Source organism: Mytilus galloprovincialis, chromosome 14 (genome assembly GCF_965363235.1).
Source record: "Mytilus galloprovincialis chromosome 14, xbMytGall1.hap1.1, whole genome shotgun sequence".
Classification (NCBI taxonomy): Eukaryota; Metazoa; Mollusca; class Bivalvia; order Mytilida; family Mytilidae; genus Mytilus; species Mytilus galloprovincialis.
Window position 1 is genome coordinate 48,712,184 of NC_134851.1, and position 72,089 is coordinate 48,784,272.

General features: G+C 32.8%; 1 protein-coding gene and 2 long non-coding RNA genes across 3 annotated transcripts; all 3 read right to left on the minus strand.

Annotated features, from left to right (window-relative positions):
- Positions 1-14,161: 14,161 nt before the first annotated feature.
- On the minus strand, positions 14,162-25,241 carry LOC143058108 (cell adhesion molecule DSCAML1-like). The gene is made up of 10 exons (XM_076231571.1): positions 24,950-25,241; positions 23,990-24,301; positions 22,250-22,549; positions 21,398-21,697; positions 19,520-19,819; positions 18,099-18,398; positions 16,730-17,023; positions 15,776-15,826; positions 14,389-14,497; positions 14,162-14,174 (listed from the first exon to the last, which is right to left on the minus strand). Exons 1-10 carry the CDS (start codon positions 25,131-25,133, stop codon positions 14,162-14,164), a joined length of 2,163 nt encoding a protein of 720 aa, XP_076087686.1. The 5' UTR covers positions 25,134-25,241.
- Positions 25,242-29,152: 3,911 nt separating this feature from the next.
- LOC143058069 (uncharacterized) lies at positions 29,153-32,857 on the minus strand. Its single transcript, XR_012972935.1, has 3 exons — positions 32,817-32,857; positions 30,390-30,698; positions 29,153-29,446 (listed from the first exon to the last, which is right to left on the minus strand). It is a non-coding gene; the product is annotated as an uncharacterized LOC143058069 (long non-coding RNA).
- Positions 32,858-65,734: 32,877 nt separating this feature from the next.
- On the minus strand, positions 65,735-66,163 carry LOC143059852 (uncharacterized). The gene is made up of 2 exons (XR_012973634.1): positions 65,995-66,163; positions 65,735-65,783 (listed from the first exon to the last, which is right to left on the minus strand). It is a non-coding gene; the product is annotated as an uncharacterized LOC143059852 (long non-coding RNA).
- Between the last annotated feature and the right edge of the window lie 5,926 nt (positions 66,164-72,089).

The window sequence follows — 72,089 nt, forward strand, 5'->3', positions numbered from 1 at the left end:
ATATCATTATACAATATAAATACAGGGGTTCGGAAACAAGAAAAACTTATATAAATCCGTCCCCCTTTTAAAAAATGACAAAATTTATGGTACGTGCCCTGTAGTTGAAGTTAGCAAAAGGCTACACAACATGTAAAAATGTGTCATTAACTTAAAAAGAAAATAAAATGTCAATAACTTATTCATAAAAAAGAAGATGTGGCATGATTGCCAATGAGACAACTATCCACAAAAGACCAATATGACACAGACATTAACAACTATAGGTCACCGTACGGCCTTCAACAATGAGCAAAGCCCATACCGCATAGTCAGTGATAATAGGCCCCGATAAGACAATGTAAAACAATTCAAACGAGAAAAACTAACGGCCTTATTTATGTAAAAAAAAAAATGAACGAAAAACAAATATGTAACACATAAACAAACGACAAGTACATTAACATATTTATGCATAAAAATTATAACAAGCGGGGGTATATAAGGCTCAGAGACACATGTTCCATTTTTATTATAGGACTGACTATGATAACGGAAGATCGACAATAACCTTGAGTTTAGCAGACGGGATGGGATGATAATATCTCCTCCTAGAAGAAAACAAGATTGTTTTGCGGCTAAAACTGGTTGATCAATTTCAATTAGACATATAACTGGCGTTGTCATTCTTCAATCTTCATCGTAGTTAACATTATACCCGACTATGTTGTTCATCTAGTTGTTGGATCTGGTGTTTTTTTCTGATATAAAATTGTACATTGTACAGACTCAACAAATTCTTTCTTTATTACTCCGTTGTAGCCTAGTCTATAACGGAGTACTAAATAATTGGGACTATTTCCGCAAATATTTGACCATGCAACAAGTGGGGGAAATTAAATCGCAGAGATTGTTAGGGCCAGTCCCATTATTGAAATAATAGCCTCGTCTTAACTTGTACATGTCCACTAGCAGTTTGCCAGCATGTTTCGAAATATATAGGTTCCTGGGTAGCATGCACGGGCAACCCAGTTACTATTCTTCTTGCTTCCCACAGAAGTCATTCTAAATAGTCAGACTCTTGTGGAGCACGACCATCGCATGACTTTCATGCATATTCTATAATTGTTCTAATAAATGTTAAGTATACACGAGCAAAATCATTTATATTTGATACTTATTTAAACTTTTAAAAACATTTAGTCTTTACTCCTTTTCTTCGCATGAGCTTCCTCTGTTAGGAACACCCCTCTTTTGAGGGTAATATGGATAAAAGTCTTTAACTATGTACACACTCCGTGAATATATATATACACTTGCTCAAATCTAAAATAGACTAAAAAAAGTTTTTAAGTATTTAAGTTGAGTGATAATTGTCAACAGCCATTACACACTAATCAATTTTAGTCTAGAGTTATGCATCTTGTAGCACATATCTCTTGTGAGAATTTCTAGTTCTTCTATTTTGAGCTTGCTTTCACTAAATATATATGTGAAGTTTGTACAGTCAATTATAAGAACTGTAATTTTGTGTCTATTAATAAATGTTTCTTTCCACTTCATTTCTCCAATGAATTTGGTTACATAAATCTTAATTGGGTTGAAAGTTTATTTTCTTGTCTCACTTAATGCCGAGCAGGTAGTAAGCATATGAGTAAGGTCTTCTGGTTCTTGATTGCACATTTGACAAGTTGGAGCAATTTCATATCTGCTGAATTTATTTTTGTGTTCATTATATTTGCTATATCTGTATGGATTTCTTCTGTAAAAAGTAGCTTTAGACGACACAGGCATTGCAGGTACATAGTATTAGCAGATAATGTAAGTACATTGGTAATGGGAGAGGACAGGTGACAAGTAATACATGTGGTTATTGGTTGGTTTGTTATTTATTATTTTATCTATTTTATCTATTTTATCTGACCGATAGAACACGGTTTAATGCATAGGTTTTCGTAGTCAACTGTTATGATCATTCTGATCATTCATGAAATATTTGCCATGCACTGGACTCCAGACAACCATCAATCAATACAAAAATCAAATGTTATGAAATATGTCTATTTAATAGATTAATGACAGGCATAGATGAAGATTTTATCAAACATATACTATCATTATATATATATATATACTGAGGTCCAACATTGCCTGCCTATGAATATTAAAACTTTTTAATTGGATATGTATCTATGTTTTGCAGATGTGGAGGATTATGAGGAAGCCGCATTACTTCATTAATGCTCGAGTCCAAAACATTTGAAAATCCAAATCGTATTAAAAAGATGAAGAAATAAAAACATATAAAGGACAAAAAAATATAGCCAAAGCCGGGCAAGGAATCAGAGCTTTGCATGAGGGAGATATATTCATTAATTTTGAATTATTTCAAATATTTTGCAAAGTTCTAATAACACAAAATCCATATTTTCATTTCGGTACTGGCTATTAGGCTGGTGATACCCCGGGGACTTTCAGTCCATCAGCAGATGCATAGGTCCAATAAGAAAAATAACAAATGGTTCTTATGTTTCTGCACCAGATGAGTTTTTCGACATTCAATGTTTCTTCAGTGATGCTCTAGGCAAACATTTTTGATAATCCAAAATCTATTAAAAAGACGACAAGCTTTAAATAAAAAATTACAACAAAATATAGACAAAGCCAGGCAATGAATCAAAGCTTTGCATGAGGAAGATACACTGCTATTTTAAATAGTATCCAATATTTTTAACAGCAGTTTTTTATAACACGAAATTCGTATTTTTATTTAAAAGGCACACGTTTGACTTTCCGAAAATGGTCTTTCCGTCCATCTACTAAACCAACGTCAACCGTTTCTGATGAAAATTTCTCCTTAAAGCTTTAAATTAATAATCATATGATTGAATCAATGATTTACATATGATCATACACAAGATATACAAATTTATGAAAGAGAGGCATCGATACCAAAGAGACATTTAAATTGATAAGTTTGAAAAAAATGAAAGGAAAGAAAAAAGACCAACAGACTAACAACAGTACACAATACACAACATTTTCATTGAACTATTCCGAAGGGACACTTATTATGTTTTTGTGTTCCAGTCAGTGGCGGATCCAGCCATTTGAAAAGGGGGGGGGGGGGGTCCCAACCCAGGACAAAGGGAGGGTTCCAACTATATGTCCCCATTCAAATGCATTGATCGTCAAAAAAAAAGGGGGGTTCCGGACCCCCCCCCCCCCCCCCCCCCCCTGGATCCGCCACTGCCAGTACATCTCTTCTTTGATTATGCATATATTATGTCTTGAACATTGTGTTTGCATAAAAAAAGCATTCCAGATCAACAATGCAATTAAAATAAATCCTATATTGAAAGATCGGTTGTCCGCCTCGAATGTGATTTAATTGTGTCACATTAACATGGTCAAAGGTGGCAGTTTATACACATATATACACGAGGTAAAAGAAAAATGTTCATAAATGTAAAATATTTATGTTAATATGTATTAATAATGCGTTGCTGTTCAGTAAATGTGACATTGATGTCAAATGCATGTCAAAACAACAATAATTTTTAACCATGTTGAAATATTTATCGACAGAAATACAGGTTTCATATAAAAGTTTTGGTGTTGATTTCATTGACACTGAGACTACTATACTATATAGTAGTCTCAGATTGACATACATGTACTCTTGTCAAGTGATCCATTTTTTAACACCTCACTTTATCTAACTACAATTGTTACAGTAGACCATTGCAAATTGTTAACAAACAAAACTAAAGTACTATTACAACCACACTGAGCAACCACATGATTATCGTCCGCCGGTCAGTCATATTCGAATTTTCGTTAAATTCATTAAGTACGATAAAATCAATAATGCGTTATGAGTTAGAATTTGAACTATATTTGGTATTCTAGCAAAGCCAGCTGCATTCATGGTTATCGTTAAATATTAATAACATGTGGACTAAAGCAGCAAAACGTTGAATTAAAACATTCAAATTGAAATAGCTTTTAAAAATTTTGGAAATGAGGCATTTATAACCCTTATTCGATTATTTAACGGAATAATAAGGCTGAAATCATTCCATGTCAAAGGATTACGTCCGGCAAGGGCCGATTTTGGCCTCAAATTTCATGTTCATCTGACGAAAGATTTTGGACACTTTTTCAACACTTAAGTGTCTATTTCAGTTGATTCAATTTATTTTATTAGAACGATTTTAAATGGTTTAGCCATTAAAAACGCTCCAATTCAAGCTTAAGTATGAAAATTCTATAAAATATGCCAAAAAATGTCACTTTTCAGATGTTTTTTGTCAAAAATGAAGGTGGCCGCATCCGTGTTCATCCTCAACCTTTATATATGTTAGAGTTGTTCTTTAGAAAATGCTGAGGTTTTATGAAAGTATTTTGATGCTCATGACAATATAGCGTTTTCAAAAACCGAATTTATTAGCTAATTTGTTCCCGTTTTATTCCTTGTAGTACAGCACAAATGTGTGATATAGTTGACTGTGTGTTTCTTTCAAGTTTTGAAAGTTGTCTTCGATGCTCAAATTTGTACATGAAAGTGAAGACTCTAAAATTTAAATCATGCCAAAATTATCTAGTAATAAATAAATACTATAATCGTTTAACTGTAATTAATTTTCATCACCTACACGAGATACAAATCTGCAATGATGCAGACACAAGTTCGATATGTGTAAACACATGTGGAGTTTCAATACTTTCCTATTAAACAAAACCTAATCTGTTACATTTAACTCTACACTAAGAGTTGATGTGAATGAGGTCACAGGACTTCAAATATTCCAATCCTTTATGGGTTGATTTAAAATATATATATATATACATTTTAATTAAGCTATGAATTTGGTATTAAATTTGATAGATGCTTTTTGTGCTTCTTAGTTAAATATATATATATATATTTTTTAATTCTAATTGAGATTGTGACCAGTGATGACTGCTGTGCCCTATGTCGACAATTTTACCTATTATGTCTGTTTTATTCACGCATCGTTGTAAATATAATGGCACTTGATGCGACTGTCATACAATTGAGAGGTTTTGCGCTTTAAAGCAGATTCAAGCCACTATTTTCTACGTTTGGAAATGCATGTACCAAGTCATGAATATGACAGTTGTCCATTCGTATGATGTGTGTTATCATTTGATTTTGCCATTCGATAAGGTGTGATGACCATGGTTCACCTTTTTATATTTTACTAGGGTTAATTTTCTCATTTCTTTTATCAAGCTGAAACATTGTTATACGAATTCGTTATGTTTGAAAATTGAACGGTTGTCTACTTTCGGTTTTGTTTTGTTGACATTGCTATGGATATTTATAATATTTAGAATCAGTAACGGTCAGGTTGTGGTAAGCAAACCCAGAAATATTCAGATCGGTAGTCGTAAACATAAGGGCCGTCATTCAAACGTTTTAGCATTAAGGGTTAGGTATTCTATAAACAAGCATATGAATAAGACCAATGGTATCGTCCAAATTAAATGGTATGGTCCAAAACCTCAGTATATAAGCTGATGAGCTGCCAGAACAAGGGTCGCTTGATGGATAACCCAGATGCCTTAAAGAAGGAAATTGGTTGTTATTTCACTTTATAAGGGATTAAATAGATTCTGAATAAGAATATATCTGCGTACCTGAATAAGGCTGCAGGAGGATATAAGTGGAAAATGCACACCGGGTAATAGGTGCATTGGCGACCGTGCGGTTATAGTGTACAAGTAAAGCATGAACCAGGGAGTTCTGGTTAAGCAGTGCACAGGCGGAACAGACCGATAGTGCACAGACTAGCAGTGCACAGGATAGTAGTGCATAGGTAGAATACTGCAAAGGTTAGGATAGTACACAGGTCAGCACTGGTTGCTGCTGCACAGATAAAGTCTGTAAAACACAGCAACACGTCCCACATATTACTCGTGGTTGGCAGAGGCCAAATTAACAGAATAAAGATAGATATATAAGAAACGGTGCATCTTCCAATATCCAGGGGTTAACTCTTGTACGATACCCATAAGTCACTACCCCGGGTACGTGACAAAGGGACTTTTCGTTTAGAATTTTCCTTGGAGTTTTATGTGTTTTTACTTTTTATTGACACAGCCCTATTTCAATTCTCAATTTTATTACTGACAGTAACTGCGAGTACTTTTTGTTGTTAGGGATGAGGAATAAATATGTACCCTGACAAGTCCTGTCTGTTGTTTTGTTACCTGATTTTCATTATATGGATCCGATGAGTTTTAGCCTTTTTAAACTTATTTTTATAGTTTGGTCTTATGTTTCCTAAGGCAAGGGGAGGATTGAGTGATCAGAAATGTATCCAATACCGTCTTTTTTAGCCGACTACTATTAAGTATACAGTATAGGTTTTCTCATTGCAGAAGGCCGCCTATAGTTGCTAGCATCCAATTCAGTTGTCTCATAGCAATCATAAAACATATCCGTATTCTTGCCAGAATCTGCGCTTGTTGTGCTTTAAGATATACAATCAAAATTAAAGAAAACAGATCATTTATTTAAAATCATAAAATGCCAAAAACACCTTATATAAACAAAAGTCGACATAACAGTTCATTAATTAATGTAATATTATAATACATAAATTATACTAAATTACAACATTTTAAATCATATCAATTAAAGCAACGAAAAGTCTAACAAATGTGGAGGAAACATATCACTCACAAACATATATACATAAATTAAACTCCTTCTACTCACTATTAAACCCATATACGTAACTATACCTATCTACTCACTAACAAACATATATTATATATATATCTTCTTCTAAAATAAAAAAATCAAGAGAGGTATGCAGGCGTAAATTTGAATTGCATGTTGAGAACTCAGAAGCTGATCTTGAAAGGAATTAATTTAAAGAAAAACTTCTGATGAGACGAAAAAAACACTGATTAAAATTGTTTTCAGTAAAGGAACAACCATATGATCTTCGGGATGTTTGGGTCTGAGGATGGGAGGGAAGATTGTATCAAGATAGATTGGTTTTTTTTATATATTGCTGCGCATGTTTTTTATGCGAGTCTCTGTGGATATTTTATTTTCATTTATTCGAGCTGATTTATTAATAAAATTCTTCTAGATCTTTCTCATTATTCTCAGTTTTTTTTCCATTTTTGAAAATAATCAACAGCGAATGTATGAAGTCCAGGAGTTCATAATTTTTTTTTCTTTTGATATAACTAGGTGAGTATTAGTTATGCTAGCCGTCATCAATGAGGATAAGTGTTGGTCAAAGTATGGTTTCTTCTTGTTAAACTTCGACGTGGAGCTTTCTGTTTGTTTCTATTCAAGACACAATATTTACATGCAATGCTCTTTGCTCATTTTAAAATAGTAAGGCATTAAAGTTGTCAATATCTTAATACTGAGGTGCCAAATGTGGTTAAACGCCATTATTCCGACAGCCCATTAGTCCGACAGCTCATTATTTTGACAGCCCATTAATCCGACAACCCATTAGTCCGACAACCCAATAATCCGACAACGCATTGCTCCCTCCGTCAGCCCATTAACCTGACAACCCATTTGTCCGACACTTTAGAAACAAATATTGGGCGATATCAGTGTAAAGAACATGTCTGTCTATATTATAACGTATATGTTATATACAGAAATCATTTATGTATTTACATTTGTACCAATAATACAGAATTATTACCGTATGGATTGACTTCGAGTTCCGTATACACGGAAGTATGATGTAGCCCCATTGATTACTTAATTACATACTATTGTCAATCATACCACATACTCTTATTTGTATATGCAGAATTGGAATTAGTTATCCAGGGAACTATTGATGCAGATTCTCATAAAACTATTTTTAACAAATTAGGTGGAGACAGAATATGATTTAACAACATTGACTACCTATGAGTGCCTTACACATGTAAGGACCTTTTATTGCGGACTATAAGATATGGATTTTTTCTCATTGATGAAGGCCGTATGGTTTCCTTTAATTCTTACATAAACTTCAGTTGAACTTTGGTGGATAGTCGCCTCATTGGTAAGCAGTTACCACATCTCCTCATTTTTATATTACATAAGAACAAACAAAAGACACTTAAAACTAGTTAAACCAACGTACATATATTGACGTTCATTTGATCTTGTTCTGTTGTGATTGTTTTTAACCAAACTATATAAAATGAAAAAAAAAAAAAACCATAGTGATACAAACACCCAAGCCTTAAGAACAATGACCCGGGATTTTCTGACATAATTAGAGGTAGAGGCTCTGCTTTTATATGTTTTCAATAAAATAATATATGCACGAAAGCCAATCAAATTCAATAAAGAAATAATCCCAGTTTGCATTGGTTCAAGTTAGTTATGGTCCGAGATGTTCAGTCCATCTCAAAATAAACCACCCCATGCATTGACCATTCCTCTTAGAGGGGGGGGGGGAACACATATATTTCCTAGAGTCTTTTTTCCTCCAATAAAATTAAAAAGCAAAAAAAGTTTCAAGTAACAATTTTCCATTTTACTGAAATTGCGCGACAGTGCGTTCCAATATTGTTCAATATTTCTGTTTCCAGCTTAGTTGGTGGCCTGCAATCGATCAATCATTGTCTGTAACAATCCGTATGTGGAGGTATAAAAAGGGGGGACGAGGGTAAGGATTCAGCATATCAACCCAAGGCACTGCAACACATATTCCGCATGAGAAGACGAATCGGAATCTAAACAGACAATCACAACTATTATCGAGAAGAGAGTTGCTCTTTTCAAGAAAAAACAACCGATACAATTATTACAGATGCATTGTCAGAATAATGAGCTGTCGGAATAATGGGATGTCGGAATATTGGTTGTCGGACTAATGGGATGTCACCGTCAAATGTTGACACATATAATAGATACCAATGTCAAAATTAGCATAGATCATCACCTGATAGAATTATATCGATTCTAATGGGAAAGTTTTGAAAGTTTGTATTTTGAAACGGATATATAGCACTTGTCCGAAAGGCAGCCATTTTGATTTAAACAAAATACGTGATAGAAGATCATCAGTTGAACGATAAAATAAATAATGACAGATATATGTAAGTTTACTTTTAGAATGATTTTTATTTTATTTCTTAGCGAGCAACAAAAACACACATGTCCATTTTTATCTCTGGCATTGGTCAAAAGTCAATTGACGATGCATTTTTAATTTTAACGTCAATCACGCGCAGGCCACCTTTTATTGAAATTTGAACATGTCTTTGTTTTCAAAGCCAAAGAAAAACGTTATTTTAGAATTTCAAACAACAGATACGCTGCTATTAAAAGTTCAGGAACATTTCCCAAGTAGGGGTTATAGTTTCAGAATTAAAAATTCATTGCTGTAGATTCTCCAATTTATATTCTTAGCGGGAAAAATATTATTGGTGATATATTATCTTAGTAAAAAACATACTATGTAATACATAATACTTTTTAGTATATTCAAGTTCCAGCTGCAAAAGCGAACTCCACATTTAAAATCAAACAATTTAAAGCATTGGGATTTAACAAAGGAGTAGGTTCAGTAAGACCCTGTTTTGGCCCCAAAATATAGCAGTTTTACAAAATTATTAAAATGTAAACCTTTAGTTATTTATTGGACAGTAGAATGCTTCTGCTACATAAATATGGGCTGTTTTTGACAATACAATGCCCATATATCCGGTACTAGCACCATTAAGTCATGCTAAATTACTGAAATCCTCATAATTCTAGCATTTAAGTTAAATTTTAAACGGTTTTCGTGTAAAACGAAGGTGGCCGCATTCGTGTTCATCCTTAATATTGAAATGTAAGTTGTATTTTATGATAATACATAACATATATAAAGGTTGAGGATGAACACGGATGCGGCCACTTTCATTTTTACCAAAAACCATCTGAAAAGTGACATTTTTCGGCATATTAGGTAAATTTTTCATATTTTCATCGTTTTTAATGACTAAATCTGTTAAAATCTTTCACATAAACTAATTAATTCAAATAAAATAGACACTTAAGTATTTAAAAAGTGGTCAAAATCTTTCGTCAGATGAACCTGAAATTTGAGGCCAAAATCGATCCTTACCGGACCTACTCCTTTTGCTAATCAAACCCTAAAGTATTTTAAAAAATAATCAACAAAACGATTATTTTGTTCACATAAAGTTCTTATATGTTTATATCATGATGACAACATTAAAAAAAAGAGTAGAGGGTATTTAATTTTAAAAAACCTGCACAAAATCAATATAATGTTTGTTCCTTGTATATTGACAGATGTAGTCATCTCATAATTTGAAGAAAAAAAACAACAACAACATTGGAAATGGTATCAACGGTACATGGAACATTGATCAGTACATCACATCTAAAGAAAAAAAATAGACCATATATCTATCATTTAAAATAGTCTTCGTATAACAAATTTCAACACTGTCACACAAAAACATACTTCTAATCACCAATCTTTGAACATTTTCGTTTCATCTTTGAAGATTGTTGATAAGATGTATTGGCGAACAAGGTTATTGTTGAAGGCTGTACACTAACCTATAATTGTTAATTTCTCTGGCAATTTGTCTCTTGTGGAGAGTTGTCTCATTTGATATCAAACCCCATCGTCCTATTTTTATGTTGTTGGCTGTTAAATAATTCGCTAGTCAAATACAAATGATATGATTCATGATCTTATTAAGTTTTCTGTACAGTTATTCGTGTTCTATGATTTTTTTTAACTTATTGGCTGATACTAAGTCATTGTTGGTAACCATTTCGTACAACTTTACAAATAGTACTTGATGGTCTTGATAAAACTAAAAATGGAAATGGGGATGTATAGATTATCGATTCTGACGTTGTGTATCATCTTAATTGCGTGTATTTACATAATAGTTCTTGAAAAACTGGTCATTATCGTGATATATGGCCTGCCCACAGGACAGTGGTATTGACTAAGATAGTGATAATGACTGAGTCGAAGGCGAGGTCATTATCGCTGTCACGGTCAATACCACTGTCCTACGGGCAGTCCATGTATCACGATAATGACCAGTTCTTCAAAAACTATTATGTTTATTTCATTGAGGAACCATGTTTTTAAAAATTCTTATAAATTCAAAATGTCCAAAGCAAACTTGAGAAGTTGTTCGATTTCTGTGAAATTGTTCTGTGGCAAAGATTGAAGACTAGTCTTAGTAATACTGCCATTCATTTTAATGCAATTTTTCGGTATATGAAAACTGAATCAAGGTCTCTATAATTTTATAATTTACGAAAACATATGGTAAGCAATTTAACAACTTAAATATTATATTTTGAAAACAGGAAAATGTTTTATTAAAGAGACATCTGTCTAAACAGAGAAACCACGCCCCATCGGTCATTAACAGAGAAACCACGCACTAACGGTCATTAACAGACGGAAACCACTCCCCAACGGTCATTAACAGACGGAAACCACGCCACACCGGTCATTATCCTGTAAAAATCTATTAACGACCGGTTTTCTGGTCCGTTTTGTTCTGTTAATGACCGATGGAATTTATTACTGAAGAATAATAAATGTCATGTGGTCCCTTTTTATCCAATAAGATAAGCTTATAATTCTTAACCGATATGAAATAATGTATAATAGTGTTCTTTTTATTTGTCTTTTTACTATTTAACATTATTAGTCTTTTCTGTTTAGGTCATTGTTGGTAAATTCCTTTTGTCTTAGTACGATAACATCCCAACATTATGTTATTGTGCTATATATTGTTTTGTATTCATATCTCTTATTTTTGTATGTGCTTTGTTTATACACTATTTTATTTTCATTAATATGCTGACTTAGTTGTTTGTTTTATAGTGAGTAAGGTTATGAAATAATGTTGACTACTGTACCTAAATTTTTACATTTTTATTGCTGTCATATGGGTAAGTCGAGGTTGTCCATTGGAGACATTGATTCGCATGTTTGGTATATAGAAGTTGAAAATAAATATATCGACACTGTATGTACAGCATTGGATCGACATAGATGAGAACGGAGCGACATAAGAACAACAACTGGAAAATGAGGGTATGTCAAGTAAGAACAGACAGTTTCCGTGGTAACAGACGACAACGAAGTTGCTAAAGTGATTTCTAACGTAGAGAGAGCGCGATACTCTCCCTACACGAGGCATCAGAGGTATTGCCTTCATTCTGACCAGATGTGGATACGTATTTAGTCATCCCTCACACATCAAGACGGACGCCTCACCTTGGAAAGTGATTTATTGCCGGTTTACAGAAGACCAAAAGTAACCACATTACAATAAGTTGTAGTTCTGGAGGATACAATATATATATACATGTATTATATTAACATACATGATAAATAACAAATTGTGTTTAAATTCGTTTTCTACCCATAAACCTTGAATGTATGACATTGACATTTTAATCATTACTAATCTACTACTTCTATTTCATCTACGTAAAAAGTAAAATCACAAAAATACTGAACTCCGAGAACAATTCAATCGTTAAGTTCCTAATCAAATGGCAAAATCAAATAACAAAATATCCCAAACGAATAGACAACAACTGTCATATTCCTGCCAGGCATTTTCAAATGTAGAAAAATAGTGGATTGAACCTGGTTTTATAGCGCTGAATATTATATGACAGTCGCATCTAATTCCGTTATATTTATAACGATGCGTGAACAAAATAGACATAATAAATAAAAGTCAAAACATAGATACAACAGTCATCACTGTGTTAAAATCTCAAAACAAACAATCATTTGCAAACAATCACAAAAGCATCTATCAGATTAAAAAAAAAACCACATTCATTGATTCGTATGTCTTACGTCATAAAATGTAAACGTCAAATAGAATTTTGTTTTTGTCGTTCAATGTTTATTCAAAACAATTATAATTTCACAATGGGAATTAAATTGATATGCGTGTTTTTGCTTTTACAAAGATGTGTATTTGTAAAGTTATTTCGTTCATGCGGTCAAATTCTCTAATTCAATATGTTACTCGTCTACATATAAAAAACAAATCTGTTATAAATTTCCTTCATTTTTCTCTAAAACCTTTGAAATTCATTATCAAAGGTAAATTCATTACGAAGATATACTCACCGGTATTGACAAAAACTATATTGGCTTTTCATCTGCTATCGACTTCGCATGCTTTAAATGAATACAATCACCAACATATTAATGAAAACAGCAATTGATAAAAGTTTTTAACACAGGAAGACATTTAAATAATAATTTATTTATTTTGGAGAACCCAACTCTTTAACTTTTTAGCAAGCAGAATGCGACCAAAATTTCAATAACACAAGTCAGTAGTCTGTAATTCAGTGGTTGTCGTTTTGTTGATGTGTTACATATTTGTTTTTCGTTTATTTTTTGTACATAAATTAGGCCGTTAGTTTTCTCGTTTGAATTGTTTTACATTTGTTATTTCTAGGCCTTTTATAGCTGACTATGCGGTATCATCTTGGCTTATTGTTGAAGGCCGTATGCTGACATACAGTTGATTATTTCTGTGTCATTTGGTCTCTTGTGAAGAGTTGTCTCATTGACAATCATACCACATCTTATTTTTATAACGAAATAATTTAGATAAAAAAGGATATTCAATGAGTGCAATCGTTGATAAGTTAAACTCGCCAACTAGACTAGTTTAAGTCAAAATTGAATCATATCAATATAATGATTATGTAGTTCAAAGTTAGTACTCTCCGCTAGATTTATACGATGTGGTTTTACATTCTACAAGGGTATATGGTATAACATTCAATAAGAGAAATGTCCGTAAAAGACAAACTTACATGGTTATATGCAATTATTCGCCACGGTATGAAATAATCGTTTACCGTATAGAAAGAAAAAAAAAAGCTTCGGAGTAAAAACAAAATGTGAAAACATTTCAAATCAAAATATAAAGTCGTGCATTATGCTAAAACAACCATAAAAACCTGATACACAACGACATCAACTGAATTATTGGCTGTCTTTAAGGGTTGGTGCATAGCAAATTTAGAGTGATTGAAGACGCTTGTGAGGACCCAATTTTCTCTCATTACCAGGTGAACGTTAAAAAGAATGTAACCAAACAAAATTAGAACAAGCTTTAAAAATAACTTCAATATTGTTCATGCATTATACCTGCTGAAAGTAACACAACATATCTACCGAAAAGACAACGACCACGTCATAAAGTACTTGAAATCGCAGCTTATTCAGGCTTTCAGAAGCACAATGTTTTGCTATTAGGGTAGAATTTATATTATATATATGTGTAGAAAAGATTTTAGCGTTTATTTAAGATAATTTTAAAACCAAATATCATAAAACATGTTAATTAAAGAACAGATATTACCTGTAGTCGTGTTCATGTCTTTTTTGGTATGTTTTGTAGGCGATAACAGCACCAATTACTGCTGCTATTGCACTTATTGCGCCAATTACTCCATTTACAACTATTTCTTCTGTAAGAAAACAAATGTATAAAGATATATTCTCTTTTTCGAATCATTCATGTTATGCGCTTTATATTTAATGCGACACATATTTTTTTAATGAACATTTTTTTTTTATAAATCAATTTAAATGTCTGATCGTAATGCATCACTACTGTTAAACGAGCCTGATAGATGTTTTACAGAAATGCGTTCAACAACCATACAGCAGCTTTACGACACTAAATATAACATCTAAAGGTCAATTTGTTTTATTAAAACATAGACAGAGGTCTTTATAATATTATATAAAAAAAAAAAAAAAAAAAGTATAACAATAACATACTACACTGTAACAAACACAAAACATTTTTCAATAACACAACAAAATAAAACAAACAAATTATAAGCAAACAACACTTGGTCAAGTAATAATCCTATTGCCTAATTTATGACAAAACAATATGAAAGACATGCACCAACGACAACTACTGAACTACAGGTTCTTGATTTAGGACAGGCACACAAAACCTGGGACAGTGGTATAACAGCACCACATTTTAATGGAGCAGTATGTGCATAAGTATCATTTGTATTGGACGGTAGCTGTATCCTTGAAGTGTTCCACAAACTTGATAAATTACCAACTGTTTATGTCAGACCCGTTTACCAATAAGAAAGCGAACGAAATTGGTACTACTCATACAAAAATCTTCTTGTATCTTGACTAACGACAGGTATGTAGTAGCTGTTTATCCGTTTTTAATTTACGGGTTAAAGAAATCTGTTTTGAACTGATGGATTGAATCTTAATCTATACAATCTCATATGTTTAGTTAAATCGTATTGCGAATAATACAAACGTTGTTGCAGATGGACAATGTGTCACAGAACCCAATATTGGTCAGTTTTGAGGTTAATCAAACCCCTCAGTTTTTCAATGTCTTGTTTCTTATTTCTTCCAACCAACTAATACAGCTGAGCGCATTATACTCTGGGACTATCGCGGACGTTAAGAATAAAAGGCGTACATACCATAGAATTGAAAATGGAAATGAGGAATGTATCATAAAGACAACAACCCGACCAAATAGCAGACGAAGGTCACCGATGGGTCTTGCATGCAGCGATGTCAGTTTTATAATCTATAAATGCAGTTCCAATTTGTTAAATGATTCAGGGGAAAAAAGTAAGTTACATTTATGGGCTTATGAATGATTCTTTTTTTGACCCCATAACTAAACACAAATACCACCAGTGCATTATTTTTATTATGAAATGGTTTATAATCAAATGACAAAAACTTACTGTTATCTTCTGAATCACTAGTGCTTGATGATTGAGTTATTCCAGTGTCAACTGTAAGTGTTCAAGATAAAAGTAAATGTTTAAAAAGGTTAAAAAAAACCATAAATACCGAATTCCGCTAATTTTTTTAAACGAAAAGTCAGCGATGCAGTTGTATCACGCTATGTCAGCTGATGTAGCAAAAGTAAGAGACGGAGTATTCAGAATAATACAAAGTATTCCTGAAAATTCATTTAAAATCAAATGGCAAAATCAGAAGTTAAAACCCATCAAATGAATTGAGAACAACTGTCATATTTCTCACGGAGTATAGGCAATTTCTTATGTAGCAAATGATTAATTAAAATTTTATAGCTAGCTAAATCTCTCACTGGGAAATATATATTACATATGTAGGTGAAAATGGTATATTGATACTAAGGTGGGGGAAAATGACAATTTCAAAAATAAAATCGCCTCGTTTGTCATAGATGCTGGTACTTAGAGGTTTGCGTATGTCAACTTCGAGGTATACGTATAAAATGAGACAGAGAAAGCCATGTCTGTTGTTCCTGTAATTGATAAGTTGATAAAGGGGGGATGGTTTATATATTAATGGATACCAATCAGAAAAAAATGGATTGTTAATGGAAAGAACAATGTCAATATATCTTAATGCATGTCAAATGAAATGATCTTGCTTCTTTGAACTTATTTTTTGAATTGTCTGAAGGAACTCCAACTCGTTTGAAAAAAAATGTTTCACCTGTTTTGTTCAGTCAAGAGTTTCCCTAATATTTTCTTTACATCACATTTAAAGTTCTCAATCAGTGTGTAAAGTGTAGTTAACAATTCAATCAAACAAGATGAAGTTCCATGCCTGACTACCTTAATCTTTGTGTGCTGAATTCTGAGGGAAGACATTTGGCTTAAACTCTGTCTTAAACTTAGTAAATGTTGTAATTACAAACTAACCTTTCAAGAAAGATGGAAAACTACTCCCTGTACCTACAGAATTGATAGCAAAACAGGTATATTCGCCAGACATAGATTCTTTGGCCGACAAAATTGTTAATGAAGGCATGTCAACCGTGACTCCATCAATACCTATAGAGTTAGATGTAATGACAGTGGTCGCATTATTTTTATATCGTGTCCAGTAGATCCTTGATACTGCGGGAATAGCTTTTATAATACGACATACTATGGTTGTAGAATAACCAATACCAGTTTTGTAGGATTCAGATGGAACAGAAACTTCAGGAATATCTAAATGATGATAAAACATAAGACAGCATTTGATATAACAATATAGTATAAAATGAACAATTTCGATAAAAAAATGTATATACATTATTTGATATGAGTCTTAAAAAGTTTAAAAGATTTTATCCAGTCACAATTTCGATGAATTAATTAGGTAGTTTTCATTTGACGCTCTCTATTCACATCGGCATAAATATTGACTCTTGTTTTGGGCTGATTTATGTATGTTCAAATCAAGAAGGTTATGTGGATTTTTGGCAACTTGTTTTTCATTTTCTTTAGCAATAGTAACATGAACAATAAACATTTATATAAATCTCATATTGATATGAGATAAAATCACTTCTGACTTACTAATGGACCAAGGTTTAACTTTTTGTCACTCTGCTGTATCATTGACTGATACCATTACATCTTATTGTATTTATTTCAAAACGGTGATTGCATTGAAGTCCACATTAACGTGCACATCCTGTATTTTAAACTGGAGACTGTTCTTGTTGATCAAAGTGACTTCATTGAGAAGTAACTCGTATTATTTAAGCTAAAACTGAAATAAACTTTTATAAAACGTTCTGCATCATACATATAGAATATCTGGGTTTTATATCATAGCAGAAAATGACTACAAGTTAAACCAATAAACATTACATATTATACGACAGATGTGTTCCATGTGGAGAAATATTTACTTAAAATATGTAAGCACATAATACTGTACAGTTTTAAGTTGTTTATTGGCTCCATTTTTACTTTCGTATGCTTCCTTTTTCGAATCTATTCGTAGAACAGTTGTTTTGCTTGTTTCAATGAATTTGATCCCTTATCGATTCTTCAAGTTTTAGTTTTACTTTGTGGTTATTTTTAAATAATATGATATTCTGTTTTAATGCAATGAAAATATACCACTACACGACGTAAATGAACTATCAATCTAAACCAAATCATATATATCGAAAGAATCTTCCACCTTCTACAGCTAATAAAAAAAAGATATGAAACAAAAAAACATGGTACCAAAAGATCGCACTTGCTTTGCAAGCCTCGGATTGGTTGCGAGTTATATGTTAATGTATACCTGCTTGTATTTGAAGAACAGTTGACTGACTCTGACCAATTCCGGCAGCGTTTTGTGCGATGCAGTTATATCGCCCTGTGTCAGCTGAAGTAGCAAACTTAATAGTCAGAGACGGAGTTTGAAGAGTAATACCAAGTGTCCCTGGAAATCCATGTGAAATTTCTGTAGTAATTCCATTTACTGTTTTATACCAATACCATTTCGTTGGAGGTGGATTTGCGTTGATAGTGCACTCTAAAGTTACGGAATCGCCATAATTTGCCGTATACTGTGAAGATCTAACCGTAACGACAGGTATACCTGTATAAGCAACGAAAGATCATAGATGAAAACATATCGCAAAAACATTATTGGATTCCAATAACCCATAAACTATTATATTTACTTATTTAAATGCTACAACTAAGATGACGTGATCAGCATGGCTGAAGTTTCTCATGACAATATATGTCTTGAATCAAACAACTGCTTACCTCTCACTGACCTTTTTTTCTGAGTCTGAATCCCTCTAGACACTTTTAAAAAGCAGAATACCAAAGAAGATTTATTTATTTATTTCACATACGTGTATATTGATGATGTTTGTTTCACCTGGGATCCAACTATTTCTGTTTCGGTCCCAAAAAGTGTACCATTCTGAACTAGAGACACTACTGCATTGTAAGGAGACATATTCTTTCGCATGATGTATAGACAGTTACATCTGGTCATCTCAGGTGTTGAAATTTTTTTATTTACTTAAGTTTTCACTTTCTTTGACATCCTGTTATAATGATTCTTTTGGTCGCATGACCTTTGATGTGACTCGGTTTTTATGCTTTCCGACATACTTGTGATCTAACGCTTTCTCCCGCAGGTAAGTGATGGCGTGCGATTCGGTTTTAACATGACTGTTTCTCTTTGTTGAGCTTTGGACTTATATTTACCTAATTTTAATGTTATCGAAAAAGGTTTACTATATACAGTATGTACTATCACCGACGAATATACCACACTTTAAACTGTCATACAAGAGGAAGCTGGATGTATCAAATTAATCGGGTTTAACCCAATATTTTCTTTGGAAAATGCCTTTCACAAGTCAGCAGTAAAGCAGTTGCTTTACACATATTTCGTTGGTTGATATTGTTTGATTTTCATTGACTTTCCCCTTTTGACTTTTGCCATTTTGTTTTAAAACTTTTCCATTACTTTAGAAAGGAAAGATACAATTGTAAACATAGAATATTCTACTTTTCGGCCAAATACGTAACAAGATAATTACATAATTTAACATCTTCCATGAAATTGTATGAGAGTTCTTAAACTGAATTTATCCGAAATAGGCGAATGAGATAGGTTTAAATTTGAAATCAGTCATAAACAAAATGTTAAAAAGATGGCCGAGTGAGAAAGTGTTAACTAAATGATAAAATACGTACCGCCTTCAACAATCAATATCGTTTCCAAACTTTTCTGTGTCCCTGCTCTGTTAGATGCAAAACATGTGTAAATACCGGAATCGGATGTCGTGGCAAACATCAGTACTAAAGATGGCATGTCAGCACTTATCCCCTTTGTTCCTATTGTCCCTTCATTTAAAGTTGTTATATCATCACCTATTTTCCTTTGCCAGTAAACAAATGTAATAGGAGGATATGCTGTTATTTTACATTCAAGGATTACCTGTTTACCATACGTAGTATTATAGTACGTAGAGCCTACTGAAACAGTTGGCATTCCTGTTAAGAAATAAAACGAACTAATCATACACATATATATTTATGCAATGATAAGGTAATTTATGATGAAAGGTATAGCCGTTTTTAACATATAATCTCATATTAATCATAGGGACTGTATGATAAAGAGTTATTCATTTTTTGGAACATTTCTTTACACATGTTAAAATTAATTAATAAACAAACTATGGATTTTAAATAGTTAACATACAGAAAATATTTTAAAAGGTAGTTTATTTACATGAAAGTTATTAGACAAGAGAAATATAATCGAATTGTAAATATGCATGCTAACACTGACATATTCCCTTTGATGTTTCATCTTGAAGTACATATAACTATAATTCACACTAGCGTTAAATTTATTATATTATTATCTATTCAGCTGGAAAAGTAAAACGTAAAGGAAAATTGGTTAATATGTTTGGATTTAATTAAAGAATTCAGCAAAGCAACTTGAAAGAAACGTGAAATGGGTACAATGAAAGTAACTTTTTACACAATGATAGTGACAGACACTTATTACTCAATAGATCGAATAAAGAAAATTAAAACGATACTCTATTCCTGTGCTTTTTATTTTTATTCAGTTAAACGACATCGATTATCAATAATTGTATAAATGGACAATGTTATCAAGGCTCTAACTTTTACTTCTGTTTTTGAACTATGTATTTGTATATTCATCATGAATAACACATTACTTTTTACTCGTTTTTTTAAGAAATATTCCGCAATCATAAATGTTCCCTTGGTTATAATTTCGACATTTTCAAAACAAAACACACACAAAAACCCAGAAAACATGTGTCGAGGTATAACCTAATTTTGCCGAAAAACAAAAACAAAATGTTGCAGTAGGTAGTTTTTAAAACAAAGAAAAAAGTAAATCACAAAAAATACTGAACTTAGAGGAAAATCAATTCGAAAAGTCCATAATAACATGGCAAAATCAAATAACAAAACGCATCAAAAAGGAATGGACAAGAACTGTCATACTCCTGACTTGGTACAGGCATTTTCAAATGTAGAAAATGGTGGATTCAACCTGGTTTTATAGCGCTAAATTCCGTTATATTTACATTGATGCGTTAACTAAACAGACACAATAAATAAAATAGTCAAAATATGGGTACATCAGTCATCATCGTATAACAATTTTAAAAGGAACAATTTAACAGAACACAAAAACATCTATCTCCACACACATTCGTTGATTTGTGTGTCTGACGTCAGACAATTTTATACGTTACATATATATATATTTGTCGTTCAATGTACATGCAAACAATTTTAAAATTTACCTAGGCAATGTGAAATTACAGGGTTAAAAAATCAAAAGTATGTAAGAATACATTTCAGAGATAGACCGAAATTTAAACTAGTCCAAACGTTATATATAGAATTTATAAGAATCCATAAATAGTTAATTCTACGACGCGATTGAATGATTTTGACGTTTGTGGTTCAACGTATATTGTAATTCATAATAGAAATATATCATAATGACATAAAATAGAATAGCATACTGACGGGATCTTTTAAAGAAACTGATATAACTTTAAAGGTATAAATTACCTCCTGCTACAGTTACATTTATGAAAGTAGAACGACTTATTCCAACTGCATTCCCTACAAGGCACGTGTAAAGTCCAGAATCGGCATTGGTGGAATATATTATGGTCAGCGATGGATTATCAGCATTTATGCCTTTAATACCAATTGTGTCTTGATAAATTCTAGAGATGACACCATTGATAACTCTCTCCCAATACACGATTGTAATAGGTAGTGAAGAGTCAACATTACAAACTAGGTGTGTTTCATCCCCGAAATTTACTGAAGAGTTAGCAAATGGAACAGAAACATTTGGTTTCTCTGAAAAATATATGTTAAAATTTGACAAGCGATATACATGATATATGTTCATCTATCATTATTCCTTCTAATTTCAATTTCATTTCATTTGATGAATAGTTCTTTTAGAATCTGTTAACCTTTTTTTTACAGAAATAAAATCTTCAGTCATAATGTAAGATATCATATAACAAACAACAGTACATTGTTATAAAGATGTTGCTTTTAAGTTTTGTGAAATGGTTGAAGGTTTTTTTGTTGTTATTATCATTAAAACAAGGAAAACATATAACAAGTTGCATTACATGGCTTAATTCAGAAAAATAACAATTGTTTTCGAGTCTTAACATATGAAGTACATGACATTAATATAATATTAAAAATTTTAAAAATGCAAAAGTCCTGCAAGAAAAGAAAACGAACATAAGTTTATTAGACTCCACGTAAGCCTTAAGACCAACTGACGGCTAGCTAATTGTGTTTGAATACAAAGTATATAGTTATGGCCATGACAAGCTATTTTAACATATATGTATGGCTTATTTAGAATTGGAGGAAAAACATTAATGTTACCTCCAGTTACTTGTAAATTTATAACATTACTATGGCTTGTTCCAACATCATTTGTAGCAAAGCATCGATAAATCCCATTATCTGCCTTTGTGCTGTATTTAATTATCAGTGAAGGATTAGTTGGGGCTACACCTTGAATTCCTACAGCGCCATTATTTATGATAGTTTTTCTGTTATTGACAACCTTTTCCCAATAAACAAACGTCACTGGCGGATCAGCTATTACCACAGCCTCTAATGTAACTTCATGACTGTAAATCGAAATGTATTTATTCACTTCAACTGTAATCAATGGGAACCCTATAATAATAAGAGAATCACATTTATTTCAGCTTTTTACAAAATGCATTGTATCCCAAGTATTGGATTATTTATATACTGGTCACAACATAGGCGTGCATTCTATCTTAAAACCTTACAAATGTTGTTGAACATAATAAACCCTTTCATAACAGGTGAAACACGTATTGACATGTTATTTACAATCGGTGGACAAATGTTTGTTGCAATCATACCGACATGAAAATGTAAAATACAGATCGTTGATTTTGTTTGCAGATTTATTGACAAATGTATATACTAGATATATATGTTTTTCGCATACTTCATGTTTAATTTAGCAAGTAAGATGATATCTATAGATGACTCCTGGTGATTTTTGGCATTTTCTTTCTGTCTGATGATCAAATTCATAATCATGTTTTGTCCATATTGATCGTCAAATTACAATTTTTGTCCTCACCATATCAATTTAGTGCGAATGGTTTTCGATATGGTTTATTGTTGAACTGTTGAATCAATAAAAAGTCGAGAAGTCATTTGACTATTGATTTTTTTATAAGCTAATCATTCAAAAACTATTGTTTAACTCTATTATCTCTTCGTCTTTTTGTTCATATACCGAATCGAATGAATATATTTGGGAGACAAACACGATCCAATGCAAATTATAAAGAAATTTACTACTTGTTAACATGGCTGAGTTTAGGAATGAAAACTAATATTATTATGACTTATGGTACCTTTGGTACGTTCAAAGAACTTTTCAATATGGACATAAATTATACACGGTTAAGCCTAGCAAAGTGAAGCTTATGATCTACATCAATATATGAAGGTAGTACGAACATAAGTACATACACACAATCTCCCTTGCAGTTTGGACCTCTTAGTTTATTAATGGATTTGTTAATTATCGTTATTTATCCAACATTCAACACAAATGACAACATAGTGGCGGATAATCTTTCTCATTTGAGGAATTTTGAGAACATGGAGAGAACCTCCGATCTTCTACACGGAAAAAGGCAATTTTAAGTCAATAGAGATCGTAGTCGATCGCAATGCCCTAGTGCGAATATAACTCTGAATCCCAGAGTTGACAGGCTAGTGAATACTATAGATGGACACCTTAGTCTTTTCAGACAGTTAAGACTATTCTACCACCGGGACTTCGTAGAGAATATCGAACAGGTATTTAATATATAATAGCTCTACTAAATAAATGACTATTGAGCTGATGACACCTATTTAGAATAACAGTCAACCACCTGCAGTATCGATAAAATGAAAGTTATAGTTCATAATTCTACGTTTGAATAGTTGATACTAAAATCAGATTTCAAATGAATGTGAATAGGTCGATATATAAATAAAATATAAAAAACATCATTTTTTTTATGTATTCAGTATATCAATCGTGTAATATTGTTGTTCATTTATTTTTTCTGTCAATTATACCTCCAGTAACAGTTACATTGATCGAATTACTTTTCGCTGTGCCGATATCATTGGTAGCGAAGCATGTGTACAGTCCTGTTTCAGATGTTGTGGCGGTCTTTATAGTAAGAGATGGAGCATCTGTTGTACTTCCAATAATGCCTTTAGTCCCGTCTTTAATTGTTGTGATTACCCCATTGTTAACATATTGCCAATATACATTTTTTATCGGAAATTCTGAATTTGTCTGCACACTAGACTCAATTGTAAATGAATCGCCGTAATGTACTATTAATTGATTGAAATCAATATCAACAATTGGAAAATTTTCTTCTGCAAATACAAAAATAATTTAATGCATAGATCTAGAATAACTATATTTGTAAAACACACAACATTGGCTATACAAACATATATTTACACACAACAAAAACCCTTAGAAGTATGATTAACATACATTATTCCGCACAAAATTCAGTGTTTCATATATATGATGTCAAGCTTATAGTGAAAATTGTAGTTAGATACTGGTTTGTTCTTATATACAAGCATGAACAGCTCGTATCGGTTATGATTTTCACATTTTTATTTTCAATTTTGATATTGAACTGCCCTATTTAAAAGTCCTATGAAATAGCTATATTTTTGTTTGTTGCAGATAAGTCACCCATCACTTTATAAGTATTACTTTAATTTCGTGGATTTATTCTTTCCACGAAATAACGAAATTAAATCCTCCACGAAAATTTCTGTTTTTACAGTATATTAAGACTTCATTTGTTTTTTTTCAAATATGACACTGCAAACAAACGAAAAAAGAAATTACATTTAATAGAACGATCGATTCAATCACGTTTTTGTTCAAAACAATTTGCAACCATCTATATTGATATACGCAGTTAAACTTACTGTTTTACTTCAGGCCCAAAATAAATACACCCCAAGGAAGATGCTGCAGCAATCCAATACAAATTAACTTACCTCCAAAAACTGTTACATTTATAAAGTTGCTTTGTCCTGTCCCAGCAATATTCACAGCAAAACATGCATACTGTCCGGAATGCGATGGGTTAGCTTTTAATATTGGTAATGACGGTCTGGGTATTGTAGCACCAGCAATGCCATGATTTTCAGATGTTATATTTTCAATAGTACCATTGAACATCTTCTGCCAGTAAACGGTTGTTAATTCATACACAGATACAATTTTGCAAAAAATAGTATGATTATGACCATACAAGATGTCAACAGTTCCAGATGTAACTTCTACTGTAGGAATGCCTGTTAAAACAGCAAATACAAGTATAAATAGAGAGTGTATGAACATGTTTTAAAAGTGCATATATAATCGATTGCATGTATTGTTGTATTTATAAGCACTAATGCATTGTTATTTTTGTAAATTGCTGTATAAGTTTCCTATTTACATTTCCAGTATTAGAGTATTTTTTATGTATTCAATCTTCAACCCACTTAATTTCTGTCTTGATTTAAACAGTATCCTTTCCAAAAAAAAAAATAAGTTAATACGAGCATTATACTAAAATATCTTTTTTCTAAATCAGTTCCCTAAACATTTTTACTTAAAATCTTATTAACAAAAAATATGTACTACCTCCGAGAACAATTAAATCAACTGGATTACTTTTCGCCGTTCCCACTATATTAACTGCATAACATGTGTACAACCCGGAATCAGTAAAATCAGCTTTTAATATCGTCAATGCAGAATGTAAGCTTGTATCATGAGAAGTCGTAGAACTCGATGTTGTTATGTTTGTTGTTGTGCCGTTTGATATCCGTTGCCAATAGATAGATACATGAAGAGGAAAGGATGTAACGTTAGAATCGAGAGTTACATTACACCCATACTCCACTCTTCTGATAGTAGGTCCTACTGCAACGTGTGGAATATCTACAATTAAATGTTTAATAAAAAGAACAGAAAACGCCTGGAATTAACCTGAATTCCTCTTAGCAGTTCATTGTCACTCGGTAAAAAAAACCACCCAACATTCGTTACCATATTTAGTTTTCGTGATATAAATATCGGGTATAATATTTGTATTACACATTGTTTGTGTACGTATAGCTACATTTGAATAGGATACAGTAATTCTCAAAATCTATCATTCAAATATGTCAGATGAGGAGACAGTATAAAAACAATTTTGAATTAATTTATTTACAATTTACATAAATAATGTAACATATTACATTTTCTATAAAAATCATAACATTAAACTTAATAGATATGCTTTTATAACTATCAAATAGTTTCTAATTATTTACTTCGTCAAATTTTAAATGTGGTTTACAAGCAAAATAAATAGTTAGAACAGAGATTCTGTTGTTCTCATTCGGTGAGTAGTAACAACCAAAAACAAGTTCAAGCGCACGATTATTTAGAAGAACATTTAAACAGAAACCATACAGAACTGAACTTTAAAACAACAGCAGCAATGATAATGTTTAATTTTACCTCCAATAACAGTTAAGTTAACCACATCACTATACCCTGTTCCGACTATATTCAACGCAAAACATGTATAAAGTCCAGAATCAGCTGATTTAATCTTTAGTATAGTCAATGAAGGTAACATATTCGAAACACCATGAATACCAGCTTGACTTGATGTTATGTTTGTTGTTGTACCGTTTGATATCCGTTGCCAATAGACATAAGAATGAGCAGGCAATGACGTAACATTGCAGTTGAGAGTCACATTTAGACCGTATTCTACAATTCTGTCGGTAGCATCAACATATACACTTGGAATATCTATAATAATGACATTATCATTTAAAATATATATATAAAATCTTGTGAACACGTGTATTGAAAAACAGATATGTAAACAGTTTTTCCTCACCATTTATAGTCGATTTATTGTTTAGTAATAGATGAAATGGGAAATCGGATAAATCGAACTTTGTTCGGGATGCCTTTTGGTTGAAACATACGCTGAAGTGTTTCGAAAAAAATATGACTGATTCCTGCAGTTAAATTTTTGACATTATATTTGTAGATTATAATTTATTATTGCTCTTTATGTATAAGTTTTCTATCAATTTATGCATTCGTAGATACTGTTACTTAAAGGAGATTATAAGTGACATTAATAATTAAGTTTATTATATTCTATAAACAAACGTCGTTGTTTTATTACAACACTAACAGCTGAACTATCAAACAGTCTGTTTTTCAAACGGAATACTCCACCATTCTATTCATTTCAAAAATCGGTAGCATACGTTATGATTTTATATCTTTTTTTGATACCATAAGTATACTTTGATAATTATGAAGAAACGGCATAACATGCTACACATACATGTAGGAACAAGTTATATGTATGCTGGAGTTTCTAATTAACACGTATTTGTCGAATTTGAAGGAATTTGATGACGGTGTCGAACAATTTTTGGCTTTCATTAAAACCAAACAGCCTTTTCCCTTGCCGACCTATTCAAAAAGTCGGGATCGATACATACAAACACTTCTTCTGCCTCTTCTTTTTTAAACTTATATCTGGCATTTGACATAAGCAAACATCTCAGTACAGGAATGTGTGATAAACCAGACGATTTTAATTTTGTAATGATTAATGTTCCCAACCTTAGTAGCAAAATACAAACTTCATCTACTTATTGTCTATACATTTATCAACTCATTCGGTACAAAAGAGCTTACAACCACAAATCATACACAACAAAATGTCTCCAGTGTCGAAACAAAGAATGGAAGAGACCTGTTATGTCACAGAACGTCTAGTGTCTTTTAAAAAAAGATTCATTTGAAAATACGAAGACATTTTTTCAAAATTATTCCGTATTAACTTCACAAATAACACTTTTTATTTGTCCTTATTTACGTTTTAAACCTGTACTGTTTAGTCCAATTGTTTGTAATATCCTTCTGGCGTGGCTCACTACTTACATTGTATTGATCCCAACATTGTGTTATCGCGATTTAATCGATTGTGTATTCTTGTCTTTCAGATTTGTTTATGTACGTTGTTAAAGAGTGTATACCGAACATCGGGTTCTTTTTGAAGGTGTTTAGATTTCGCGTTTTCGCGGCAGGTAAAGAAACGCTAAAATTTGACCCCGCGTAAATTTCCTTTTAACTTTCAGATTTGTCAAACTTTGAAAGTGTTTATACATTATACTGCTACTTATGGAGTGGTTTGTGTCGTTAAACAAATTAAACAAATGAGCATACTTAATTAAAATCTCTTTTTTCATAATGATTAAATATATTTACAAAAGGTGTCACACCTTCTGACAACACAATAATCAGATGTTGATTAGCAAAAAGATATTGTATTGATAAGTGTCATAATCCATACAATAGACAATTAGTGAAAAAATCACTGTATCAAAATCACTTTTACACGGATACTTTTATATATATCTGTATTGATTAAAACCTTATGTTTGAAGCTTGCCCAAATGTTCATGATTCATGTTCCTTTTAAATTTCTCCGAATTTTACTTTCGTGTGTATTACGCGTATTTATTGGTAATCGATTACCTGTCCGTCAATCAATTTTGAGTTTTTGATATTTTTTTGATGTAATACATATTTGTGTTCATAGTGATTAAGATAACATTACAATGTTTACCGCTGCACCCCAATGTTTGATATGTTTACTTACTATGTCTGTTTGTGTTGCTTACACATTGTTGTCTATATAATGGATTCCATGTAATTGTTACACAAATATGATGTTAAACTATCTATAAAACCAGAATTAAAGCCAAATTTCTTTTTGTGTTCGCTTTTGATGTTGTCCTTTTGTCAAGAGACTTTTTGTTTTTAATGTTCATTTGGGTTTTGTATTTTTGTTATCTTAATTTTTTCTCGAAGCTACACATACAGTTTCTTTTAATCGGATTACGCTTATGTGATTGTTTCTATAACACCTCACAATATTAATCAAGAAACTAATCGATATTTGTTTAATCTGAATGTTTTAACAGGCGACTTTTATCTTTTCCAAATATATTAGCTCATAAAAAGGTATGAACACACAAATCTTGGTTAAACATGTTCTATTTAAACATTATTTCATTAAGAAGACGCACTTATTGCACATAATGATCGGGTTAAGATATTTACTAGTATCCTTTACCTATAACTTTTCCAGGAAATACTATATGAGTGAATCTTACCTCCAACAACCATAACAAATGTGAAATTGCTTTTTCCAGTTCCAATCAAATTTGTTGCACAACATGCATATTCCCCAGAATCAAATTTCGTTGCTTTCAAAATGGTCAGGGAAGGCTCAGTAAGTGTAACACCAATAACATTATGGGTTTCCAATGTTATTTCTGTGGTGATATCATCAGTTTTCTTTTTCCAGTAGACATTGCTTTGTTCTGGTATAGATGTTATGTTACATTCTAGAGTAACATTTTGCCCGTATTCAACAATTTTTGTTGTATTGTCAGTTGTAACAAAAGGAGTACCTGCATGAACACATAAGGGTAAATATAAAAGCAAATCATTAGGATTCATTCGATGCACAAGACTTTCTTTTTACCCGACTTTGAAATAGAAGTGTAGTTAAGGTACAGAAGGTTGTGTACATTTTTTTTGGGAACCAACTTATAGGATTGATCCCTTTCCCTCTATTTTTTATTTAGTTTTTCTACTGATGTGCTGTTGAAGCTATTTTAAATGCTATATGTGGGGTTAAGAAATTCAAGCTATGTTGAATATTATTTCCTTTCAATGTTATCCTAACACAAGGAGCCTGTAGTCTAGGGGTTATTGTTAGGTATCACCTGCAGAGACTGTGATCAGTTTATCAACAATTACCTGAATGAGACCGTTCTGGTTTTTTTTTATGTACAGTCACTTTTGTTATTTTTCCAAATGTGACCTACATAATTAGACTTATTACCGGGTTTCTCTCACATGAGATACACGACAGGTGCCACACGTTAAGCAGATTCTGCCTACCCTTAAAGAGCACATGAGATTATTCCCAGTTGGTTTTTATTGGGGAGATGGGGGTTCTTGTTGGTAAATCTAACGATTTTTATTTTTTTTTGCACTATTGTTTGTCAATTTACATTTTTCTTTTAAGCCATGGCGTTGTCTTGAAATTGAATGTCCCTCTGGTACGTTTTGCTTTTCTTTTGTTATTAGTAACTGAACGGGTTTTACTCATTGCGGGAAGCTGTATGTGAGCTGTTTAATTCCATGTCCGTTGAATTGTTAAATATTGCTATTATGAAAAAAAAATATACACCCTTTCTATGATTTATAATAATATGAAGACCAAATATATGTTTGCAAATGACGACAAAAAATTCCATGCTTGAATTATCTCTTACATAAATCCAATGGATAATTTTGCAGTTCTATCTATATATAAACATTAGTACAGGTAATGTAAGAGCTTACCTCCAATAACTTTGAGATTGATCGGCTGGCTTGTCAAATTTGAGGAATAATCTTTTGCTGAGCAGCTGTATTTGCCATTATCGCCAAATGTTGGAAATGTGATCGTTAGCGAAGGGTCGTCCTTTGTCATACCTTCCGTTCCAGGATAACCAGCATTCATATATATCAATTGATTGTCAATGTTAGCTTTCGTCCAATACACATGTATGCTGTCAAAGCCTCCATCCCATTTAACAATGCATTCAAGGGTCACTGGAGTGCCAAACACCGTTATATAACTCGTTCTGTTAACACTAAGAGTAAGTTTAGCTGTGAAAAATAAGCAAAACAAATCTGTTTGTGAAATTTAAAATTCGTATTGTAAATAGTTTATTAAGTTGTTAAAGGCACATTGATCAATATGCTAGACATGGAGAACTGATAACTAAGGAGTTTATTGAAAACTAGGTATATCTCAGGATGTAATTACTGCAAGAGGCATTCAATTCTTAAAATTGAATTTGTATGCTAAAACGTAAAGTTAAATCAAGCTTTTTTGGTTTTGTTTTACATGCACTTTTGTACTTCTTGTTTTAAATATTTGCAAAAATGTTATGTATAATTTAAAGCAACAGTAGTATACCGCTGTTTAAAATTCATAAATCGATAGAGAAACAAGAATGTGTCCCAAGTACACGGATGCCCCATCCGCACTATCATTTTCTATGTTTAGTGGACCATGAAAATGGGAAAAAATATCTAATTTGGCATTAAAATTAGAAAGATCATATCATAGGGAACATGTTAACTAAGTTCATCAAAAACTACCTCGACCAAAAACTTTTACCAAAACTTTAAGTTGAAACGAGACAGACGGACGGACGAACAGACGGACGAACAGACGAACGAACAGACGGACAAACAGACGGACGTAAAGACCAGAAAACATAATGCCCATAAATGGTACATAACAAAAAATCTCGGTTACAAACTAAAACTGATGGAATCGTATCAAATATAAGAGAACTACGACACAACAGATATACAACTACGAAATGTAACACACACATAAACGAACTATAATGTAACAATGGCCATGTTCCTGACTTGGTACCGGGTATTTTATGAAATAATGGTGGGTTGAACCTATTTTTTTTTGGCTTGCCAAACCTCCCGCTTTAATGGCAGTGTTAATTATAACATTAAAATGACAACATTACACGACATGGCTACAATAAATAAATGGGAGAAAATATAAGACAGAGAAACAAACGAATAATAGCCATCAAAAGGTTATTCTATACGGAAAAAATATAGCTTTCGGAACTGTTCTTCAATCAAATTATGTAATGTAATTATCAGAGTATATAGATGATCAATATGGCGTATGAGGATTGTTGTATTTTGTATGTTTTATGTTGTTTCTATAGGGACATTGGCACTCACATATTGAATTTGTATGATATAAGACATTGGTTTTGTAAAGTTATTCACACATACTTTGCCATCCTATTTACAAAAGTCTTTTGGTTACCTAGTTATAAAAGAAAGTATAGTAAAAGTGTAGTAAAACAATCCATGGTTGACGTACACTTAGAAAAGAAAGTGGTAGATGTATTGAATATTTAAAAAAAACATTCTCATATACCCCATAACAACTTTTGCAACAATTGTAAAAGCTTGTGTGATACATACATTAATTTTGGTTCTGGCTAATGTACTTAAAAAAAACGGAAATGAGAAATAATTCAATTATAAAGGTGTACGTCGAAAACACTTTATAATCCATGCCTATTAAAAACCCTGATTTGCACTTATTATTTAAGAAACAATGAATAATTAGAAGCAAATCGCTTCAGTTTCTACTTAAAAAGTGCAGAAAAAACATATGCAGTACGTGTATTGTTTACATAACATGTATTCCTCTTTGGATCATTATCAAAGAAGTAAAGAGGTAAAAAGGAGGTTGAATTATTCATGTATCTTGTTTTTAATATATTGGTGGTTTTGTTCTATTCTGCTTTTAAAAAATAAAGATTAGAATTTATTTATTTTAGAATTATATGTACATACTAAATAGTATTAAGAATTAAAATTTAACACTAAAACGCAAATGTGAAAAATAAAATAATAAAGTTAACGGTAAATAATTATGAAATAAAAATTAAATCCCTCTTTTCACCAAAAGTATCATTCTTACATAAAATCAATGGCTGACATAATGTATGATATAAAGAGCAATCCTGTACTACTTATAAAGGCTGACGTTGTAGAACAGCAAGTTTTATAATCTGACACCCGTATTACTATGATAGTGATATTTTTGTAGGCACCCAAACGAAAACAAATCATTTCAAAATCCAAACATAACAGAAACATTCTTCTCCAATCTGTAACTGTTAGCGATTTGATCGTATAATAACTTACTGCAATAATCAAATAACTTACCTGATGAAATTACTGTATGCAATTGACTTATTGCTGTAATAATATGAATACACATGTATGAGACATACAAGATTAGCGAATATAATTCCAAACTTCTTTTATCTTTCCTTCGCTCTTTGCATTTTTTTCAAAAGACATGTTAGTAAACATGCTCACGTTAGTTTGTTTTTGAATGAGGCAGTGATTTGTAAATGATTTCAATTTAAACTTCTGAGATATCAGGTGCAAAAAATGTAACAGGAACTGCTTGCTACTCAAGAAGGCTCAAGTACACTGCCTTATTTTTCTTGTGGCCTTTGTTTCTTTGCTCAATCGTCTTTTTACATTATTTTAATTTTACTACATGTCTATGTTTGTCTTCTAGTCTTTTTTATGTTTGAGTATCGTTTTGTAATTTGTTATGATCGTTCCCTTTTAAATCGTATTCATTCTTTCTGTGTATTGTTGTATTGTAAAGGAACTGTTCGGCATGATACAGATGTACTATTCAGATACAAGCCTTGTTATAAATCAATTGATGTTAACATGTTTTTAGTGTTGCCATTCAAGATGCGGATCAGAGCCAGATTCACTGCAAACTGTAATGTAAGTATTAGCCCACAAGAACATGTCTTGACTGTTTAATATAAAGCAGAAATTTTTCAACATTCAATACTACGGGTGAGGTTTCTGACTAAAGATAAAATCATGAATATCAATAAATATGCTTGGTTGAACAAGCATTTAAATTTTTTAGAGATGAAAAAATACCGAATAGGTAACAAAACCCGTAAGATAAAGGAGGACAACCAATTCATGAACAAAATGAAACATGGCAAAAATATATTGATTTAAATCTAAAGTTCGGCATTGTTGACCTTTTAACACTTAAGTTTTATGGTACATGTAGCCTGCGTTTGCCAAATATATTGCTTTAATTTATCGCTTTTTTTATTTATGTTGTTACTTTCTGCGTAACTATTCGTTTCGACCTGATTGTTTTCAGTTATTCTTCGACCGATGGTTTTGTATTGCCTTTTGATAGTTTAATGACGTTATAATCGATAAAGCGATTATATATTAAAGTTGCTATGCTCATGATATTATTTCATGCCGTTTGGAACACTTATATCGGTTGCTGAATATGGTAGTGCATTTCCAGAGAATAATCTATCCCTAGTGTAACACTCATGAGTAGTAAGTCTAATCTAGATATTTCAAGTCAGGGCGCTTAGTCCAAAATAAATCACTGTTAGTAAATACATGAACGTAAACTTAACCAAATACAATAATTAAATAAGTTCAAAAATCTGTTCGCGAATTTTGACAGGGGACATTAAATTATGTATGACATTTTTTTAAAGATTCAATATGCAAATCAATGCATCTTTTTATTTAAGATTTTATATATAATACTTAGTCCTAAACAATGAGAGGTAAATAAAGAGTGGAAATTTGTAATAATAAAGTGAAGTTTGACTGGACGGTTTATTAAAGACCAAAAAGCAATGAAAGGAAGCACATGTAGAATCACACAATCTAGGAAGGAAATATCAGCGTAGTCATAATATGCTGAATTTGTGAGTTTCCAGAAAATACACGCTTTTGATCTTACCTTCGTTTTCATTTTTTTTGACAACAAACAAGTTATCATGGTATCAAAAATCACATGTAGGAATATTTGCCTTAATCTAATCGAAGAAACAAAACTTGGTACGTTATAACGCACATTTTAATTATACTCATCGGTATTTCTTTAATCGAAACGGTTGGTAGGCAAACATCAATGCAAACACAAGTAAAAAGCAAAAAGTAAAATACGACTAAGGAAATCATAGAAAAGGCAAGCGATTGTGGTTAAATAATTCAACATTATATACGTAGTAAAACAGAAAAAGAATGTATCAATAATAGTAAGCATCTACACAAAATTATTAACTGCTAAAACAATTGCATATTTATTTGTATTGATCAGCTCTGTAATATTTCGAAAATTGAAATTTAACTAGACATGTCATTAAAGTTGACGTTTTTCTAATACCTATAACTTGCTAACAGCATTTTGAATTTCATTATGTCAAATCAATAAAAGTCTTCTTTGATAAAACTAAGAGAAAAAAGAAAAAACGATAAAATCCTGAATGAAAATAATTAAATCATTTGTTGTGTACGAAATTCCCTCTCCTGTTTAAATTTTCGTACCGATTGTAAAACCAACTATAAGAAATAGTAGTTCAGTTCTGGCTTGAAAACATGGATAATATCAAATGAAATAGAAGTTTTGAAACCCTTTTCATTGAAGGAAACATTCTCCCTCTGATGCCTTGACTGCATTTCAATGTTGACTGAACTCTTTGACATGAAAGGTTTTATTAAATATTCTATGTGTGCACTGGATATTGGACTCGAGATTAACTGAAAATACTATTACTGTCGAAATCTTTAGGGCTTTTAATTGTGTTCTGTCAATGACATGTTCGGTACAATTTCTGATATCAGTTTAGTCTCATATGATATCACAATCCCAGAAGCAACTCAGTATGCAAATAAAAGGTTATTTTCTCCAATAATTGATCAAAAAAATTTGCCAAAGAAAGACAGGGTTCTAAAAGCTTACCAATTTAGCCGTTTGTCTTCTATGATTATTATGTAGATTGCAGTTATACCCTGATATTTTTAATACTCATTACAAATACATTTGTAAAAGCCACATACGTTTCCCAACAAACTAGTCTTATAAAATAAATGACAGTTTCAATTTTTGCATACATATATACATGTATTGTACAGCTACATAAGACGAAAAAGAATTATGTCACGCCTTAATATGTGCTTTACAAAGGCTGATAATTGAAGGCTTTCCTCGGCACACTTTTCAAAATTAAAAAAAAAAAACGCCTAATGGATTCATCAATTTCATGTTAGAATTGCGAAAAGAAAATCATTTCTAAAATTATCGGTCAAAATTGCAACATTGAATAAAACTATGAAAAACTTACCTATCATACCCAGGAGAACGCTTCTATAATTGAACATTTTCTAAAACAAATCATAATTATTATAACAAGAAAACTTTCATATTTATATAATTTGTTAATAAAAGATTTTTTATATCATTTTTTTTATATCCGTATTTTAACATTACCATATAACATGTATAAGCAGGAGCTTTTTGTATCCCCCCACCCCCCCCCCCCCCCACAAAGATAAATAATTAAATCTCGGGTTTAAACAACCATGTTTGTTCTACAAGTCTCCTGTACGAATTCACGAATGTGGTCGTTGATATCAAATAGTCCGTTTCTGGTTTATAGCTTTTCAATGTGTCTGTTGTTCTGTTGCTATCTCATTTATCATTCTGATTGTTGTTGTGTTTTCTTCGGTTTAGGTTCTGACCCGGATTTGTTTTCGTTTAATCGAAATATGCGAATTAAAATGCGGTACACTTTTGTTGCCTTGTTCTACTGCCCTTATGGCGCTCTCCGTTTTTTTTTATATACTTTTTGTAGTATATATAATCGACACAGCTCATCCACAAACGAGTAGATTGTCCTTGAAGATAAAATACCACTGCAATCTTTGTGTTGACTTTTATGTTGATAATAGAGAACAGTATCTAAACTATGACAAATAACAAACTCCTTACAAAAAGAAAAGGAACATTAAGGTAAAGCTAGATCTGAAATGCATCCTAGTGCTGAGTTGATTAAGTCATTTTATTTTCTTGAAAAAAGCCATTTGTGTCTGTTTTCATTAATTTACTCTTTTTCCGTATTTTGTGTCAATAAACTGTAACATGTATAATGAGTCAAGTTTTTTACAAATACTATTTGCATTTGGTTCTTATGTCTGTCTAATGTTCGGGGAACATATTTGAAAGCCCTTACAAGCATAAATAAACCCGCAACATAACATATACGCATGTCCGTTTCATTGGACTTTAGTTCAATTGCCGACGTTAGTTACTTTCTTTCTTTCATTTTTGTAATCTAATTTATCAATCCGCTTATTGTTTGAATTTTTTTCTTATCTTGTTATGTAGAAGAATTTATCATAAACTAAACACGTAATGCTGTTCAATGTTGAACATTTAATGTGTGACCTAAGATGCAAAAATACAGTTATTTGGCATACACATTATTACATAATTGTTTTGTTTACAGTCATATCTTACTATAAACATTCGTAGACACGTTTTCTACACATATGTTTGAATAGGTTATATCTATGCTACTTTTGATTTCAACCTATGATAATGTTTGAGGCAAAAGTATATCATAAGGGTTTAAATATCACAAAATCCATTCATAGAAATGAACTATTTTAAAGTCGCATACACATTGTTCATGCAAAACATGCTGATTTAAATGTCACAGATGGCCAGAAGACATAATCATATTTCAAATTAAAACTCCGGTATACTAAGATTGGAAAAATATTCCGGTAGTGAGTTGAGAGAATGAAGGAGACGTATCAGTCTATCACATAATTTCACTAACACTTGTGTAGTGTCGATTTAAAATTGTCATCTTTATAATCCCGTCTAAGTTATAAATTTTGAAATTATAAAGAAACTAAGGTTCCCGTCATGCAAAGTAATCATTAGATGGATTGAGTATTTTTTAAGTTCGTATTGATTGTATAGTTCTCTTACTCTATCAGTTCTTGTGCATTTTTAACTTTCAAAATTTTGACTTTTATAGGTGATAGTAAATCCAGAAAATATTTGAATGCATGAAACTTATAACATGTTATTTTTTTTTTTTTCATTTTTATTCAAGTAGTTTACATATCAGTAGCACAGGATCTTCTTTCACTAATTCAAATACGGAATATGTTTATGAACAACGTATCGATATTTATTTTAAGTGCTCCACAATACCTGTTTATAAAGAATTAAAATCGAATAAATCAGAAATCACAATATGGTTTCAGAGCTGCTGTGGAACTACACACATATATGTGTTATGTTAAGTGGACGCATTTTTAAACAATCAATCCGCGAAACTATTTGAACCAATTGTGTTTCTTTACTTGCTGGCTTGATCCTTTAGATTTTAGGTCAACTTCATACAGAAGTTTTCCAAGTAGAACAACAAGAAGCTAGCATTATCTATACACACGTTCCGCTATATTGATGATATCCTAGTGTCACCCAATCGGAATTGAAATAATAAGATATTATATCACGGCCGACACTCAGCTAACCGAGAGATTGGTCGGTTAATTTATGTTGAGTATGCGGCTATATCGGCGGTTGGTCTGTTAATCGGGTTGGTTATACGTCTGTTAAGAGTAAAACGCACAAATTTAATGTCAAAATGTGTTAAATATACAAATGTTTGGCATATTATAAGAACCAAATCAAAAAGAGAAAAGTGTCTGACAAAATGATATCAATCATAAAACAGTTTCCACCTGCAAAAATATGTCATAGTCTGCGCAGTTTTCAGCAATACTAAAAGGCGTCTCGCACGTATGTAGTACTTATGCATATACACAGCAATTTTTTTTAATAAAAGGCGAAACAATCAATTTTAAATATCATTTAAAGGACACAAAATAGTACTTTGGTTCTAAAAAATAAATTGACATTAGTAAATATTTCATAATTGTAATATAACGTGAAAAATACCACGTTTAAGTGAAAATTATGGGAATAAAGTCTGTTAATGGGTTGGAAAATTAAAATTGTGTCAATTAAGAGTTATTTAGCCATGGCAGTAGTTTTGCTACCTTTATATTTTCGCATTGAAAAAGTTAACAATGAGATGTTCTTGAGTAAAAAAAAAAATAAGACAATACGGTGCAGCAGTGTACTTCTAGTAAAAGTATTGTTATTTTGATTTCTTTGCATTTTCACTTCAATATATAGTGATATGGATTGACCGATGGAATAAGAATTTATTATTTACGTTTTCAATCAGCCTTAATTTTTGTGTCTGTTCAAAGTAGCACGTTATTTAATCCGACTGAAAGTGTCTTTCTAATACAACACAGGGTACATATAACGTGTTGCCGTTCTCATATGCACATGGTATTTGTCACTGGACGTTAAACCCTAATTCGTCAGCATCATCCAATTGGTTCTTTTCTTCTATTACTTAATCATATGTTGTTTACAAATCATTCTAAAGAAGTAAATGGGAAGGAGCGAATGCAGCTGCAGTTGGTTATCTTATTATAATTTAATTCATTTTATTCCGTTTTTTTCTTTTCTACACAAGTGCAGAAATGATATACGCGACCATTCTTGGATGAAATTAATATTATTTTAATATTACACTTTTTGTAACCATTTTTATCAATTTTCAATTTCCATTGTCTAAGTCTTGTGTTGTTTCCATATATTTTATGTTTCATTGCTCATGTGTTGTTTCCGTATATTTTAGCCGCTTGTCTTGAGCCTACCCATTTGATCCGATAACACCCCATATAGCAATACAATAGTGCACACGCTGAAATGTCTCGCCTTCTTTGATATTATGTTGATAGTCCTAAATAAAAAGCTAGTTTTAATACAACTGTCACATAAACTTAACATTAACCAAGAAAATTTAACATTGACCAATGAACCATGAAAATGAGGTCAAGGTCATAGGAACCATGCCAGGCAGGCATGTACAGCTAACAACTCTTCCATACAACAAATATAGTTGACCTTATAGTTTAAAAAACAGACCAAAACACAAAAATTTAACACTGAGCAATGAACCGTGAAGGTCAAGGTCAAATTAAACCTGCACGACTGACATAAAGATCATAAAATATTTCAATACATCCAAATATAGTTGACCTATTGCACAAAGTATTTGAAAAAAAACACCGAAACTCAAAAACTTAACTTTGACCACTGAACCATGAAAATGAGGTCAAGGTCAGATGACATCTACCAGCTAGACATGTACACCTTACAATCATTCCATATACCAAATATAGTAGACCTAGTGCATACAGTATAAGAAAAACAGACAAATAATTAACTACAACCACTGGACCATGAAAATGAGGTCAAGGTCAGATAACACTTGCCAGTTGGACATGTACACCTTACAGTCTTCCCAGACACCGAATATATTAGACTTATTGCTTATAGTAGCTGAGATATGAACTTGACCACCAAAACTTAACCTTGTTCACTGATCAATGAAATGAGGTCAAGGTCAAGTGAAAACTATCTGACGGCATGAGGACCTTGCAAGGTATGCACTTACAAAATATATTTATCCTTTTACTTATAATAAGAGAGAATTCAACATTACAAAAAAATTTAACTTTTTTTTAGTAGTCACTGAACTATGAAAATGAGGCCAAGGACATTGGAAATGTGACTGACGGAAACTTTGTAACACGAGGCATCTATATACAGAGTATGAAGCATCAAGGTCTTCTACCTTCTCAAATATAAAGCTTTTAAGAAGTTAGCTAACGCCGCCGCCGCCGGATCACTATCCCTAAAGTCGCAGGCTCAACACAAATTATACTTTTATTGCCATTCATAACTCTTAACAGACCAATTAACAGACCGGGTTTTATACATCCGACCCATTAACAGACCAGGTTTTCAATAGAAATTAATTAATGTCACAAAAAAAAAAAAAGATTTTAGTGTAGATTTTTCATACAATGATATTAATATGTTTAACAAACATAATGCCTGTCTTTTTTCGATGTTCAAAATATTGCATACGAGTAAATTCAACCAACGTGTCATTTTGTGTACATTTTGTGTGTGTAAAATGTGTATAGATTTATTGATGAGTAACTTGCCTTTTCATTTTAAAGATCGTTTATCGTAGCTAGAAACAAGATAATTACACCACTGGATTCAGTACATTGAATTGTTTTTTTCAGACATAAATAGTTTTTATGATGAAAAAATATTTTCAAAGTTATACAATGAAATATACTGAACTTGCAATGATTTTCTCGATAACACCTTATTAATAGACTTTAGCCAACCCGATTAACAGACCAACCGCCAATATAGCCGCATACTCAATATAGATTATCCGACTTATTTATCTCTCGCTTAGCCGAGTGTCGGCTGTGTACATACGCACTGTGAAGTCTGTTCTTACCTAGACTAGATTCACATGAATATCGAACAAATTGACATCCGCGTTCCTAATGAACAAATGATAAAGGTAAATAAAAAAGACGGATGCCACTAGTGGAGAATTTTGTTTAAAAAAAATTATTTGGTAAACGTTTTCTTTCTTGTCTTGCCATTTTCATTGATTGTCGGGTTCACTTTGACTGATATATTTTAAGTGTCATCTGTCTATACCTGTTAAATTTAATTTAAGATCCATACTTTAGCAATTGCTTAATGTCGAGTGTCTAAATATTATGTTTACTTTGAAGTTATGAAAATATCCAACAAATTATTTGGCCTTATATGATCCCAATACTTAAAAAAAGAATGAAAAGTATGTGGCTAGGCCTATAAAATCATACTTATATGCATTGTAATATGTGTATGCACATATTTAGTATAATTGCGATAAGTATACTAGTAAATTAAAAACACATTATTTAAACTTTACTATAATGAAATAAGTAGGTATGCATTTGTTTACTCATGTAGTAGGTCACCTTCATATGTTTTATAACAGATATATATTTTGTTTAAACAAGTTTGCCCCTTCTTTGGCATGATTTACCATACAAACAAATAACATATTAAAAATAAACTCATCATAGATACATGCGTATAGTAAAATATGAATTATTTGTTGAAAAAATAACATTTGAAAAATGACAATATCTCAACTTTGTAAAACAGTCACGTAATCAAACAAAGATAATAAATACGTCTATATTAAACAAACCATGACTTATTTACAGTCAGATTTGTATCGATTTAATTAAACAGAATAGATATTTCTGAACACATTTTGTGATGACTGAAGGAAATTGCTCATGGTGTATTGTTATGTTATCACAATACACAGACAAATTAACGACAATAACCTCAACTAAACAACTCATCCCCTTTTCATCCAAAAAAAGTTAGAAAAGGCTTAAGCTTATACTTCTAAATAAAACCAATGTGTTTAAGGAGCCATGCGCGTCGGGCAAAGTGCAACGCGATTTGGTGCCACGACATATCTGTAACATGAGTTCGAATCCCGATCAGAGAAGAACAAAAACCGTCTGCAAATTTACAGATCTTAAATTGATGAATTATATATATATATAGAGAGTTGTCACTGACTCAGACGTACTTATAAATATAATTATTTTCTGTGACTGTATCTTGCATTAATTTGTAGGATCCTTTACTATAGATAATTGAGCTGATCTGTAACAATAACATCTCTATGCCTTATATATCATGTACTGTAGTACGACGCTAGATTAAAACTGACGAGGAAAGGTAACACACGGCCACCGAAAGCTTTATATTTGAAGCCCAGGTGATCGTGTGGTCTAGCGGTACGGCTGCAGTGCAGGCGATTAGGTGTCACGATATCTCAGTAGCATGTGTTCGAATCCCGGAGAGGGAAGAATAAAAATTTGCAAAAGCAAATTTACAGATCTAACATTGTTGTGTTGATGTTTAGACGAGTTGTATAAACAGGTATATATATAAAATACACATTTAGAAATCTGTAGTATTGTTATAAACGAAAACAACCTCAAACTATAACCATGTGTCATATTATAAACAAATTATATTACTCTATAAAAGCAATCAAAGAAACAAAACGCCTCCGTGTATACAACTAAATAGAACCATATCATATATATAATACATATGCACAATGTATTCAGTTTAAACATTATTTTTTTTATGTATTTACTATTTAACTTTAAACTTTTTTTTCGAAATTGTTTATTATTAATATATAAAACTTTACTTACCAACTTTTATGTATTTTAAGATATAATTTCGTTGACTTTTCTTTTAGAGGCCCAATGAAAAGTTTGCATGCGTGTTTGAATTAAAAAAGAATCAGTAACTCAGCGAAAAACACATTTCCAAAAAGTAAATTCCTAATATTAACAGTAAGATTTATAATCTTTTTATCAGTTGTTCATTGATCAATCGACTGAGATAGACAAATAGTATACATGTAAATCAATCAAAATTTATATATCTTCTTTTTTTTCGAAAGGACAAATGACTTCAATCTTTGAACAATGCTACCGATCTAGTGACATAAAAAGATTGATCGTTTTTCTCTTATAAGCATTTCTTCTAAAACAACCTTGACATCGTATTCATTTCAAACTATTTTCCGTTAAGTTCTTATTATTTTTAACCATAAACTGTTTGCCTGCGATATCTAGGACGATCTCATTTCATTAAAAATCTTCTGTTTACTTAGTGCCCCCGAGTAGGTCGAGTACCTTTAAGTGAAGGGTGAATTTACTTAAAGCCATCGAATAGGGTATGTATTTTATACTATCGCCTTCAACATTAGAGGTCCATTACTTGTTATAGAAATCTGCCGTCGTTGAAAAACATGATAGACTTAATACACGTAGTATAAATTTTATTTAAGATATGGGGTTTTTGTCTAACTTTTATTCTTGTAAAGCTGTTGTTTTGTCTCTTCCGAATGTATCATTGGTTCCAGATGTTTCTATTTTACGGTTTATTTCCGCTTCATCAAACTTGCACTGACGATTTTTTTTGCCTTTCAAAATATACATGACATATTTGCCACTGGACATAAAGGGATCAATCAAACAGATTAATCTAGCATAAATTTAAGTCTTACATAGTTATTCCCTGAAATGTTATCCCATATAACTTATTTTATTCTTATGTTTTGTTTATTTGTATATTTATAATGTGCTTTTACATAAAAAAAAGAGTGTTAGATAATACAAGTAACATAGCCTACATGCGACTTTGATTCAATTTTAATTAATAATTCAAAATCACCAATAAGAATATTGAGAAAGGGTTGATAGCGTTCAGCAACAGAAAAAAGTGGTATAACTAGGTGCTTAAAGTCCTTTTTGCAATTATTTTCTTCCAATACTTTTTTTTTTATATCAGTAACAATTTAAATCATTTACAAAGACAGGCATGCAGCATACCCGGGTACAGTAAGATCTGGAAATTTTACAATCTTCAATATTGACTTATTTGTAGATCCTTTTTTGTTGCACATTTATTAAAAAAAGTCTTGCTATCAACCTTAGTTACTCCCCTCTCCAACATACACACTTTTGATCTTTGTCTATCATCAAAGCTCGTTGGTTAAACACATGATATTAAAACAGATCTTCCTCCCAAAAATAGGTTTTGCTATTTTACATGTTGCATGTGTTCTAATCATTGAGCCTATTTTATAATATTGAGGATTTTTATAATTGCAAAAACCAAAAAAACTCCAACCCCAACCCAAATGGTCGATGTCCAAATATCGAAGTCTACATTTTACTTTCTTATTAAATATGATAAATATTTGTGATCATTAACCATTATTATACATCATTAATGAACACACATGAAAGAATTTTTTCAGTACTAAATGTTTTAATAGAGGGGCAACAGTTACCAAAGGGACATTCAAACTCATACATCGAAAATAAACTAGCAATGCCATGGCTAAAAATGAAAAACAAACATTCTGACAAACAAATATGCACAAAACACATCATAGAAAAGTAAAAACTAAGCAACAGGAACCCTAAGGTGATTAAGGATAATTGTATTATATTAACGTAATGAAATGAAATTATATATGTAAGATATTTAAATCTGCAGAAATATAAAAAGTTTTTGTGATTGTAGCTGCTTTTAGTTTTCTTTTTAATCAACCGGCTCAAAATTTTTAAAAAGATTGACATGCTATGCTGTCTTCACTGTGTTTTCTGTGAATTTTTTAAAATATAATTTATGCAATCAAAAGTACAAATTTAATATTTCTGTCAACAGCAATTGGATGAGATGCTAAATTCTATGTACACGTCAATGCGACAGCGCCACAAGAACAAACAAAAACACAAATATAACAAGTATGGTCTTTAAATTGCAGATAGTTTCTCTTCAAAATTCAAACATTCGCTCTTTGGCCTAGAAAAGAAGTGACCCTCATCCTTAATTTGTCGATTATTAATTAGATGGATACGTTTTCCGTGAAATATACATCATGCATATCAATACACATCATTTTTGGGAACTAGACCGGTACCTTGTATCGGATTTTGTACCATGTCAGTTCATAAGCAAATGACGCAGGAACAACATGTTAGCTGACCCGTACATATTTTTACACATATCTGACATATTTTTTATTTCAACTCCTGAATGTCGCATGCTTAGCGGAAAAGCGATAAGTATTTTGTTTTATCTTGTCTGGAATAAAACTCGTGACATTTCAGACCGGATACAAACACGTTTCCACGCGACAACCAAGGCCACGTCGACAGTGGTGGAGTCAAATATGCAAAAATCAACATGCCAAAAAGATATTTATACGAAAACCACTTTGCACTCAATGTATAGCAGGAATAACGATAAAAAGGAGTAAAAAAAAAAAAAAAAAAAAAAAACACTATGAAATTAACGTATCACAGAAAGTCCCAACGATGTTCCAACAAATCAGAATTGATTCAGACAATTGTTACCTGACATACTTTCTAACATATTCAGCTTAAGCTTACTATAAAGGAACAAATAGAATGGAAGAAACTGTATCTTTACGTTCGTATTCATTAAGAAGAATACGGATATATTAGTATAAACATTAGCTTTATTGTCAATATCCCTGTTATTTAGTCAGTAACAAACTGTGCTGTCTACACTTACCTGATGGAGAACAAAAATCCAAGTAATTTTTGTTCTTGCTTTACCATTTGGTTGGGATGAATTTTCTGTTTCAGAAACAGCATTTAGTGTAAATACCATTCTTATAATTACTGTATTAGTAATTACCAATTTCGGGCAGTAATTGTTTTTTTTTTCAAAAATGGAATGTTAGTTGACAAAGAACGTTATCTTTCGTAACCTTTATAATTATCTTGTTTATATATCACCAACTATTGGTAAATCGTGTCAGTGGTATGCAGCAAGATTCATGGAGTTATTAAGACTTGTATTGAACCAATGCATGGACGCATATATATCAAACTCAGGCATTGGTGTATATTTAACAACATATTATAATGGTTTGAATAAGTATACACTATTTTGGATTTTGATAAGACCGGCGTAACACATTGAAATTGATAATTTTATTTTAATACTTAAAAAAGTCTACACGATGTACGCTAAGCTACTTTAAAGTCATGATACGTATTGGTAAGAACTTTGAGAATTAATATTGCACAATTGATATTACAATGATTTAGATGATTAACCTGCAAGAGTACCATACTTCTAGAGAATGCATAGTCAGAATTATGTAATATTCGTTTGTGTTGATGGACGATTGCTTTGAATGTTTAGTTGTAAAGCTACATTGTATATCGTTACTCTGTTTTAGTTTAAAAAAGTTTTTTAATTCTCTTTCAAGATATCAACTAACAAAGGATTTATATTTTTGATTGAGTCGGTAAACTTCAGTGATAAATGTTACAGTCTTATTTTTACATTGTTACATAATAATTATATATTGGGTTTGATAAGTACTTTTGACATTTCGTCATTAATACTGACATCTTCCATATTGTTTAATTCGTTGGAATATCATTGGATGGTTGTTTAATAGACTTATAGTTAAACTTTCTCGACAGTGCTGCCAATGATACAAACACATTTAATAGTTTGTTTCTTTCACATAGTGGTAAGGTAAAAAGTATACAAAGCTTCAAGACTTTTTTATCAGTACAAAAAGACAAGAACAATGTTTAGTGAACAATTATAAGTGCAATGACCACAAATGGACCAATCAGAGCAAAACACATACAATAGTTAACACCAAACCCCAGTTCATGTTTTTAGAGAAGTTGAAACCTAAGATATCAATTATAGCAATTGTTATTATGCTGATGATTTAATGGACAAGCAATGATCACAGTAAAATTTCAAACTAAACAATTCACAATTGATTATGGTTTCACGTGACCAGATGACCGACTATTTTAACGACGTGGACAATCGACAGACGCCAGATGATGAAATTGGAACGGTGACCGATGACTTGAGAACAAAGAAAGATTTATTTAACTTTCTTTCCAGACAAAATAAAATTGAAAAAGGAAACATTCATATCAAATACTGACAAAAAGGGGGGGGAAGTAAAAAACTTTAGTTTGATAAATATTTTGTCCACTTATTGTTCTTCTCCCATAACATACATGTATACGGAAACAGGAGGATATTACTGTGTTAGTTCTAATCAATGACATATAAATAGTCTATAAGTTAATTTTAGTAGTCTTATCCATTAATGAAAACTGATCTTTTCATGGCATTGTCAACTTAGCATTCGTAAATCATTTGCTAGAGTTTGAAAAAAATAGAGAAGATCAATCAAATGTGATTTGGTTGTGCACTTGTTTTATGATATAACGAAAATATCATAAGACAATACTCGCTTACATGTATATATGTAGAACCATTAACGAGAACCAGACAAAAAACCGAAAGTAATTATGACTGATTTATTTGCATATATATTCATAGTTTCATGTTCAACAGTGATACAACATTTTTTCTCTTCATTTTATGTTATTTTTATACATATTGCGCATACAATTCTATGATAAATATACATCGTCGCTGGGCTTCTAAAATGTCGTATATGACTTTTTTGGCTAAAAATACTTTTGACACCAATGGTCTGGGCGGGAGGAAATATTTGGTATTACAAAATAGTATACAGTTACCCAAATCAAAATGTGTGAAATAAGACATATTACAAAATTGCCAATGTCAGTTGTTTGTAAAGTTTGCTTCCAAAATGTTGTATGAAAACTTGAAAATTGTTGTAGAATGACTTTGGGAAAAAAATAATTGTACATTTCTTTATTTCTGTGAAAATAATTTAAGTTCTTTGATAATCCAGAAATGTCAAAATTTTTATTTCACTGCTTTTTACAAAAAGTTCAAGTTCACATACGACATTTTGGAAGCATGCATTTTGCCAAAATTTTCGAATCCTGTTTGTGAGAAATTTGTTATTTACAACATTTTAGAAGCCCAGCGACGATCACGTATTTTAAAATGTGTATGTAATGTTCATGCACAAGCATTGGTAAACAGAGAAATACGATAATAGGAATGTGCCTAGTTTCAAGAGAAAATAAAAAGAAGTTTGCGATAAACCTCGGTAGATTATTGTCCCTGTAATAAAATGAATTAGTTACCGAAGAATGCAGAACATGCACTTCGCAAACAAGAAATGTAATCTTGATAGATTATGGTCCCTTTAATAAAATGTATAAATAACATAAGAACGCTGAATTCAAACTTCGCAAACAACAAATCTTATCTTGTTTACTTAACCACTTCACTAGTCGTAACAATACATTGTACTTTGGACGGAAAGAATAATGGCATATTTTATCTGTCTTTCAAGTGTGGTGAATATAAAATTATTCAATGTTCATGGCAACGAATATATAACAAAATTAAGTGTTGAAGCTTCTAGGAGTTATTGTTGTTTTGTTTAACCTTCATTTTCTTCACAGACATATTTGTATTTCTTTTCAAAATAACATGAATAACCATCAATCCACTTTGATCTTAAAGCTCAATCAGTCCAACAAACGTTGTTCCTATACACGTTAATTTATCAAACATCACTTCACTCAATGTGAACCTTTTTAGAATGTTAAAGACATGGACTATCGACAGACGCTAGATGATCACAGCAGCTAATATTAGTACGATCACCCATAACTTGCGAACAAAGAAAACTTTATTTAACTTTCTTTCCAGACAAAAAAACGGAAGTCACATGCATGTCAAAATACTGAAAAGAAGGTAACAAAACAAGGTGGAAAACTCTAGTTTGATAGATATTTTGTCCACTAAATTACTTTTCTGTAAATGTTTTTCTTCTCCCAAAACATACATGTTGACAGATTCCCCATTTCCTTTCTCAATTTTATGTATATAGAAAGAGGAGGAAAATTATTGTGTTTTATTTTTTCACTTAAGATGACTTTTAGTCTGTAAGGTAATTTAAGTGGTCTTAGCCATTGATGAAAACTGATGTTTTCCAGGCATTGTCAACTTAGCATTTATTAATCAGTAGATAAAGTTTGAAAAAAATAGCGGAAATCAAGTAGGCCCTAAATGTGATTTATTGGTTATGCATTGTTTTATGATTTAATGAAATTTCTGATAAGACAAGACTCGCTTACATATGTATATGTAGAACCATTAACGAGAACTTGCCGGTTCTGTTGCAATTTTGTTGCTCATTAATTAATGAACAATGAATTAAGAGTGCGTCATTAAACTATCATTAACTATTGGATTTCCCCTAAATATTTCCCACAATTCCCTAGGTTGTAAACATACGTCGTCTGCAATCACCTTTGTAGATACTTGCTAGTGCTTCTAAAACGCAAATAAATAGATCTAAAAATCAAAATCAACTGAAATAACCTTGATCACGGAACTGGTACAGCAAAACATCTCATTATTTAATAACACATTTAAGTCTAGTCACGGTACCAGTTCCTTGACAGATGAAAAGAAGCGTTAGGCATGTGAGTTCATTACCGAAAGGGTAAAATCTTTAGGTGGGTGCCGCAGATCAACAAAAGAAATTAAAAAATATAGTCCAACTTGCATCAAATGGTAAAAAAGGTATTTACAGAAAAGGCCCATGACCACTAGACAACTAGCAGTAGTCCAACATTCAAACCTGTGTCCGAAATACAAGAGAAATTAGTGGATCTACAAGGATTGCCCAAGTTTGGAATGGAACTCTGACTTAGGAGTGTAGTTACAAATTGATGCAATATTGGCAAGAATTCCAGTCTTGCTACAACGGGTTGTGCTAAAATGAGAAAAGAATTAGAAACTCAATGAACGAAACGAAACGAAACGAAATAAAAATCATTTTATATCATGTTAAAAGGACAACACATAAATATATATATATATGTATACATGTTTGCTAAAATAATAAACGAACTGATATGACAGACAGCTACGATCGATAATAACTGAGTTAAAAGCTCCTTATTGGGTACAAGCACATAAAGAATGTAACAGGGTTTGAAATATGTTTGCATAATTGTCCGATTTGCACAGCCGATTTGTAAATATTTACACATGTAGATCAGAATCTACTAACCCTTCCCGGGTACATAGTATCAATCATGCTTATTTTTTTGGTAGGATTCAGTCTTAAGCCACGTTTACACAGTTTTGTGAACTTGTTTGTTATTTCAACGTGTTTTATTGTTTTGTTTATTGTCATGGTACTGCATGTAAGTTTCTGTTTCTGCGCGTGTTCACAAAGGTTCAATAATTCTAACTGGTTTCGTTAATTTAGTGACTGTGGGGTAGTTGCTATTCCAGTGCACGGCTGTTGTATTTTGTCTAACATCTTTGTAATGAGAATTGCCTATGGTTTCAGACTGCAGTACTCGCTAAGTCTTAGAAACCCCGGTAAAATATCTTAACTGTAACATGCTGGTGATATAAAAATAAGAAGATGTAGTATGATTGCCAATGAGACAATTCTCCATTAGAGACCAAAATGAAATAGAAGGTTGGCAACTATCGGTCACTGTACGGTCTTCACATGAACAAAAAAATTACTGTATGTAAAACTATTCAAATGAGAAAACTAAGCGCCTGATTTAAAAACAAATCAATAACCAAAAACAATATAATATAAACAAAAGAAAACCACTGATAATAATTCACACATGATTGATCAATGGTGGCCGTTATTTATTACAAATCCCCTATAAACGGTATTAAAGCAGTGCCAAATGACAGGAGTTGATTACCATCCCAACCACATGATATGAGACTGTTATGATATTGTAATTATTGTATTTGTTTATGTTGGCCTGATAGTCCGGCGGCTACAAGCATATTTCAGACGAATTGTGCACATCCTGCTACAAGCATGAAATTTGGCATAGACCTTCCTCAACTATTACTCTTTCATTTCAGATAGGGAGGCATTTGAAAAAAAATGTCTCATCTCCGGTAAAATCCAAAATAGCGGACGTCATACTAAAATCAGCCCAATATTGAAGGCTAGTGTGTAAAAATGTGTTATTATCATGCTACTATCATAATATTTGGTACACACCTTTGTTTTTTACTTCTTGTGGATAAATTAAATAGATTAGATGTCTTCAGAAACCCTACTTCCGGTTAAAATACAACATAGCGGACATTGTACTTAAATAAGCTTATTTTATAGGGAGAGTAATTGAAATGTGTTTTTACGTTTTACTACTATCATTACATTGTGCAGGAACCTTTCTTTGGTGCTTCTGATGGATACAATGTATAAGACATATGTCTTAAAAACCCTTACTTCAGGTTATATCCAAAATGGCGGGCATAGAAATATTCAAATATTCAACTTTTTCTAAAATGTAAAGAAAAGTAAAGAAAATGATTTTTTTTGTGCTGTCATTAAACTTTTGGCTTTAAGTTATCCCCAAAACCACTAATTCTATCATGTTGTAAATGTTTAAATATAAAGTTGACACTTCCGGTAAAGATATGACGTAAATTTCAAAGATGAGTCCTCAATCCATTTCTTCGATGTAGAGTTTTGGATAGATTGATTAAAACAAAATAGAATCACTATAGTACTAAAACATTTCTAAAATTACTACTATTTGGCCAAGAATACATGTTTATTCACAGTCACCACCACATGCACACAAGCCAGTGCACGGGAGACCCGATTTTCCACATTAAAAATGACCGCAGCATCCTTTCTTACATCCACAATGTACAAGCTTCTGACAAAATGATGAGGCCTCAGAAAAGTTTTTTTAAAAAGGGACCCGCTTTGTCCCTTTGCAATCCATTAGTGCCTGGACTGGGTAGCATAAGAGCCAATCCCAAGCTCGTCTCACTAAACACCTGCATTAGTATATTGCACGTTTTACATGCTTGGAAAGACTAGACCAAGTTGTGGGAATAGCCTCACGTATAATTAGCCTTCCCTTTTATGCAAAAAATGATTTTCTTGCTTCGTTTATTATGTTAGCTCCATCTGATGAGTTTGTGCGAGCTTACAGTAAAACCCCGGTGATTAAGGCTGATCAATCATCATTCTTTATGTTAAAGTCAAATCTTCAAATACCATCAATGTCTCCCACGCAGTTTTTTTTTTCCTTTGCAAGCAAAGAGAGAACCGTATCACAACCGGTAAAGGTATGGGTCTGAAATAAGTGTGTGTTGTCACTCATTGCCTAGTGCATTTGAAAGGCCAATGATAGATATTAATCCAAAGATTTTTGCCTCCCCAAACACAATCCATAGTTCGTCTACCCCTATGTCACGGAATAGCGAAATAGTATTGACAGCATCATCAGTGACTGTTAATCATGACTTGTTTAGGTTCGTGTTTCACTGCATCAGACACATGCATCATAATTTTAGTGTCTGTCTCTTTATGTGAACATGGTGATACACTTGAAATACATCACGTGGTGGATAAGATAGAATATCCTGAGCATTTTTTGCTACAACTACCATACTCATTAAAGACCTTATCCACTCTTGTTACAGTTTCAAGGTATTTTATTAAGGTAAGGACATAATACCTAATCATCATACTCGTTAGGAAACACCTTGAAACTGTAACAACAGTGGATGTAGTGTCGGATGCAAACATAGACAATACTGGCAGTTTGAAAGCTGCTAAAAGAAGCAAGAGCAACATTTAGAGGAAGGGGAATACACAGACGAATCTAGGGTTAAAAACATCCTCAAAATTGGCAAAGTTTCCTAAAAGATGACGACAATAAGAAAGAACTTTTAAGTTTTCATTCACAGCAGCTTGCTCAATACAATTTTGAGTACAAGGTAGTTGTAGCAACAAATGCTCATGAAGTTCAGTGTTATCCACCACTTGATGATGTTTCAAGTTTAGCCCCATGTTTACACGAAGAGACTGACACTAGAATCAAGATCGATGTGTCTGATGCAGTGAAAGACATACTTAAATGACTCATGACTCGAACAGTCGATACTGATGTCATTGCTGTTTCGCTATTATCTGACATAGGGGCAGACAAACTTTGGTTTGCATTTGAAAGGGGAAAGAGCTTAAGATATATATCTATCCATGACCTTTCAAATGCACTAGGCATTAAAAGATAACACGTTTGCTGGAAAAGGAACTGCGTTGGTGACATTAATGGCGTTTGCAGATGTGACTTTAGCATTTAGAATGAAGATTGACCACCCAACATCACCATATCGATTTGATAAATTTAATGTCATTAAAAACGATACGTGGTTTTGTTGTAAGATCGAAAAAAAAACTTATCAGATTGAGTTAACAAAGCAAGAAAATATGTGTTTTTTTTCAATTTATGGATGTGAGAAACAATACCACACTTTGTAAATGTGGGAAATCAGCTCTCCGATTGTGAATTGTGGCCTAACGAGTATGCTGATTGGGTATTATGTCCTTACATTAATACAATACTTTGAAACTGTAATCCGAGTGGATGAAGTCTTGGATGCGTATGGTAGTTATAGCAACAAATGATCAGGATATTCTATCTTATCCACCACGTGATGTATTTCAAGTTTAGCACCAAGTTCACATTTAGAGGCAGACACTAGACCCATGGTGCATGTGTCTGATGCAGTGAAACACGAACTTAAACGAGTCATGATTCGAACAGTCGTAAATGATGATGCTGTCACTACTGTTTCGCTATTCCTTGGCATAGGGGTAGACGAACTATGGATTGTGTTTGGGAGGGCAAAATACATTGGATTAATATCTATCAATGGCCTTTCAAATGCACGAGACAATGAGTGATCTGACACACTTATTGTTATCCATTCCTTTGCCTGTTGTGATATGGTTCTCTCTTTGCTTGAAAGGAATAAAAAAGACTATGTGGGAGACATTGATTGCGTTTGAAGATGTGACTTTAACGTAAAGAATGATGATTGATCAGACTTAATAACCGGGGTTTTACTGTAAGATCGCACAAACTAAACAGATTGATCTAACATGGTTAACGAAGCAAGAAAATAACTATTTGCGCCAAAGGGAAGGCTTTTTGAGGCTATTCCCACAACTTCGTCTAGTCTTTTCCAACATGTAAACCATGCTATATACTTAGGTAGGTGTTTAGGGAGACAAGTTTGGGATTGGCTCTTATGCTATCCACTCCAGGCGGTGACAAAGAGGATAACTTAAAAAAAAAACCCTTTTTGAGGCCTCATCATATTGTCAGAAGCTTGTACATTGTGGGTGTAAGAAAGGATGCCGCGTTAGTTTTTAATGTGGAAAATCGGGTCTCCTGTGCACTGCGATGTGTCCATGTGGTGGTGATCGTTATTTTTGGCCGAAAATTGTAGTAATTTTAAATATGTTTTAGTTCTATTAGTGATTTTATTTAGTTTTAATCAATCTATCCAAAACTCTACATCGAAGAAATGGATTGAGGATGCATCTATGAAATTTACGTCATATTTTTACCGGAAGTGTCAACTTTATATTTAAGCATTTACAACATGATAGAATTAGTGGTTTTGGGGATAACTTAAAGCCAAAAGTTTAATGACCAGCACAAAAACAATTTTTTTTTTTTACATTTTAGAAAAAGTTGAATATTTGAATTATTAATTGATATTTCTAGACTATGTCCGCCATTTTGGATATTATTGGAAGTAAGGGTTTTTAAGGCATATGTCTTATACATTGTATCCATCAGAAGCACCAAAGAAAGGTTCTTGTACAATGTAATGATAGTAGCAATACGTTAATACACATTTCAATTACCCTCCCTAAAAAATAAGCTTATTTAAGAACAATGTCCGCCATGTTGGATTTTAACCGGAAGTAGGGTTTTGGAAGACATCTAATCTATAAAATATATCCATAGGTAGTACAAAACAAAGGTTTGTACCAAATATTATGCTAGTAGCATGATAATAACACCCTTCAAATACTAGCCTTCTATATTAGGCTGATTAAAGTATGGTGTCCGCCATTTTGGATTTTACCGGAAGTGAGACATTTTTTTCAAATGTCTCCCTATCTGAAATAAATGAGTAATAGTTGAGGAAGGTCTATGCCTAATTTCATGCTTGTAGCAGGATGTGCACAATTTTTCACAAAGCCGCCGTACTATGATTTGTGTTGTGTGGCCTAATAGTTGTTTACAGAATAATCTTAGAACTGTGCAGTTTAATAAATCACTGGAACAATTACAGAATGATTGGAACTTTCCAGAATGATCCTAATAAAAGATGCGTTATATAAACTTTTAAATTTTACTAGAAACTTCCGTTGTAACTTTTTAGGACGTTCCATTCTAGAGTGTTTTAGTATTTTCCGTGACAACCATTTATATATAGACACTAACGACTTAGATTTAGACTTAGTCATCGATAGACATTAGTATTCACCGCATTTGGATTGACACTTTAATTCTACAAACAACATCATACTGGATTGTGACCTTAGTAGTGAACGTAATATTCAGATTGGATTCCACGAAGATTTCCGGATACAGATAAAGATAAAAGATTGGACTCATATTTTGACAGTGAAGTTGACAGTAATATTTGTGTAATAAATCTTGTTAATTTTTATAATTGATTTGTGTCTTTTGTTGGCTACAATATAAAGGTGACTTCGGCCGTAACAGAAATTGGGGGCTCGTCCGGGATTCTGAAAATATCTTATTCAAAATTTGTTTAGTAATTTTTATTATAACAAGCCAACAAAATTCTACAAAATGGCATTTGATGCCGGTAATTTTTTAAACACGCCAGACCTGGAGAATTTTGATAATTTACAGAAAGAGGAATTAGTGTTGCTTGCTAAACATCTGAAATTAGATTTGAGAGTATCTATGAGAAAACAAATTATAAAAAAATTTGGTTATAGACTAATTAGTGGATGCAGAAATTTATAGTGAAGAGGCTCTTGATCTTAAGGTCGAAAACGTTGACGCCTTTAAATTAAAACAGCTTGAATTAAAACATAAACTTGAATTAAAGAACTGGAAATGAAGGAGACGGAGAAAATAAAAGAACTTGAAATGAAGGAAAGATTGTAAATGGATAGAAAGGAAAAAGTAGACGAATTAAAATCAAAAGAACTTGAAATGAGAGAAAGGCTAGAGATGGAGAAACTAAAACTTGAAATGGACAAAGAAGAAAGCAACACTAAAGTCCAGTCGAAATCAGAATTTTTTGATGCTGCAAAAAATATACGTTTGGTTCCAAAATTTTGTGAAAAACAGTCGATAAATATTTTCCACAGTTTGAGAAAATTGCTCATAATTTGAATTGGCCAAAGCCATATTGAACTACAATGCTACAAAGTGTTTTTGAGGGTAAGGCCGCTGAAATATACTCCACACTTCCATCAGAAAAAAGTTCCGATTATGACACGGTGAAACAGGAAGTTTTGAAAGCTTATGAGCTAGTACCAGATGCATATAGACAGAAATTTAGATCTATAAAAAGTTTGATTCGCAAACCTATGTGGAATTTGCTCGGGAAAAAGAAGATCTATTTGATAAATGGCTTACTTAAAAAAAACCAGATAACAATTTTGATAACCTAAGACAATTGATGTTATTAGAAGAGTTCAAACAATGTGTTCATTTAGACTTAAAAACACATTTAGACGACAAAACTGTTGGGACAATACATGATGCAGCTATAATTTAAGATAATTATACCCTTTCACATAAAACAAGTTTCAAGGGTCGAAATGTTAATACTTCCAGTGGAAATTACAAAAATCAAAGTACTGAGCGTACTGATAGTAAGCCTGTTGCACAGAATAAGAGTCAGTCCAGTTATAATATGTCTAGTCCAAAATTTGATACTTTTGAGAAGAAGTCACTGATTTGTGCTTATTGTAGGAAAAATGGTCACCTGATGGCTGATTGTTTTAGAATCCAGAAGAAGAATGAACGAGAAAATATTCCGAAGTCCAGTGCTTGTACGGCACCTTATTTTACCAGTACGTTGGAATGTCCTGCGAGTCAGGCTTTTAAGTCCAGTTTTTTGTGATTACATGGAGGAAAATAAACCCTTTATGTCTGATGGGTTTGTTTCTATTGTTGATGATACCAATCTTCAGCCTATTAAGATTTTACGGGACACTGCAGCTTCTCGGTCTTTATTGTTAGAAGGTGTGTTGCCTTTGTCCGAGAAGACTTCTGTTGGTGCCTCCGTTTTGTTACATGGTGTAGAGTTAGGTTGTATAGATGTTCCTCTCCATCGTATTTATCTGAAGTCAGATTTGATAACTGGACCAGTTATTGTGGGTGTTCGTCCTAATCTCCATATTGAGGGTGTTACATTATTGCTAGGAAATGATCTAGCTAGGAACAAAGTGGTTGCTGAACCAATTGTTACCAGTGAACCGATGGTGGATGTTAAATCACCTGAAGATGATGCTGAATTGCATCCACTTGTGTTGTTACTAGGGCGATGGATAGAAAACAACAAGATGAGAATTTGCAAGCGGACCAGTTTGAGTGCATGGACCTTTCTGACACTTTCCAGCTGACATTGAAGGTCCTGGTAGCTCAGAAAAGGCCATAATAAGACCACCTAGTGTTAACAAGAATGTTATTATGCCATGGTCAGACGTAAACAGCCATTCATTTGACCGAAAGACCATGAGGTTTTTCAGCTCAGCCAGAGGGCTCAACCACAGGAGGAAGCAGACAAAGTAGCCGAATGCTATTACCATCAAGACGGCATTTTAATGAGGAAGTGGAGGCCTCCTGATGCTACCCCAGAGGAGGAATGGAGAGTGGTATACCAAGTGGTGGTGCCTAAGGTTTATAGGCAAGAAATTATTAGTCTTGCCAATGACACCCCCTTGGCTGGACACTTAGGTATAAGAAAGACTTGCCTTAAGATATTGCAAAATTTCTACTGGCCCAGACTTGGAAATGATGTCGCAGAATACTGCAAATCATGCCATATATGCCAGGTTGTTGGTAAGCCTAACCAGAAAATACCACCAGCACCACTTCTGCCTAATCCAGCTTTTGACGAACCTTTTAGCAGAGTTCTAATTGACTGCGTTGGACCTTTACCAAAGACCAAGACTGGAAATGCGTATTTATTGACAATCATGTGTACATCTACTCGCTTTCCTGAGGCTATTCCGCTCAGAAATATCAAGACACCTACTATCGTCAAAGCTCTGATCAAATTTTTCACGTTAGTAGGACTTCCTAAGTCTACACAGTCCCACCAGGGATCAAACTTCATGTCAGGTTTGTTTCAGCAAGTCGTGTACCAGTTAGGGATTGCTCAGTATAGATCAAGTGCGTACCATCCAGAATCTCAAGGTGCCTTAGAACGTTTTCATCAAACATTGAAGAACATGATTAGAACTTTTTGTCTTCAATTTGACTGGGATGATGGAGTTCACTTTCTACTTTTTGCAGTCCGAGAGGCTGTTCAAGAATCCCTTGGATTTAGTCCCTTTGAGTTGGTATTTGGCCATACTGTAAGGGGACCGTTAAAATTGATTAAGGAAAAGTGGCTTACTGAACATACTGACTTGAATCTTTTAGACTATGTATCTAGGTTTAAAGAAAAATTGTATACTGCTTGGCAAATTGCTCAGAAAAACTTTAAAAATGTACAGAACAAGATGAAAATATGGTATGATAAAGATGCTCTATATGTTTTTGAGCCTGGTGATAAGGTACTTGTATTTTTGCCAGTCCCTGGACATCCTTTACAGGCTAAATATTGTGTCCTTATGTCCTTATACAATAGAGAGTAAAATCAATGATTTGAATTATATAGTAAAATCTCCAGGTCGGCGCAAACAAAACAGAGTGTGTCATATTAATATGTTAAAACCATATTTTGAGAGTACTAATGAATGTAAGAGTAAACCAGTTGCCACTTTAGGCATGGTTAAATTTGAGAACAATCATGACAAACCAGATGTAATTGAACCACCTTTTAGTTCTAAAACTATGGAAGAGACAGTTAGATTGAAAAATTCAGAAATTTTGTCAAATTAAGACTCAAAACTTGCACATCTGTCTTTTGATCGTAGAGAAGAAATAAAAACTTTGGTATTTTCTTTTAGAAATCTTTTTCCAGATGTGCCAAACAAAACCACTGCTGTTTGTCATGATGTTGATATAGGAGATGCTTCTCCAATTAGCCAACATCCTTAACGGCTCAATCCACTCAAACTTAAAGCTATGAAAAAAGAAATTAAATATATGCTTGACAATGATATTATTGAGCCGAGTAACAGTGAATGGAACTCTCCTTGTCTCCTTGTGCCAAAACCAGATAAAACCTTTCGTTTCGTGACTGATTTCAGAAAAGTAAATTCAGTCTCAAAATCTGATTCCTATCCGATTCCAAGGATAGACGATTGTATTGACAACATTGGTCAAGCAAAATTTGTGAGCAAATTTGATTTGTTGAAAGGTTATTGGCAAGTTCCATTGACACAGAGAGCTCGTGAAATATCAGCTTTTGTTACACCAGATGGCTTATTTCAATATACTGTAATGCCGTTTGGCATGACAAGTGCACCAGCTACGTTTCAAAGAATGATCAATAATGTTATAAAAGATTTAAACTGTTGTTATGCTTATATTGATGATCTAATTGTATGTAGTGATAGCTGGGAACAGCATTTACCACATTTATATGATACTTTTGATAGATTGTCACAATCAAATTTGACTGTTAATCTTGGTAAAAGTGAATTTTGTCTGGCCACTGTTGATTATTTAGGTCATACAGTTGGCCAAGGTCAAGTGAAACCTATTATGGCTAAAGTGGAAGCTATTTCCAAATTTCCTCCTCCTACAAATAGAAAACAACTTTTTTACAGGAAATTCTGTTCAAATTTTGCTACTGTTGTTCAACCATTGACTCATCTTTTAGGGAAAAATTCTAAATTTATCTGGAGTGAATATTGTCAAAAAGCTTTTGAAAATAGCAAATCACTTCTAATTAATAGCCCAGTTCTGATTACTCCAGACTTTGAAAAACAATTTAAACTTGCTGTTGATGCAAGCGATGTAGAAATTGGAGTTGTTTTATATCAAGAGACAGATGATAATGTTGAGAAACCTATATCATATTTTTCCAAGAAATTAGATAAACATCAGAAAAATTATTCAACTACTGAAAAAGAGTGTTTTGCAATGTAGTCAGCACTTCGATAGTTTGATGTATATTTGAATCCCACTGTATATCCTATTCTTGTTTGTACTGATCATAATCCTCTCACCTTCATACATAAAATGAGAAACAAGAATCAGAGGTTGACTAGGTGGAGTTTATTGTGACAGGAATATGTAATTGTAAAACATATCAAGGGTAAAGATAATGTAATAGCAAATGCTTTATCTAGAGCTTATTAAAACACTTTGTATATACTATGTATATTTGTTCATATTATTCATGATAAGTTTTTGTTACACTAAAACTTCTTTTAAGGTGGAAAATGTTATGATATTGTAATTATTGTATTATTTTATGTTGGCCTGATTTGTGTTGTGTGGCCTGATAGTTGTTTACAGAATAATCTTAGAACTGTGCAGTTTAGAAATCACTGGAACAATTACAGAATGATTGGAACTTTCCAGAATGATCCTAATAAAAGATGCGTTATATAAACTTCTACATTTTACTAGAAACTTCCGTTGTAACTATCTAGGACGTTCCATTCTAGAGTGTTCTAGTATTTTCCGTGACAACTATATATATATATAGACACTAAAGACTTAGATTTAGACTTAGACATCGATAGACATTAGTATTCACCGCATTTGGATTGACACTTTAATTCTACAAACAACATCATACTGGAGGGAAAACGGTACAATTTATTCTGCCATAGGCGACAATACTAACAATTCCTCAACGCAGGTAGGTTAATGCTGTTCGAGGGTAAATCGACTATATTTATTTATATAAAAATCAATGAAATTTGAAATTATTTAGAATTTTTGTCTAGAAACTTTCATACCCAGAACTTATTTTGATCATCCCTAATATTATCCAAAGTTTTAATTTCTAGTGTCTCAGAACCCTTCATCTGGTTGTCATGGTGACGGGCAGCATTCAAAGATGGCGTGTGAACGTCCAACTTCAAGGGCCTGGCGCACCCCATAGAACTAGACAAATGAATAAAAATAAAGTTGTATTTGGTTGACAAATATGTTATCTTTCCCGTAACAGCTGTTTCATTCTTTAAATGTGCCCTTTTATAATAAAAAATAACAGAAATGACATACAATTCAACCGTGGCCACACCAAAGGTCAACTATTTTGCCAATTTTAGAAATGTTATATTCATTTTAAAAACAAGAAACAGCAATCTTCGTATTCATGAGCTTTTCAAGAATAAATATGCCAAGTTTTAAAGAGATCAATAAATGTTAACGGGGTGTGCCAATACGATCTTTATAGACGAATGATATTCAAGTCCTTACTCGGCGACATTTAAACACTGAATTGATCCTTGGAAGAAGGCTAACATAATTTAAAACTAACGTACCTCAAAGTATAAGCAACCCACATCTATATTAACGTGTTGTTGTCGAACTGAAGACACTAACCTCTATCATAACAAGGTGCCCGATCAGCTGTTGGTGACAAGCTCAAATTTGACGTCGACGGAACGTTCTAGCCAATCACGTGTCGAAAAGTTAGGAAAATGACGTCAGATTTAGATTGCGATGCAAACACCGAAAATCATTGCTAATTTTTTTTAAACTGCATTAACCTGCCTGCGAATTTTTTTATAATAAAAACCTGGATAAAACAGCTATGTGTGGTGTTAGTACTTTATTATTCTATTTTAAAAATTAAAGCCAAATAGTATCATGACCAATTTCCAACGGAGCTTGTTTATGTTAACCATGCCCACCGTCATTTTACAACAATTTTTTGAAATTTTGGAAGCCTTGTCGAAAAGTTCTCTAGAAAATATTTCAATAGGTTTTAAAAATTATATCGTAAATTTACACACTGCAGTTATTCATAGATAATTAAAAAAAATATATTGTAACCTTACATCCAATCACAGCGCTCCTAATTTGACTTCCTTCACCTGCCTTGGGTAGACCTAAAGAATTAAAACTCAAATATATTCGAGACATAATTAATAAGAATATATATCCAAAATGTCAACTAAAATGGCAAGAATTTTATGGCCACGAAATTAATTGGAAAATAGTATGGGGCAATTTGAAAAAAGTTAATGTCACCAATAAAATGAAAGAATTTCAATGAAAATGCATACACAATATCATGTATACTGAAAGTAGACTTAAAAAAATGCAATTGTCAAACGGAAAATGTCATATTTGCCAAACTGCTAATAATACTGAAAATCTGCAACATTTATTTTCGATTGCAATACAACAAAATTAATCATTAGTAAAATCAAAGATATTTTTACATTATGGAATGTTCAATTAGATGATGAAAATTTAAAACATTTTATGCTTTTGGGAGATAACAGTGGTCAATCGAACCAAACTTTACCTGTAAATCTCTTTTTTATTTTGACAAAATGGTCCTTGTGGAAAATAAGAAACAAAATAAAATATGATGGGATAAACATATATTTTGAATCTTTGGAAATCATACATGATAACACATCTGAAATCTGTACCCTGTTACCTATCGAATAATACATTAGACAACGAGAAAACAAACACATTAATTAATTTTATACTATAAATACATACCTCGCAGGAGATAACAGTCACGATGTTATGTGGTCTGGTTTTTTTTTATATATATCTCTTTAATTTATATTGATTACGGTAATCCATGGTTTAAAGATGCACTCGATTATGTTATAATGGTATGTTAATCTGGTTTATAGGTGCACTCCTTTGCGTTATAATGTTATATTATTTATAACTAGTATTACATTCTAGAAAGATATATATTTCTTTTTTCACTCATTGTCATATGAAAGAATATAAGTATTATTACATGTATACTATTTTTTTTCTAATAATACAGTGCACTTTTTCAGCCTCCTGCTTCCCGGACAGTTGGTTAAAATGTAAACGGGAATCTACAATTTGCATCCTGGGCAACTGAGAAAATTGTAAACAGGAAATATTTGGAATAAACAAGTATCAATCTAAAAAAAAATATGAAAGCTTTAAACTGATCAAAACAGTTTTTTATTCTTTAAGAGGATAGCCAGACTATATTTTACCCCAAAATCCCTGTATTCTCCATTAAATACACATAAGTGGGCCCTCTTGAAACCGTCTAATATCATTTCCATTACTAGAATTGTCCACAGAATGAAATATCACTATCACGTGAAAACTGTTTCAGTTGCTGAAAAACGAAAGTTTATCATGGAAATCATTTTTACTTTTTTTTATTGGTAAATATATATAATGCGAATAATAAAATTGAGAATGGAAATGGGGAATGTGTCAAAGAGACAACAACCCGATCATAGAACAGACAACAGCCGAAGGCCACCAATGGGTCTTCAATGCAGCGGAAAACTCCCGCACCCGATAGCGTCCCATAGCTGGCCCCTAAACAAATATGTATGCCGTATACGCATTTGTAGATCAGTGACAATGAAGGTCATACTTACACAAGAAACTAAAATTAAAAATGGTACAAGACTAACAAAGGCCGGAGGCTCCTGACTTGGGACAGGCGCAAAAATGCGGCGGGGTTAAACATGTTTTGAGATCTCAACCCTCCCCCTATACCTCTAGCCCTTGTCATTGAAGAAAAACAAACGCACATCAGTACGCACAGTAAAACTCAGTTTAAGAGAAGTCAGAATAGGAAAAAAATAACAAACAAAATGACAATGATACTTAAATAACAACAGTACATGTATATTACCGAAGAAAAATTAAGGAATATTGAATCAAATGACACAGGTATATAATTTATGATATTTTGGAATGAATTTTTACCGATTTCAAGACTGAAAAGGACAACCCCAAACGGTATTACTTGTATAACTTTCGAGGCACCAGTTCTATAAATATTCTGAGCATTTGTTTACATGAGATAAATATAGAAAGGGAGATTCCGCGATTTTTACTTTTATTTCGGGTTACACTAAAGACCTGAAAGTGGACCTGAAAAGACCTGAAAATATACGATTAAAATTATTCAAATTGCAATAACTTTTTTATTGTTGGATTGAATTTCTTCAAATTGGAATTTTATTAATTGTTGATATCCATATTTAATTAAAATTCAAATGTTTTGAATTAAAAAGAATTTTTTTATGCTAAAAGTTGGACCTGAACGGAGAAATGAAAAGACCTGAAGGGACCTGAAAATCTATGGTCGGACTAATTTTAACTTCAAAAACTTTTTTAATATTTAGTGAATTTCTTTCAACTTTTGATTTTGTGAAACAATGGGTTCAATATAATGATAATATCAAAAATAAATATTGAAACAATATCGTTAGGGTGTCAAATCTCGGACTTGAACGGAAAATAAAAAATCTGAATGAGCCTAAAATTAAATATTTTGTTTAAACGAAAAATAATAAACATAGACCAAGGATTTGTCTAACTATACAATTCATTGCAAAGACGAAAAATATGGTTGTTAACTTTTCATGTTCGATGTCATTTTGTCTCTTGTGGAGATCTGTCTCAATGGTCTCATTGGGATCACATCCCATCTTCCTTGTAATTTTTAATTGACAGAAGAGAATAAAGAATAACATTGTTTATCATAGTGTCACATATCGTTTCCCTCGGTTTTAGTTTGTTACCCCGATTTTGTTTTTTGTCCATGGATTTATGAGTTTTGAACAGCGGTATACTACTGTTGCCTTTATTGATTGAAACACAATATTCATATACACACAAACAACAATCAATATCCAGCCAAAAAAATACTTATGAGACACTGATCCTTAAAACAAAAATATATACAAAAATATACTATTTAAACTTGTAAATAATCGCATAAAAGTTATATTCAAAATGGGACAAGTAGCTTAAAATATAAATAATTCTTAGGTTAAAAAAGATATACATGCATGTTAACTATGAAGTATGAAAATCAAATAGAATCATATTCGAAACAGTGTGGTCCTGGCCATTGATTGACAACCTAAATCATCCCATTGACTGGGACAGATTAGATGAACGTTTGTCGGTAACAATCACTGCTCACTGTGTACTTGTTAAAGACACTGAATCTGTGGGGTCACCAAAGGTTCTCAACACCTAAATAAAGCAATTCGAAAAACTAATTCGGACTAATTCGATGTGTTGATGTATATCAAAAATATAAATCAAAACATAAAGGTTATTCCTGAATTTTTCAAATTATTTTATCATTAAAGGCGTTAAGAACCTTTGGTGACCCCACAGTTTAAATTCTATAATAAGTAAGAAGTGAGCAATAGTCGTTACCGACAAACGTTCATCTAATCTGTCCCAGTGAATGGGATAATTTCGTTTGTCAATCAATGGCCAGGACCACACTGTTTCGAATATGATTCTACTATAAAATTGGGTAAAAATCTTATAAATAAATGCATAGTTCGTGTAACAAGATATAGTGATAATCCAATTAAAAGATTAAAGTGAAATGATTATTTAGACTAATGATCCAAGTATCACCTATTATCAATACAAGGTTTGAATTACAACCGGCACACAATCACGTAATTAAAACATTCCAATCGACGATCACGTACACGTCTTTAAATTACATATAGTTTACAGGGGAAGCAATACTACTATTTTCATTTTTAAGTTAAAGACCTGCTTTTTAAAATATATATTGTAATGGCCTGACCATTAAGTATAACCACGACTGGGCTCAAGCAATAAGAATATCAGGTGCTGACAATTTATTCTCAAGCCAATCTAACAAAAGGTAAAAAGCTGAAAAACAAATAAAATACAATTTTACAATGTGTTCAATTAATGTTATTAAAACGAAATGTCAAAAGTAATAGATAGCACAGTCCGTTGAATCCGAGAAAATGTTGTACTTTCAAGAGCAGTTAAATTTCAAGTGTTTCACAGAGAGAATGTTCAAATATGTATAGAGTAATTTGAAGGCTTCAAAAACAATGTTGTAAAGTTAACTCACTCTGTGGTTAGCCACGAATTGTGTCCTAGATGACGTTTGAAATGAAATGTTCCTCGTGATCGTTATGACCTTGCAGTTTTCATGTAACGGATCCGTGTGAGAGAGGGAAAGGTAGCGACGGTACGATGTTTTAACGTTAAGATGAATAATCCTCCTAGACTGGAACACATAAATAGATTAAGAATATAATCAAACGAACTATATAAACTACGGAACGGTGTAACAGAATACTCCCCGTCTGATGTCTATCTGATATCACTTTTCCATAAATTTCGAATATGAATACAAGATTTACACAAATGAATTAATCCCAATATAAATTGAATATATACAGGTGAGAAATATCAGACCTCAACGTTTTTTCACTATAAAGGTTCCTAATAAGTACGTTCCACGTGAAACTGGGTAGGCACAGTTTCTTGTCCTTTAGAAGAAGGGTGTCTCGGACGACATTGTTGTGTTCTGTAGAATGTTCTATTACTGCTGTATCGATAATGGGAACTGTTTTCTCCAACGTAGTTAGATGGCGATGACGATCGAAGATAGATTGAAGTATAACAAGAGTTAGAAGTTGGTTGTCTTCCGATTTGGCGATATGACACATCTTTGTGAGTATCAGACGAAATTAGGCGTTTCGTCGTAACGTTCAATCCTGCAGATCTAGTCGCTCTATCTGTAGAGTGGCGTCCTCTATGTTTGATTTTGTCGTAGTAATGTCCAAGAAAAGGTGTTACTCTGTGACGATGTCCAGATAAAACTACTGGTTCCTTTTCATTTATATTCAAGTCAGATTTGGCAATACTGCTTCCTTTTCGTAGTAGACGTTGCTCATGCATTGGCAGATTGAGAATGGCAATAGGTCCTCCTTTCGGAATAGGTTTGTGAATGCTATTGATTTCCTCTCCATGAACTTTAGTTTCTGTTGATTTCGGATTGAAACTTTCTTTATCTATAGATTTTTCTATAGAAGTCACAGATTTTGCTTTTAGTGATGCGAGTGATGTCCCTTTAGATGAATTTGTGCGTTTACCAGGCTTGGTACTAGGTCCTGTACATTCAATGGATTGTATTGAATGCGATTTAGCGACCTTGGCATTCGAATGAAAGTTTTTGTTGTTAGACTGATCAACAATTGGATTATTGTCCTTAACGGCTATTTCCAGGCTTGAGGCAAGACGTTGTTTTGATTTCGTGATTGAAACGTTAGTTATCTTTGTGTTGACTTCAAAAGGAACAGTTTGCTTGTCAATGTATGTATTTCCAATTATGACCCAACCAAGTCTCAACTTTTGTGCAAATGGAGTTCAGGTTGTTTCTAGGCGTTGTTCAAGGACGTGGTGTGCCTCTATAAGGTCCCTTCCAATTAGGAGTAGAATTTGACAACGTTCCTTTAGTGGTGTAATACTTCCTCTGAGTTCTGTCAGATGAGGATGATGTATTGCAACTTCAGGAGTAGGAATTTCGTCTCGATTATTGGGAATATTATTACATTCAATTAATGTAGGCAGATCAAATTGTACGTCACTATGTACAGATTTTATGACGAAATCTTTTCCTCTTTTCCCGGAAGTAGATACTCTGCCGGAGCATGTCGTAAGAGAGTAGATTTCAAGTTTCTCCCGAACGTTTAACAGACTGAAGAATTCAGGCGAGGCAAGAGACCGGTTGCTTTGGTCGTCAATAATGGCGTACATCCTGATAATTTTGTCTGTCTTGTCCTTGTGGTACACGTCCACAGGTAATATCTTGGCATAATATTTCTCGCTCTTATGATCTTTGTAGATCACTGTGCAGATCGAACTTACAGAGGTTAACTTGGTTTCAGCTGACTCTGTCTGCTCCCCGCCGTAGACTTGTGTTAGCTCCCCGCCGTAGGCTTGTCTGGGTGAGCTAAACTGGGAACTTTCAGATTGTTGTGGTCTAGTGATGTGAAGTGCTGTGGTATGTCGTTCATTTCCACACGCGTTACAACTGATACTTGCGTTGCAGTCCCGACTTCTGTGTGTGGTTGACTCACAACACTTGTAGCACACATTGTTTTGTCTTAACAGTTCCTTGCGTTCCTCGATTGGTTTGGCTCGGAATGCTCGGCATTCATTCAAGGTATGCTTTGTCTTGAGTAGGATACACAGATCTTGTTGTTGACTGCTGTCTGCAGTTTACTGTTCAACAGCCGTCTTATGGACGTTGACTTTAGAGTACGTCTGAGGTGTGAACCTTGGCGTAGCGTCTTTTGTATTTGGTGTTACCTTTGACCCAAAGATGAACCCATGATCGTTCTTAATTTTGCTAATTTCTCTGATGAAGGCAGAGAATTCTGTGAAAGGTGGAAAGGCAACTTCATATTTTGACTTGTATCTTGAAGCTCTTGTAATCCACTTTTCTTGGAGTCCGTAAGGCAGTTTTTCTACAATAGGATTTATCCCGGACGAAGAGTCAAAATATGCTAGCAAACATCCCAGCTTGGGATTTTCCTTGTGATATTCTATTTCTGATAGAATATCAGACAAGTCATAAAGACGTGCGTTATCTTTGTTCGTCAAGGTAGGAAAATTGACGATTTTACTCGTGATAGAGGCTTCCAACAATTCTGGAGCACCATATCGCTCATCCAGTCTTTGCCATAACCTCTGTAGGCCTCTAGAAGGGTTGTTGGCATTTGATGCCCTAATACTCATGGCATGTTTACCAGACTCTGGCCCTAGCCACTTAATCAGTAGGTCTATTTGTTCCGAGTCAGAAACTTGTAATTCGTCTATGACGTTTTTGAAGCTAGATTTCCATGTATGGAAGGATTCTGCCTGGTCATTAACATTTGTTAGCCTGGAGAATAATAGGTCTTTGCGTAAAAGAAATCTAGTAATCTCTGATGTTGGGTTGATTTGTTGCTGGTGTGCAACAGGGATCTCTTCTATTACGTCTTGTTTTTTGTGTGAAACAGTGATCTCTTCTATAACGTCTTGTTTTGTGCGCAAGACAGGAATCGCTTCTTTAACACCCTGTTTTTGGTGTTCAGTAGGGCTCTCATCTGAAAGACCTAGTTTTTGTATACCGGTTACTAATCCCAGATCTGGGATAAAGGTAACTTCCGGTGACTTATTATCTGAAGGCAAGACGGCAGATGTCTGTGACAGCAAGTTCAGTGCCACGGATGGCACGAACGCTGGTACTTCGTGACTCAGCTCGATCTTAACAGGAATTTATTTTTCTTTTGAGGTCCTGTTACTTCCTTTACAACAGTTGATACAGGAAGTTTATTGACGAAATCTTGCACACGCTGGAGCAGGTCTTCCTTTTCATCAGGAAGATCGCTAAATGCTTGGCTGCCGTCGTATTCCAGGACACGAGCCTCGGCTTCTGCGGCTGCATACTCTCTTTGTGCTTCTAGAATGTTCATAGCAGCTTTAATTTCGGCTTTTTCACGTGTCGCACGTGCAGCCGCCCGTTCCATCAAAGTTTTCCTGCGTATGGCCTCACGTTTCATTTCAGCTCTCTGGTGTGCAGCCTCAGCATTTCTACGTATAGCCTCTTGCTCCGCCTCGGCTTTTCTGCGTGTTGCCTCTTGCTCCGCCTCGGCTTTTCTGCTTGTGGCTTCTTGATCTGCTCTGATGGCTTCTTGTTCTGCTCTGATGGCTTCTTGTTCCGCCTCGGCCTTTATTTCATTTTGCTTGAAAAGAGTCTGTTCTTCTATCATTGCCTCCTGCTTTAGGAGCAAGGCCTGTTTTTCAGCAAAGGCTATTTGAGTTCTGGCAGCCTCTGCTTTGGCACGCTTCTTCCGTGCAAGACTTGAAATGTCAGAGACGTTGGAACTTCCAGTGTGAGAGGATTTCTTGCCTCTAGATGTCTTTGTTTTTGTAGATTTAGCCTTTGTAAGTGCAAGGCGATGCTCATGTAAGGTTTCCATGACTAGTTCCACTCTGGACAGACGAAAATCCAATGAGAGATTACACGCGTCTATGTCATTTTGACTATTTAATGTCCTGGTCCTTTTCAGAAAGTCCAGATATTCGTCTGTGAGTCTACGATAATTCGTACAGGCTTTTATGAGTTTATCCTGTACTGTTAGCAGTTGCTGGAGTTCTTTTGGAGGCTTGGTGTTCCGCGTGACTGGGATCCATGATGTAAATCGACTAACTGTAGGCAGTGTTTGTTCAACGTTGTCGGTTTGCTGCCTATGACGCACAAGCTGTGTTGCGTAGTGTCAAGGTAACAACTACAAACGATGCTCCGTTGTATTTCCTGTTCAGGAGATGTGTAGACAAGTTGTTGTCAATTTACTGTACGTCAAGGGATGACGCGTACATGCAGGGCTCAACAGGTAGGTTGTTATGTAGCTGTATAACTAACGTGGAGTGGCGTTATATGTGCGACACAACAGGCAAGTTGTAGACTTTTTACTGTAATGGCCTGACCATTAAGTATAACCACGACTGGGCTCAAGCAATAAGAATATCAGGTGCTGACAATTTATTCTCAAGCCAATCTAACAAAAGGTAAAAAGCTGAAAAACAAATAAAATACAATTTTACAATGTGTTCAATTAATGTTATTAAAACGAAATGTCAAAAGTAATAGATAGCACAGTCCGTTGAATCCGAGAAAATGTTGTACTTTCAAGAGCAGTTAAATTTCAAGTGTTTCACAGAGAGAATGTTCAAATATGTATAGAGTAATTTGAAGGCTTCAAAAACAATGTTGTTAACAGTTAACTCACTCTGTGGTTAGCCACGAATTGTGTCCTAGATGACGTTTGAAATGAAATGTTCCTCGTGATCGTTATAACCTTGCAGTTTTCATGTAACGGATCCGTGAGAGAGAGGGAAAGGTAGCGACGGTACGATGTTTTAACGTTAAAGATGAATAATCCTCCTAGACTGGAACACATAAATGGATTACGAATATAATCAAACGAACTATATAAACTACGGAACAGTGTAACAGAATATATATAAATGCAGTTTAAGCAAGTTGAATTAGTTTGAACAGACTCAGAGACATATACTATACTATTGTATTATATGTCTCTGGTTTGATGATGATTTCAACGGGCAATCTTCTTTTTTTTCATCATCAAAAAGGTATTTTGTATTCAAATATGATCCTGTATAAACATAATGTCATTCGTTCTCTTCAATAGACTTTTGTCTAAAATCTTAAATTTTCCCGACAAGGTCTGAATTTTGTAACTCAACCATTTTTATTTCAATGTAAAAAAAACAACAAGTTTTAATGACTGTGCCTACCTGCTTTTGTGGTTTGTGCATCATTTTTTCAACAATATACACATTTTTAATGAAAGAAATATTTTCTCAACACAATCTGACTGCTATCGTCTGCTCTCATAGAATTTTTCAAAAACTCTATGGAGTACGTATTCCGATCCCGCATTCGATCTCGTTTACCACCGACATGCAGACGCAGTGACACAATTATAGGGAAAACGGTAGTATTACATTTTCCCAGCATTAGGTTTGCCTTTTGTGTACCAAAGACAGGTAAAAGAAGTCAACTTAGGAGCGCTGTGATTGGATGTAAGGGTACAATATATTTTTTTTATTTATCTATGAATAACTGCAGTGTGTAAATTTACAATATAAATTTTAAAACCCATTGAAATATTTTCTAGAGAATTATTCGAAAAGGCTTCCAAAATTTCATAAATTAGGTGCAAAATGACGGTGGGCATGGATAACATAAACAAGCTCCGTTGGAAATTGGTCATGGTACTATTTGGCTTCATTTTTTAGAATATAGTAATAAAGTACTAACACCACACATAACTGTTTTATCCAGGTTTTTATTATAAAAACTGGTAAATTTAGAAAATGTTAGTATTGTCGCCTATGGCATAATAAATAGTACCGTTTTCCCTATATATACTCAAGATAGCAAGGGAAATCAAAATCAATCAGACTTCAGTCATATTATATTATTTTGAAGCATTTGATAAGAACATTTGATTTTTATCAAAAAGAATAGAAATTTTTATCTGAGAAAAGTACTGTGTTGAGAAAAGTGCTGAGTCATATTAGTAAGTCAAATTGATGGGTACTGATATAAAACTTTATTCTAGGGTGTCAATATTAACTATATTG

Coding starts and splice junctions, on each gene's coding strand:
- LOC143058108 (XM_076231571.1), bottom strand. CDS start 25,133: ATGTTCAATGGTACTATTGAAAATATAACATCTGAAAATCATGGCATT. Junction 24,302..24,949: donor AAATGTAACAGTTTTTGGAG/GTAAGTTAATTT, acceptor TTGTATTTGCAG/AAGAAAATTTTCCAATTGTT. Junction 19,820..21,397: donor AAATGTAACTGTAGCAGGAG/GTAATTTATACC, acceptor ATTTCTTAACAG/GAATGCCAACTGTTTCAGTA.